This window comes from Schistocerca gregaria, chromosome X (genome assembly GCF_023897955.1).
Source record: "Schistocerca gregaria isolate iqSchGreg1 chromosome X, iqSchGreg1.2, whole genome shotgun sequence".
In the NCBI taxonomy this organism is placed as follows: domain Eukaryota; kingdom Metazoa; phylum Arthropoda; class Insecta; order Orthoptera; family Acrididae; genus Schistocerca; species Schistocerca gregaria.
The window spans coordinates 133,949,737-134,021,825 of record NC_064931.1 but is presented as its reverse complement, the minus strand read 5'-3'; positions in this window follow the sequence as shown (position 1 = coordinate 134,021,825).

The window sequence follows — 72,089 nt, the reverse complement described above, 5'->3', positions numbered from 1 at the left end:
GGCTCTGAGCACTATGGGACTTAACTTCTGAGGGCATCAGTCCCCTAGAACTTAGAACTACTTAAACCTAACTAACCTAAGGACATCACACACATCCATGCCCGAGGCAGGATTCGAACCTGCGACTGTAGCAGTCGCACGGTTCCAGACTGCGCGCCTAGAACCGTGAGACCACCGCGGCCGGCCGTCTTATTTCTTTTTTCACTTAAAGTTCCATTTATCGTTGAAACAGTTTTTTTTCATTTTATATTGCGTTATTTTTAGGTTGCGCAAAATATGACGTCAAAAACAACAAGATATAAGAGAAATTGAAGAAGCAATGTTGTCAAAAAACGAAAATACGATGACTCTTGTTTGGGTTTCGGATTTATGCCTGTTAGGAAGACCGAGAAACGCGCTGGATTATGCCTTATTTGTAGATAATATTAGTAAATAGTTCTCTGGCGCCAGCAAAGCGGAAAACGACACTTAGATACATACCACGCAAATCCCAACGAAAAAGGTGTCAGTCTTTTTTTTCTTTTTGTTCAAAAACACAACGAGACGTATGAAGCCACAGTCTCCAAATTGTACAGATGTGCAAAAACCGATCTCAATTACAGGATAGCTCGATCTGGAAAACCACATTCAATTGCAGAGAACGTAATAAAATCATGAGTATTAGAAACAGTTAGCAGTATATTTGGAGAAGACGCAGTAGGGTTGCTGCAGTACAGTGTTCAAACAACACTGTGTCTGAAACTTCCTGGCCAGCCGGAGTGGCTGTGCGGTTCTAGGCGCTACAGTTTGAAACCGAGCGACCGCTACGGCCGCAGGTTCCAATCCTGCCTCGAGCATGGATGTGTGTGATGTCCTTAGGTTAGTTAGGTTTAATTAGTTCTATGTTCTAGGCGACTGTTAATCTCAGAAGTTTAGTCGCGTTGTGCTCAGAGGCATTTGAACCATTTTTTGAAACTTCCTGGCAGATTAAAACTGTATGCCGCACCGAGACTCGAACTCGGTACCTTTACCTTTTGCTCGCAAGTGCTCTACCACTTAGAGAACTTCCCCGCCAAAGGCAAAAGTCGCGAGTGTCGGTCCGGCACAGAGTTTTAATCTGCCAGGAAGTTTCATATCAGCGCACACTCCGCTGCAGAGTGAAAATCTCATTCTGGAATCACTGTGTGATCGCATTCACAAAATATACGATCACATTGAAAACGAACTAATACGCAGATTGAATACTTATGGTATGTTAGGCTCAAATGGCTCTGAGCACTATGGGACTTAATATCTGTGTTCATCAGTCCCCTAGAACTTAGAACTATTAAACCTAACTAACCTAAGGACATCACACACATCCATGCCCGAGGCAGGACTTGAATCTGCGACCGTAGCGGTTCGAGCGGTTCCAGACTGTAGCACCTAGAACCGGTCGGCCACACTGGCCTGCTGGTATGTTTTCTATGGAACTTGCTGAAAGTACTGATGTATCTGGTCTATCAGTATTACCTGTACTCTCGACATGTACGTTCGGTACATCTATCGAAACTAATTTACTGCTCTGCACATTTTTGGAAACCAATACAACTAGAGAAAGAATATTTAAATTCATAGATTGTTACCTGAATGACCAAAACATTGATTGCAAAAAATGTATTGACTTACATAGCGACGTTTTCGTAAAAATGGTAAGTAAAAGAAGACGCACCGTATCAAAATTTAAAATATTGCGCAGGGGTGTAAAGCAGTCATCGTATTTTGCATCGTAATGCTCTCGTAGTAAAGAAAACGCCATTTGTCAGAAAAAAGTTCTTGACGAAGCTGTGAAGGTCGTTAATTACGAAGCGCAAAAAGTCGTCCTCTGCAGTCAAAATTGTTCGAAAATAATGTTTGCGAAGGAACGGGGAGTCTGTATGAATCACTCCTCCTCCACACTGAAATCTGATGGCTTTCCAGAGGCAAAGTTTTAGCCGGGCTATAAGAACTTCGTGACAAGCTGGAGGTTTTCCAGATGGAGCAAAACATGTCAGCGGCTGTAATTCCTATCGATGTATTATGTATTACATGATGAAAAATGGCTTATAAAATTAGCTTGTCTTGGCGAAATGTTTTGGTTAATATCAACAAAATTACTACATTTTTGCATGGAAAATCAACAATCACATTTATCCCGAGGGACAAACTATCAGCATTTAAAGTTGCAGGTTACGTGCACAGAAAGGAACAATACTGAGTGTTTTCCAGTTTTATATATTTTTCTACAAGGAAGCATGCTGGAATTACCAAATTAACTGAGGAATATCGCACTGGTCATTTTTGAACCTGCTGAACTCTTTCAGATAATAATATTGGCATCAATTGCGTGCAAAATTCATTTACCATTAAAAGTCAACTGCGATGCTGACCGTCCTAGAATACGAAGCACTCAGTGATACGCAAGGTTGATCCACATGAAAACACACATTTCAGTCTGTGTCACTGAGGGAGTTTTAAGTTAGTATTACGAACGAGTACACTAAAGTATCCAAAAAGGCTGGCATAACTTCGCTGCATTTTGTCACAACGTATCGTTGTGAAACAGGCTTTTCAACTAATACTTATGCAACAAAAAAAAGGTCTAGAATGGATGCTGCCCCAGACGTGCGCATACAACTGTCGGATATAATACGGAACTTTAAAGTCATTGTTAATAAAACAGAGAAATAGTTCATTTTTCAAATTAAAAGTTACTGTAAACTGTAAAGAATGGAATTGCTTCTAATAAAGGATTTTGTTCCTATTTTAAATTGCAATATCTTTCATGCACAATAATTGGATGTTGCATTCCATAAGATAAAAGATCTTTGTTGAGTGTTCCGTTAGTTTAGGAACCGCTGGCATAGAATACCGGGCTCGGTCACAGAATGCACTTTTCGGTGCAGAAAATGGACCGTGTAGCTACACTATTGGCTACTAAAATTGCTACACCAAGAAGAAATGCAGATGATAAACGGGTATTTATTGGACAAATGTATTATACTAGAACTGATTACATTTTCACGCAGTTTTGGTGCATACATCCTGAGAAATCAGTACCCAGAACAACAACCTCTGGCCGTAATGACGGCCATGATACGCCTGAGCATTGAGTCAAACAGAGCTTGGATGGCGTGTACAGGTACAGCTGCCCATGCAGCTTCAACACTATACCACAGTTCATCAAGAGTAGTGACTGGCGTATTGTGACTCAAACATTTTCTTTATCCAGAAAAGCCCGTACAGGACCTGCAACATGCGGTCGTGCATTACCCCCTGAAATGTAAGCTTTCGCAGGGATTGAATGAAGGGTAGAGCCACGGGTCGTAAAACATCTGAAATGTAACGTCCACTGCTCAAAGTGCCGTCAATGCGAACAAGAGGTGACTGAGACGTGTAACCAATGGCACCCCATACCATCACGCCAGGTGATACGCCAGTATGGCGATGACGAATACACGCTTCCAATGTGCGTTCACCGCGATGTCGCCAAACACGGATGCGACCAACATGATGCTGCAAACAGAACCTGGATTCATCCGAAAAAATGACGTTTTGCCATTCGTGCACCCAAGTTCGGCGTTGAGTACACCATCGCAGGCGCTCCTGCCTGTGATGCAATGTCAAGGGTTACTGCAGCCACGGTCTCCGACCTGATATGGTTCAAATGGCTCTGAGCACTCTGGGACTTAACATCTATGGTCATCAGTCCCCAAGAACTTAGAACTACTTAAACCTAACTAACCTAAGGACATCACACAACACCCAGTCATCACGAGGCAGAGAAAATCCCTGACCCCTCCGCGAATCCAACCCGTCCGAGCTGATAGTCCATGCTGCTGCAAACGTCGTCGAACTGTCCGTGCAGATGGTTGTTGTCTTGCAAACGTCCCCATCTGTTGACTCAGGGATCGAGACGTGGCTGTCCGATCCGTTACAGCCATGCGGATAAGATGCCTGTCATCTAGACTGCTAGTGATACGAGGCCGTTGTGATCCAGCACGGCGTTCCGTATTACCCTCCTGAGCCCAACGATTCCATATTCTGCTAACAGTCATTGGATCTCGACCAACGAGAGCAGTAATGTCTCCATACGCAATCACGATAGGCTACAATCCGACTTGTATAAAAGCCGGAAACGTGATGGTACGCATTTCTCCTCCTTACACGAGGCATCACGACAACGTTTCATCAGGCAACGCCGGTCAACTGCTGTTTGTGTATGAGAAATCGGTTGGAAACTTTCTTCATGTCAGCACGTTGTAGGTGTCTCCACCGGCGCCAACCTTGTGTAAATGCTCTGAAAAGCTAATCATTTGCAGATGGCAGCATCTTCTTCCTGTCGGTTAAATTTCGCGTCTATAGCACTTCATCTTCGTGGTGTAGCAATTTTAATCGCCAGTAGTGTAGCTCTGCCGCGTCCATCACAGACTCACGGGAAAGACAGGCTGCGTCTCGTTAGTCACATCACGGGACATGGCAGGTGTCACGATTGTTAGCAGCCGTTTCCGGCGGAGGCGGTAACTATTTCAGACGAGTTTAATAATTCGTGACTGCACGTTTCAATGCATGCAAGTTCTCACTGGCCGCGAACCGAAGGAAATGATTATTTTCAACTACACCGACGTAAAAGGGAGGCAAGACTCAACCACAATTGTTGGAAACCACGTTCAGTCATGTTACCGAGTAGAGATAAATTACCAAAATTCTCAAGCACAACTGCTCACAAGAGAATGTAAATTCAATAGTCAATAGATTTCAGTGGTTGAGGATGTCCGCCCGGATAGCTGCGTGGTCAACGTGACGCATTGCCGTCCTACGGCCCCTGGTTCGATTCCCGGGTACGTCAGAGATTGGGTGTTGTATTGTCTTCATCATCATCTCATCCCCATCCGGCTCGCCGGTCGCCCAATGTGGCGTCGAATGCAATAAGACCTGCACCAAGGCGGCCAATGACGCCAGACGCTAATCTCCATTTCAGTGGGTGAGGATTAACGGTAATAATGAATACAAATATTCTGTTCTTGGATGTTCTGCGCTTAGTAGATTTTCATCTGTAATGAACTATTAAAATTTACCGAGGAGGGTGAAGCAGTGTTTAGCAGACTGGAGTCGCATTCAGGAGGAAGACGGATCAATCCCGCGTCCAGCCATCCTGATTTAGGTTTTCCGTGATTTCCCTAAATCGCTTCAGCCAAATGTCAGGATGGTCCCTTTGAAAGGGCACGCCCGCGGCCTTCCCTAATCCGATGAGACCGATGACCGACCGATGTTAATATTTATTGATCATTTACTGGGAGATTTGAGTCAGAGTTTCGTGTAGTTTAACACGAGAATGACGAATAAAAACAATGAAATATTTTGTTTTTGTGTGGGTAGATCTTCGAATTTCATGTTAGTAAGGTACACGACCATTATGGAATAGATACCCGAAAAAAAATGGTTCTGAGCACTATGGGCCTTTACCGAGCGAGGTGGCGCAGTGGTTAGACACTGGACTCGCATTCGTAAGGACGACGGTTCAATCCTGCGTCCGGCCATCCTGATTTAGGTTTTCCGTGATTTCCCTAAATCACTCTAGGCAAATGCCGGGATGGTTCCTCTGAAAGGGCACGGCCGACTTCCTTCCCCATCCTTCCCTACTCCGATGAGACCGATGACCACGCTGTGTGGTCTCCTTCCCCAAACCAACCAACTATGGGACTTAACTTCTAAGGTCATCAGTCGCTTATAACTTAGAACTACTTAAACCTAACTAACCTAAGGACATCACAGACATCCATGCCAGAGGCAAGATTCGAACCTGAGACAGTAGCGGTCGAGCGGTTCCAGACTGTTGCGCCTAGAACCGCTCGGCCACCTCGGCCGGCTGGATACCCGATCTCGAACATTGTAGCGATTTTGGAATAAATTGCAAATACGAACAAAGTTTAAAAACGAAAAATAAATTTGAGTCAATAATTTAGTGTGCGATCGATACTTCAACGCAAGTCCGTGAGTTCGTTTTCCTCCACATGTAAGAGGTTGAACGCAAAGATGCATATCGTAGCGGCGTCTTGCGAACATATGAACCCAGGCAATTAACCTGCTTCAGTGACAGCAGAAGCTTCCCGAAACGAGCGAGAATTGTGAATCACTTGTGTTCCTCGAGAAATCGGCACTACCATCATTGTTGCTGTGAGGGTAAGGTGGAACCTACCGCTCGTGCTCTTCGCAAACAATGATTGACTGAGAATGGGATTAATTTCGGCGGTATTCTCATTGCAGTGAGTGCTAAGGTCATCAGTCCCTAAGCTTACGCACTACGTAACCTAAATTATCCTAAGAACAAACACCCACACACCCATGCCCGAGGGAGGACTCGAACCTCCGCCGGGACCAGCCGCACAGTCCATGACTGCAATGCCCCAGACCGCTCGGCTTATTCCGCGCGGCAATGAATTAGTAATTTTAAGTAATAGTTATAAGTGAAACGTCCCCTTAGAACAATTGTACAAAACTGTGCTTAAACTGACACACAATATTTTTAGCTCAACGCGCTATTACCAAATTACTACTATGAACATTAGTTAATTCATTACTTGGTGGCGCTAACACACTGCTTTCGTCTTCACTGTCATTTCTCAGTTTACTTTGGAGCCTAGTATTGCGTTTTTCACATGCCATTATTGTCACAATATTTCACACAACACAGAAAAATACAATTGGAAGAGCAAAAATAAGAGTACACATTAACATATCTAGTTAATTGCAAGCGCAGCTGCGAAATACTTGGTGCAAATCTACATGCATGCCACTACTGTTTTACTCTACAACAATGAAAGACTACAACTACAAAGGAGATTCTCTCTACAATTACGCGCTAGCAATAAACAAAGTCTACACTTATTACACAAACTACCAGAAAAAAATCAGAAGATTCCAGTGAGGTATCCTCGGCTAAGGGTCGACATATGAAACGTCCCCTTAGAAAAATTGTACAAGACTGTGCTTAAACTGAAACACAATATTTTTTTAGCGCAACGCAATCTGACTTTCAATAATCCCTACAAAAGAATGGCCCTGACGAACATTAACCTATACCTTTCACAAATCACTTACCTCACAACAATCTTGGTACTCGAACTACTGCAATACAGCAAGCACCACTACTGCCAGCTAAATAAAAGATTCAAACTACTGAAGGCACTAACTACTGATAGGCATAGTTAGCAAATGAAAGATTTTAATAGAGAACAAACAATGTATTTACCTTAATAGTAATAATATATATAGCAGTTCATGACATCCAGTCTTACAAATTTCACAACTCCGCCATCTCTCTCCCCACGTCCGCCACTGCTGGCGGCTCACATCCAACTGCGCAACGCTACGCTCTGTTAACATCCAGCTGCCCAACACTACAATGGCAGACAACAATGCAAACCAGCCACAGACTGCACACGGCACAGCCAGTGATTTTCATACAGAGCGCTACGTGGCGGCGGCGTTACCAATATGAGAACCTAAACAGCCAACTTACACAAGGTGCAAGAAATAGGAAACACAGTCGACACTGAACAGTCCAAAATCAAACAAAGTAATTATTTCAGTAAGCTATTAGTAGCATCAAATATCACGTAGGTAATGACGGACGTACCATCAGCCCCCTTCCCTTTTCTCTCCCTTCTCCCTCCTCCACCTTTTGTTTACATAATACGTCAATATTTCTTCCACGGCTGGAGCGCCGCGTGGAACTGACAGGGACGGCGGTGCTGGGCTGCGGGTAGCATTATCTAGTGCGCTCCCATTGGCTGAGGCTTGCCTGAGGCCCATCCGTTGCCATGACCGAGAGAGCCCAGAGGAATTACTAACATCATACACGTGGGCGGGTCACCACATTCGTTCTCTTACGACGGCTTGCAACACCAGCCAAGACAAAGACTTACTTTTGATGCCTATTCAAATGTAAAAAAAATTACTTAAAATGTGTACTGGTCAATCTATAAGTGTATCCAGACAGTATGAAAATTAAACAGAAATTAAATTCTTGTTCCTGAATTACCGAGTGTACAAAATCAACCTACCAAGTGAGCAGCCGGCCTCTGTGGCCGAGTGGTTCTAGGCGCTTCAGTCCGGAACCGCGTGACCGCTACGGTCGCAGGTTCGAATCCTGCCTCGGGTATGGATGTGTGTGATGTCCTTAGGTTAGTTATGTTTAAGTAGTTCTCAGTCTAGGAGACTGATGACCTCAGATGTTAAGTCCCATAGTACTTAGAGGCATTCGAACTCAGTGAGTAAATATTCTCTCCACTAACTCAGATCATCCCCTGGTAATTACCGGTAAAAATGCGTAAGCATTGTTGGCAGGCACTCTTTAAAACTGTGGTAAACATTTCCTAGCGTTTCCTAGAAAACACAAAGAAACTGTGTACTGATGGAACATTAATTCGTTCTTGGTAGGTACACTCCTGGAAATTGAAATAAGAACACCGTGAATTCATTGTCCCAGTAAGGGGAAACTTTATTGACACATTTCTGGGGTCAGATACATCACATGATCACACTGACAGAACCACAGGCACATAGACACAGGCCACAGAGCATGCACAATGTCGGCACTAGTACAGTGTATATACACCTTTCGCAGCAATGCAGGCTGCTATTCTCCCATGGAGACGATCGTAGAGATGCTGGATGTAGTCCTGTGGAACGGCTTGCCATGCCATTTCCACCTGGCGCCTCAGTTGGACCAGCGTTCGTGCTGGACGTGGAGACCGCGTGAGACGACGCTTCATCGAGTCCGAAACATGCTCAATAGGGAACAGATCCGGAGATCTTGCTGGCCAGGGTAGTTGACTTACACCTTCTAGAGCACGTTGGGTGGCACGATATACATGCGGACGTGCATTTTCCTGTTGGAACAGCAAGTTCCCTTGCCGGTCTAGGAATGGTAGAACGATGGGTTCGATGACGGTTTGGATGTACCGTGCACTATTCAGTGTCCCCTCGACGATCACCAGAGGTGTACGGCCAGTGTAGGAGATCGCTCCCGACACCATGATGCCGGGTGTTGGCCCTGTGTGCCTCGGTCGTATGCAGTCCTGATTGTGGCGCTCACCTGCACGGCGCCAAACACGCATACGACCATCATTGGCACCAAGGCAGAAGCGACTCTCGTCGCTGAAGACGACACGTCTCCATTCGTCCCTCCATTCACGCCTGTCGCGACACCACTGGAGGCGGGCTGCACGATGTTGGGGCGTGAGCGGAAGACGGCCTAACGGTGTGCGGGACCGTAGCCCAGCTTCATGGAGACGGTTGCGAATGGTCCTCGCCGATACCCCAGGAGCAACAGTGTCCCTAATTTGCTGGGAAGTGGCGGTGCGGTCCCCTATGGCACTGCGTAGGATCCTACGGTCTTGGCGTGCATCCGTGCGTCGCTTCCGGCCGGTCCCAGGTCGACGGGCACGTGCACCTTCCGCCGACCACTGGCGACAGCATCGATGTACTGTGGAGACCTCACGCCCCACGTGTTGAGCAATTCGGCGGTACGTCCACCCGGCCTCCCGCATGCCCACTATACGCCCTCGCTCAAAGTCCGTCAACTGCACATACGGTTCACGTCCACGCTGTCGCGGCATGCTACCAGTGTTAAAGACTGCGATGGAGCTCCGTATGCCACGGCCAACTGGCTGACACTGACGGCGGCGGTGCACAAATGCTGCGCAGCTAGCGCCATTCGGCGGCCAACACCGCGGTTCCTGGTGTGTCCGCTGTGCCGTGCGTGTGATCATTGCTTGTACAGCCCTCTCGCAGTGTCCGGAGCAAGTATGGTGGGTCTGACACACCGGTGTCAATGTGTTCTTTTTTCCATTTCCAGGAGTGTACTTGAATGACACGTTATTACTCACTTCTCAAACCATCTGTTCAACTTGAACATTACTCATGAACTAGCATAGTTAAGTATAATATTTCCACTGCAAAGCTACAACCCTTAACAAAATCCAATTCACGTGGTGCGAAAAATATTGATTTAAATGTAGCCGGCCGGTGTGGCGGTGCAGTTCTAGGCGCTTCAGTCTGGAACCGCGTGACCGCTACGGTCGCAGGTTCGAATCCTGCCTCGGGCATGGATGTGTGTGGTGTCCTTACGTTAGTTAGGTTTAATTAGTTCTGAGTTCTAGGGGACTGATGACCACAGATGTAAAGTGCCATAGTGCTCAGAGCCATTTGAACCATTTAAATGGAGCCGTTCAAAAGCATCTAAAGCTTCACTGAACAGCGCATTAAACTCATATTAGTGTGGGATAGTAGCACCTACTCATTCCCGTTTAACTGGCAAAAGACTTCGTGCAAGACAACTGAAATAAAGTCTTACAACACCCTTGCCCCTTACGTAAGAAGCCACTTCTGATACCGGTTTGATAATCAGTGTCCTCACCGATCACTTCTCTTGCTACTACAGCCGTAATATTATAACTTATAAGGTAGCACTGCACATTATAGCTTAGAAATAACTCATACAGCTTTCTACACATCCTATACTACAGCATGGCGCACTTCCACGCTATAAGGCAGCGCATGCAATTCCGTATGGATTAAAACTACGAAGTGACTGTCCATGAAAACTTCAGAAAAGACCATTACATCTTATCTTACAGAACTCACTTTCAATAAACATGAGTGGTTATGGCTTCAATGTACTGAGTAACTCCTCGGCAGACAGTTTATAAGAGGTGTAGCAATATATCCAGCTTGCTGTGTCATTATTATGTCCTGTCAAAATCTGGGAGCTGTTCAGTGTCAGAAATACATTCCAATATTGAACTGTATGTTCAATGCTGGCACTTCTCTCTTTGGTATAAAGAGTGGGTATACCAGTGTCTGTTAGACTGAGGTGACAACTCGATGTGGCGTCGACTCAACAAATCGTTGGAAGTCCCCTGCAGAAATATCGACCCATACTGCTTCTGTGGTCGTCTAAAATTGCAAAAGTGTTTCCGGTGCAGCATTTTGTGCACGAACTGACCTCTCGATTATGTCCCATAAATGTTCGACAGGATTCATGTCGGGCGATCATGGTGACCAAATAATTCGCTCGAATTGCCCAAAAAGTTCTTCAAACCAATCGCTAACAACAGTGGACTGGTGACATGGCCTATTGTCATCCATAAACATTTCATTGTTATTACTGAACATGAACTCCATGAATAGCTACAAAAGGGGTCAAAGTGGCCGAACATAACCACTTAGTCAATGATCGGTTCATTTGGACCGGAGGACCCAATCCGTTCCATGTAAGCACTGCCCTCACAATTATGGAGCCATCAGCAGCTTGCACTGCGCCTTGTTGACAACTTGGCTTCGTGGAGCCTGTGCCACTCATGAACACCACCATCAGCTCGTACAAGCTGAAATTGGGACTCATCTGACCAGGTCAGGCCTTTCCAGTCATATAGGGTCCAACCGATCTGATCACGAGCCAAGAAAAGGAGCTGCAGGCGATGTCGTGCTGTTCGGCTGCTGCCATGGACCATTAACGCCAAATTTCACCGCATTGTCCTAACGGATACGTTCCTCGTACGACCCTCATTAAGTTCTGCGGTTATTTCACGAAGTGTTACTTATCTGTTAGCACCGGAAGTAGTGGCCGTGCGATTCTAGGCGCTGCAGTCTGGAGCCGAGCGACCGCTACGGTCGCAGGTTCGAATCCTGTCTCGGGCATGGATGTGGGTGATGTCCTTAGGTTGGTTAGGTTTAATTAGTTCTAAGTTCTGGGCTACTGATGACCTCAGAAGTTAAGAGCCATTTTATCTGTTAGCACTGACAACTCTATGCAAACGTCGCTGTTCTCGGTTGTTAAGTGAAGGCCGTCGGCCACTGCGTTGTCTGCGGTGGCGGTAATGCCTGTAGTCTGGTATTCTCGGTACACCCTTGACACTGTGGATCTCGGAATATTGAATTCCCTCACTGATTCCATAATGGATTGTCCCATGCGTCCAACTCCAGTTACCATTCCCCATTCAAGGTCTGTTAGTTTCGCCGGCCGCGGGGTCGATCGGTTCTGGACGCTTCAGTCCGGAACCGCGATGCTGCTACGGTCGCAGGTTCTAATCCTGGCTCGGGCATGGATGTGTGTTAGTTAAGTTTAAGTAGTTCTAAGTGTCGGGACTGATGATCTCAGATGTTAAGTCCCATAGTGCTCAGAGCCATTTGAACCATTCTATTAGTTTCCTTCGTGCGGCCACAATTACGTCGGATAGCTTTTGTGCACTGCCCTTTTATACCTTATGTATGCGATACTACCACCGTCTGTATATGTGCAAATTAGTATTCCACGACTTTCGTCACGTGAACATATATGAGTAATAGAGTGCATTAAGCTTTAGTGGGGCTATTTTTAGCACGCACTATTTAATTAATTATGACCGCATAATGCGTTTGCCTTAGATTTTAGCTTCCTGTTCCAAGGTGAAACGTCCCCTTTGAACAATTATACATGACTGTCCTTAAACTGACACACAACATTCTTTAGCGCAACGCAATCTGACTTTCAATAATCCCTACAAGAGAATGGCCCTGACTAACATTAACATATATGTTTCACAAATCACTTACCTCACAAAAATCTACGTTACTCGAACTACTGCAGTACAGCGAGCGCCACTACTGCCAGCTAAATGAAAGATTCAAACAACTGAAGACACTAACTACTGACAGGCATAGTTAGCAAATGAAAGATTTTGATAGAGAACGAACAATGTATTTACCTTAATAGTCATAATATATATAGCAGTTCATGACATCCAGTCTTACAAATTTCAAAACTCCGCCATCTCTCTCCCCACATCCACCACTGCTGGCAGCTCACCTCCAACTGCACTACGCTACGCGCTGTTAACAGCCAACTGCCCAACACTACAATGGCAGACAACAATGCAAACTAGCCTCAGACTGCACACAGCACAGCCAGTGATTTTCATATAGAGCGCTACGTGGCGATGCCAATAAGAAAACCTAAACAGCCTACTTACATAGCCCCCATGCTCCCCACAAAAAATTTTACAAATTGTTTTGGGCACTGGCCAATACAGATTTGAAAAAAAAATTTCATAATTACAGTAAGAAAGATATCAAATGCATAGACTTATTAATACAATGTTGGTCGAAAGCTAAAATTTTCTCACAGTCCATAAAGACAGTCCTGATCATTCATCACAGTAAAACTGCCGTTTGCTTTCTCAAAGTCTGAGCAGTAAAAGACAATGCACACAGAAGTAGTGGATTTCCATGCAGTCTTGAAGAAGTAGTGTTGTCCTTCCAACGGAAAGACAGTGCTGACTCTTGACATGCTGACAGGTAATGGGCTACAACAGAGCAAACCCACCGCAGAGTCAATCGAAGTTTTGAAGAACATGGTAGGTAGGTCATCACAGAATAGACCACTGTAGTCTTGTTAGAGATTACGGTATTGGTGGGCCACCAGAGGTGCAGACCCACTGCAGTCCGTGTAGAAATAATGGTATTGGTGAGTCATGAAAGGTGTAGACCCACTGTAGTCCTTGTAGAGATGACCAGCAGCCATCTGTTTGACTGTGCAGGTGCACAATCACCATTGAAGAGTCTTGCGGATAATATAGCAACTCCATAAACCACCACTTGTGCACTCACAAGGTTTTTGGAATTGTCCTTAGAACCAGCAATGCTGTTATCCAGTCCCTTGCCGAATTATTAACACACATGCAAACACTATCAGTCGCTACTTCTCACATATTGTCTATATACTATGACCAACAGAAACGTGTGCAGTGAAATGTAACTTACAAGTTACCTAATTTGATGAACTGGTGTCAATTACAATTTTATAACATAAGAATACAATAACAAAGGTACAAAATACATCACTAAAAACATAATAATACAGATAACATTTGTAGTAATACAGGCTTTGCAAAAGAATCGAACAAACATATACATCAGTGTTACAGGAATTATGACATAAGTAAATACATAAAAGATCAGAATAACTTTTGAAACAACAACTTCACACATGAGCATTAAAACAAAACAGAATAAATAATGTCTAAGCATCTTTACAAAGAAAATAACATATTATTAGAAAAATTCCACTGCATAACTCATATCAGCTAAACACATAAAGACAGGAAAAACACAAATATACAAGAGTACACAAATACATAGCAGAATAGCACAAGAGGAAAGGGCAGGGCTTTTTTGCAGTGTAACATTTGGTACTGAAGTCCAACCCAAAACTTCATTCTATAGATCTTTTCTCTTATTTTAACATTTGTTTCCACCAAAAAAGCATGCTTTCTGTATTTATATGTTCACATATTTCTTACCTCATTATTTATTTTCCATTATCTTACCTCATCATTTATTTAGAAGAAAATCCTAACTAAACCTGTTGTCCCTAAATCCTACTTTTTTGTTCATATCCTCTTTCAAAACACTTTTTTGGCCAAACCATTTTCTTATAGCTTCTCAATGAATTTCTTCCAATTCATCACAACTCGATTTCTCATATAGCCTACCCCATCTTCAGCTTACTTAAATCTACTGAGCTCAGATGCTACACTAAGGGACGAGGCAATGCAGCAGCACAAAACAATTAACACAAACAGTAATGAAAAAATGCAGATTTGCAAAGCAAGCAGCATTATAGAAGTTAGAAAAGCAATTGCAATATTGCAACTAATATAAGGCAATGTGCAGCAAACAAGAAAAATAAATCAGCAGTAAACTGGCTTAGCAGAGTAACATAAATTAAAATTCAGTAGCACTATGCCTGGCAAACAGCAGCAGCAAAAGCAATAACTTATAAATAAACATGACAAAGCTCAAGCAGAAAAAATATTACACTAAAAATGGCCATGTTTAATACCTATGTCACAACTTAATACTAGAGTGATGCATCAAAAAAACTTACTCTGCAAGAAAGTTACCAAGTCATTAAAAAAATTATTTATGCAGTTCCTGTGAAAGGAAATGTCTATTTGTGTTCTCTTTTCTACGAAAGTGCATCATAAAATTCTTTACTGGGTCTGTAGACAGAAAATAGTGATATTAGTACATCTATTAAATTTTATTTTAACCAATGTTGCACTGCAGCTAGAAACTAGGTATTAAACAAAATAGGCAAAGCAAGGCGTGAAACGTCATTCGCAAGCCATAAGGCATTTCATAATGCAGTAAACAATCTTCCAACTAGCAAGACAATAGACATGAAATGTTTCTCATCATTTCGTTTCAGTAAATATCATAAATTAAGAACTCTACAGTGTAATCATGTTTTCAAGTTTAAGGATGTCGTATTTACGATTCTTTCTACAAAGGAATGTCAATAGTGAGGATAATGGCCTCTTTTTTTTCCAACCTGTGCCTCTGAAAGGCACACACTAATGGCTTTTTCCAGGTGATGGTCGCACAGCTGGGTGCCCACGACGCATTACGTGAAGGTGGTCACTTAACTTTCTTACCGAAATATTTACGATAGCAGTGACAGTCTCATATAAAAATTTCACTGGTTGAGAATTTGCGTTTCAAATCTGTAGATTCAAACTACTGAAGGCACTAACTACTGACAGTCATAGTTAGCAAATGAAAGATTTTGATAGAGAACAAACAATATATTAACCTTAATAGTCATAATATATATAGCAGTTCATGACATCCAGTCTTACAAATTTCAAAACTCCGCCATCTCTCTCCCCACATCCACCACTGCTGGCGGCTCACCTCCAACTGCACAATGCTACGTGCTGTTAACAGCCAACTGCCCAACACTACAATGGCAGACAACAATGCAAACTAGCCTCAGACTGCACACAGCACAGCCAGTGATTTTCACACAGAGCGCTACGTGGCGTTACCAATAAGAAAACCTAAAGAGCCTACTTACAAAGGTAGCGACCCAACTACTGACTGTTGTTAGCGGGTACCTGAAAACACGAATGCACGTGGATTGCTCCATTGTGTAAATTGACAGAAGTGACTATAACATAACATCACCACACAATCGTGAACTGAATTTTGCTCTGTTTTGATCTCCCTAGTTAGGGGCCTGTCGGTTCTACCTTGTAGCATGCCAACATGCTGTACATATATCAGTAGTGATGTGCTGGCTAGCACATTAAAAATGGCTCTGAGCACTATGGGACTTAACTGCTGTGGTCATCAGTCCCCTAGAACTTAGAACTACTTAAACCTAACTAACCTAAGGACATCACACACATCCATGCCCGAGGCAGGATTCGAACCTGCGACCGTAGCAGTCGCGCGGTTCCAGACTGAGCGCCTTAACCGCTAGACCACCGCGGCCGGCGCTAGCACATTACCCCATGGTTGATTTCCACACTACACATTTTTAGAAGCTGACCACAAACTTCAACGTGGCAGCTGATTCAGTATAGTTTGATTACATGAACAAACTGTGCATCGAGGAGAGAATTTTTCACCATAAATTCTGCACACCTATTTCAAGGACATTACTTGGAAATGATACATCTACTCAAAACATTACAGGCTGCTCACCCTGGATAGCGCAGTATGTCACAGGTTAAAAAAAATTGTTCAAATGACTCTGAGCACTATAGGACTTAACTGCTGAGGTCATCAGTGGTCTAGAATTTAGAACGACTTAAACCTAACTGACTTAAGGACATTACACACATCCATGCTCGAGGCAGGATTCGAACCTGAATAGGTCAGGAGTTCACTACACTCAGCTGGCGGCTACACGGGTAGCGGAGGCTGTGTGGCGTGGACTGGGCGGTTTTTTAGGTTAGAAGGCCTCGGGAAAGTGCGGGATGGGCTGCAATGTCAAAGGGTGCTTGGCAATTACAGGACGTGCTTGGATCAAGGAACAGTCGGAATTATAGTTGTAAATTGTTGTAGTTGCGCTGGAAAAGTCCCTGAGCTTCAAGCGCTAATAGAAAGCACAGAAGCTGATATCGTTATAGGTACAGAAAGCTGGCTAAAGCCTGAAATAAGTTCTGCAGAAATTTTTACGAAGTCTCAGACGGTGTTCAGGAAAGATAGATTAGGCAGAATTGGTGGTGGAGTGTTGGTGTCTGTCAGTAGTGGTTTATCTTGTAGTGAAGTCGAAGTAGATACTCTGTGCGAATTGGTGTGGGTGGAGGTTATACTTAACAGCCGAATTAAGTTAATAATTGGCTCCTTCTACCGACCCCCAGACTCCGATGATACAGTTGCGGAACAGTTCAGAGAAAGTTTGAGTCTCGTAACAAATAAATACCCCTCTCATACGGTTATAGTTGGTGGGGACTTCAACCTACCCTCGGTATGTTGGCAAAAATACTTGTTCAAAACCGGTGGTAGGCACAAAACGTCTTCCGAGATTGTCCTAAATGCATTCTCCGAAAATTATTTAGAGCAGTTAGTCCACGAACCCACGCGAATTGTAAATGGTTGCGAAAACACACTTGACCTCTTGGCCACAAACAATCCAGAGCTGATAGAGAGCATCATGACTGATACAGGGATTAGTGATCACAAGGTCATTGTAGCTAGGCTCAATACCATTTCTTCCAAATCCATCAGAAACAAACGCAAAATAATTTTATTTAAAAAAGCGGATAAAGTACCACTAGAAGCCTTCCTAAAAGACAATTTCCATTCCTTCCGAACTGACTATGCGAATGTAGACGAGATGTGGCTCAAATTCAAAGATATAGTAGCAACAGCAATTGAGATATTCATACCTCATAAATTGGTAAGAGATGGAACGGATCCCCCGTGGTACACAAAAAAGGTCCGAACGCTGTTGCAGAGGCAACGGAAAAAGCATGCGAAGTTCAGAAGAACGCGAAATCCTGAAGATGGGCTAAAATTTACAGACGCGCGAAATTTGGCACGTACTTCGATGCGAGATGCCTTTAATAGGTTCCACAACGAAACATTGTCTCGAAATTTGGTAGAAAATCCGAAGAAATTCTGGTCGTATGTAAAGTACACAAGCGGCAAGACGCAGTCAATACCTTCGCTGCGCAGTGCCGATGGTACTGTTATCGACGACTGCGCCGCTAAAGCGGAGTTATTGAACGCAGTTTTCCGAAATTCCTTCACCAGGGAAGACGAATGGAATATTCCAGAATTTGAAACACGAACATCTGCTAGCATGAGTTTCTTAGAAGTAGATACCTTAGGGGTTGCGAAGCAACTCAAATCGCTTGATACGGGCAAGTCTTCAGGTCCAGATTGTATACCGATTTGGTTCCTTTCAGATTACGCTGATACTATAGCTCCCTACTTAGCACTCATATACAACCGCTCGCTCACCGATAGATCTGTACCTACAGATTGGAAAATTGCGCAGGTCGCACCAGTGTTCAAGAAGGGTAGTAGGAGTAATCCATTTAACTACAGACCTATATCATTGACGTCGGTTTGCAGTAGGGTTTTGGAGCATATACTGTATTCAAACATTATGAATCACCTCGAAGGGAACGATCTATTGACACGTAATCAGCATGGCTTCAGAAAACATCGCTCTTGTGCAACGCAGCTAGCTCTTTATTCGCACGAAGTAATGGCCGCTATCGACAGGGGATCTCAAGTTGATTCCGTATTTCTAGATTTCCGGAAAGCTTTTGACACCGTTCCTCACAAGCGACTTCTAATCAAGCTGCGGAGCTATGGGGTATCGTCTCAGTTGTGCGACTGGATTCGTGATTTCCTGTCAGGAAGGTCGCAGTTCGTAGTAATAGACGGAAAATCATCGAGTAAAACTGAAGTGATATCAGGTGTTCCCCAGGGAAGCGTCCTGGGACCTCTACTGTTCCTGATCTATATAAATGACCTGGGTGACAATCTGAGCAGTTCTCTTAGGTTGTTCGCAGATGATGCTGTAATTTACCGTCTAGTAAGGTCATCCGAAGACCAGTATCAGCTGCAAAGCGATTTAGAAAAGATTGCTGTATGGTGTGTCAGGTGGCAGTTGACGCTAAATAACGAAAAGTGTGAGATGATCCACATGAGTTCCAAAAGAAATCCGTTGGAATTCGATTACTCGATAAATAGTACAATTCTCAAGGCTGTCAATTCAACTAAGTACCTGGGTGTTAAAATTACAAACAACTTCAGTTGGAAGGACCACATAGATAATACTGTCGGGAAGGCGAGCCAAAGGTTGCGTTTCATTGGCAGGACACTTAGAAGATGCAACAAGTCCACTAAAGAGACAGCTTACACTACACTCGTTCGTCCTCTGTTAGAATATTGCTGCGCGGTGTGGGATCCTTACCAGGTGGGATTGACGGAGGACATCGAGAGGGTGCAAAGAAGGGCAGCTCGTTTTGTATTATCGCGTTATAGGGGAGAGAGTGTGGCAGATATGATACACGAGTTGGGATGGAAGTCATTACAGCATAGACGTTTTTCGTCGCGGCGAGACCTTTTTACGAAATTTCAGTCACCAACTTTCTCTTCCGAATGCGAAAATATTTTGTTGAGCCCAACCTACATAGGTAGGAATGATCATCAAAATAAAATAAGAGAAATCAGAGCTCGAACAGAAAGGTTTAGGTGTTCGTTTTTCCCGCTCGCTGTTCGGGAGTGGAATAGTAGAGAGATAGTATGATTGTGGTTCGATGAACCCTCTGCCAAGCACTTAAATGTGAATTGCAGAGTAGTCATGTAGATGTAGATGTAGATGTAGAACCTGCGACGTAGCGGTTGCGCGGTTCCAGATTGTAGCACCGAGAACCGCTCGGCCACTCCGGCCGGCTCACAGGATCAGCTGTGGTCTCTGGCGTAACAGTGGCCCTCACCTGGAACGACTAATAAGGGGTTGAGAGAAGATTTTCATATCTTGCATGCAATCAAAATTTTTAAAGAAGACTTAACGTGAGAGCACCTCAGAATATATGTACACAAATTGATATTACAGCTCACGTAGTTGTGCACAGTATGGGTTTGCACATGAGGTGACAGAGGTAAAGACTAAAATGGAGTAAGCCGCTTAGAGTTGCGCTCTACCAAAACTTCGGTTGGGTAGTTTTGGTACAATATATAAATGACATTGTAAATGGTAGGACTGACAGTGCTACTTTCAGCATTGCTAGGGAACAAACATAAATAAATGTACAAGAGAAAACTGGGAGCTGATGATCTTTCATAGTTTTTGTTTGTTTGTTTGTCTTGCATAAACTAGAGCCACACATCGTTTGGTGTTATTCCACTGCATATTTTATATCCTTACAAAGTATAAACTGCATTTATAAGTAATAAATGTTAATAGATCGCATAACGTCTGCGCTTCAAAGGTGAGCTTCCTGTCATTATTGATAAGAGCGAAAGTTGTTTATGAACAACAGAAACATCTTTTACATAAGCTTGTCTAAATATTGAAATGGTATCTGATATGTTTTCGTTTTGTTTCCTTTCTTTTTTTTTTTAGAAAATTACGTTTTCTAGCACTGTATGAAAACTCAGCATTTTTGTAGTTTTACTGCACTATCCCTTTCTTTCACATTTCAAATCAAGTTTTCGAATAAAACCTGAATGAAAGATTGACAATTCCAGTTTTAATATAAATATTGTTTATTTTTAAGTAATAGAAAGGAGAAATCTATGTAGAATAAAAGTGTTCTGTATACTACATGGCATTCTATACACCCTCACTCAGTTTATAAACTGTTCACCTGTTCTAATTTATAGGCGATCATAGTAAGACACTGTTCGCCTATGTAGTCGATGTGATCGAAATGAGATATCGCCTGATAGGTATGCAACACACTTGACAGGCAGGTAATGTGGACACGATCTTAACTGACCAAGGTTACTTGGGAAACTATCGTCGCTTACCATTATTTACGACGGTCTACGGTAGCCTACAGTGGTTTCACAACTCCAGTGCCATTATACCTTCTCACTAATTTAGGTACACATAACCACAGCGCATTAGCGTCAGCAGATTGATATCAGCTTGTACCTTGTGAAGTCTTCGTTTTTCGATAACCTTTATTTTATCTTATGAAAATATCTCCTCATGTAGACTCGCTATTCTCGCTATTTCGGCCTTCTCCTCATTGATAAGCATTACCTCTCGGCTGGGAGGTGGGCAGTAGCGGGTTGATTTCCTGTTCTGTCACTGGTTTGATCAGCGTGCGCCACAGGCGGTGGGGAAATATTTCCCTTACTTTTCTGCCTCAGATTATTCCATGGCGTAGAGGAGCCAACCGGTGGTAGAAGTATGGCCTTCTTCTCATCATCCCACTTCCTTGGGGCAGCGCTACGACATTTCTTGTGAGGAGAGCTTCCGCCTTGGCGCGGCTCGTTCTGGGGTGGAGCGGGGACAGGTTTGATCATCTGAGTGTGTACACGTCTCCTCCTGTCGCGGTTTTGTCGGTTAATAAGGGACGTGTCGTGACTGATAATTTGTCGATAATACAATACTTCTGTGGGAAATACGTTTGAAAAGTCCCACTTGATGGCAATGCGGACAATGAGGGCTCGAGAGTGATCAGCGGTGTCGCCGGACTGGCCACACGGGTGGCATCATGTCTACATCTGCATCTACGTCTTTACTCTGTGAACTACCGTGAAGTGCATAGACGAGCATACTGTACCAGTCGTTAGGGTTCCTTCCCGTCCCATTCATATATGGAGTGCGGGAAGAATGATTGTCCGAATGCCTCTGTGCGTTCTGTAATTATTCTAATCTTTCCCTCACAATCCTTATATGGGCGGTAAATATAGCGTTGTAGTATAATCCTTGAAACATCATTTAAAGCTTTTTCTTGAAGCTTTGTTAGTATACTTTCTCGGGGCAGTCTGTCTTCAATAGTCTAACAGTTCAGTTTCTCCACCATCGCTGTAACACTGTCCCAGGGGGCAAACAAATCCTGTGACCATTCGTGCTGCTCTTCTCTGTATATTTTCAATATCCCCTGTTAGTCCTATTTGGTTCAGGTCCTACACACTTGAGCAATATTCTAGAATGGGTCGCACGAGTGATTTGTATGTGTTTTGCTTCGTAGACCGACTGCACTTCCCCAGTATTCTACTGATAAACTGAAGTCTACCACCTGCTTTACAGACGACTGAGCCTATTTGGAAAAAAAAATGGTTCAAATGGCTCTGAGCACTAAAGGACTTAACATCTGAGGTCATCAGTCCCCTAGAACTTAGAACTACTTAAACCTAACTAACCTAAGGACATCACACACATCCATGCCCCAAGCAGGATTCAATCCTTCTACCGTAGCATTCAAGCGGTTCCAGACGGAAGCGCCTAGAACCGCACGGCCACACCGACCGGCGAGCCTACTTGATCATTCCGTTTCATATCCCTATAAAGTGTTACATTCAGGTTTTTGTACCCGCCTGGAAGGCTGCGCGTGGGTCTGATCGTGTAAACTGAAGGGTAGGCCGAATGTAGGAAGTTAGTAGGAGCAGGAAAAGGTGAAAATCTCTCGGTACTGCTCTTAGAAATGGTTTTACCATATCACAATATTAACTGAATACAGAAGTTTGCACTGAGGTGGGACGCCTTAGACCCGCCGTAAGTAGTACATAGTCTCAATAGCTAGCGAAGTGTCCCGGCCGTCTCCTCTTGATCAAATGGGCAGAATCTGCAGGGAGCTCGTAGATCTGCACAGCGTCTGCTAGAGGGCGCTATCGTCGGTGTCGGTCGTAGTGTCAACTTAAGTACACTATTGGCCATTAAAATTACTACACCACGAGGATGACGTGCTACAGACGTGAAATTTAACCGACGAGAAGAAGATGCTGTGATATGCAAATGATTAGCTTTTCACAGCATTCACACAAGGTTGGCGCCGGTGGCGACACCTACAACGTGCTGACATGAGGAAAGCTTCCAACCAATTTGTCATACACAAACAGCAGTTGACCGGCGTTGCATCGTGAAACGTTGTTGTGATGTCTCGTGTAAGGAGGAGAAATGGGTACCATCACGTTTCCGGCTTTTATACAGGTCGGATTGTAGCCTATCGCGATTGCGGTTTATCGTAATCACAACGGCCTCGTATCACTAGCAGTCTAGATGACAGGCATCTTATCCGCATGGCTGTAACGGATCGTGCAGCCACGTCTCGATCCCTGAGTCAACAGATGGGGACGTTTGCAAGAAAACAACCATCTGCACGAATAGTTAGACGACGTTTGCAGCAGCATGGACTATCAGCTCGGAGACCTTGGCTGAGGTTACCCTTGCGCTGCATTACAGACAGGAGCGCCTGCGATGGTGTACTCAACGACGTACCTGGGTGCACGAATCGCAAAACGTCAGTTTTTCGGATGAATACAGCATAATGATGGTCGCATCTGTGTTTGGCGACATCGCGGTGAACGCACATTCGAAGCGTGTATTCGTCATCGCCATACTGGCGTATCACCCGGCGTGATGGTATAGGGTGCCATTGGTAACACGTCTCGGTCACCTCTTGTTCGCATTGATGGCACTTTGAACAGTGGGCGTCGGATTTCAGATGTGTTACGATCCGTGGCTCTACCCTTCATTCGATCCTTGCGAAACCCTACATTTCAGCAGGATAATGCACGACCGCATGTTGCAGGTCCTGTACGGGCCTTTGTGGATGTTCAACTGCTGCCCTGGCCAGCACATTCTCCAGATCTCTCACCAACTGAAAACGTCTAGTCGGTGGTGGGCGAGCAACCGGCTTGTCACAATACACCAGTCTCTACTCTTGATGAACTGTGGTATCGTGTTGAAGCTGCATGGACAGCTGTACCTGTACACGCCGTCCAAGCTCTATTTGACTCAATGCCCAGGCGTATCAAGGCCGTTATTACGGCCAGTGGTGGTTGTTCTGAGTACTGATTTCTCAAATTCTATGCACCCAAATTGCGTGAAGACGTAATCACAATGTCAGTTCTAGTATAATATATTTGTCCAATAAATACCCGTTTATCATCTGCATTTCTTCTTCGTGTAGCAATTTTAATGGCCAATAGTGTACTTGCACCTACGCCGTGGAAGTGTTGCTATCGATACTACACAGGTATTTGTATGAAGTGGTCGATTCAAACTAGATTTTATTGATATTGTAGTCATGGGATACTACATTTCTTTCGTATCGTGAAGTGGACATTTTTGCATTTATGAACATTTGAAGCAAGTTTCCATTCCTCTGTGGTGCAAGACCACAGACCTCTAAGCGTCGTTCCAAGGGGGCCAACTCTGACGATATCATTTAAGGAAGGGAGGATGAGGGGAGGCAACCCTAACCTGTACCCCTACTTGAAGGTTTATCATGCTTATAAAAGTATCAGTTGCTAGTTTTTCTGCATCTTGTCTTAATATTTCATTATGTGTAGCATTTTGCCCCAGTACGTATGTTCCGCGCGACACGGCCCGTATCCGATCGGCAAAAAGCTTCAAAACCTTCGCCGTTTTTTATCTTAAAGTAGTAAAGCTTTCACTGTAATAACTAACTCCACTTGTACCGGAGTAACGCACTGTTAATCCCTTGCCAGGATTTCAAATGCTAGCGAGTCACGCAAACCATCGTCCGCAGCTCGTGGTCGTGCGGTAGCGTTCTTGCTTCCCGCGCCCGGGTTGCCGGGTTCGATTCCCGGAGTGGTCAGGGTTTTTCTCTGCCTCGTAATGACTGGGTGTTGTGTGATGTCCTTAGGTTGGTTAGGTTTAAGTAGTTCTAAGTTCTAGGGGACTGATGACCATGGATGTTAAGTCCCATAGTGTTCAGAGCCGTTTGAACCATTTTGAACGCAAACCATCAACTGATTCCACATAGGTTCGCGCATCACGGAACATCAATAATTTTGTTGCATTCAGTAGGAGTCTGTCCACACAGGAGCACGTGCGTCCTACATCTCGGATATTTCTTAAGAAAGTAGTCGCGTTCTCGTTAGGGTTCCCGGAAGAAGGCATCATTCAATGAGAGAGCAGGGAGGGTGAGGTAAACGTGAAAGTTTGTCTGTGGGTGTGATGTGGCTACACGAAGTCCATTGTGGCCCAGCAAGCCACCTACGCTATGCTCCCTGTCTGCCACAGAAAAGGCATTGACAGGAGGGGTACTAGTTAACCAACTTCTTCCAGATGTGTGGCTTTGTCAGCATCAGAGGCCACTTGAGTTCCCTGCTCTACACACGGCAAAGTAGCTGTAGCTGCTCCAACTGTATCTCTGACTTTTGCACCTTGTTACAAACTCAGTTTCTTCTAGATCAGTTTGCACGCCTACCTCTGTCTGCATATGCATCCGCTTATTCTGGTTTGCGAATTCCTTACCGGCCTGTAATAATCGACTGATTGTCTCTTCTAGTCTCCGATTCTTTTTTGGAAACGTCTGAAACGTCTCGGGCTTAAGGTAACATGCTTGCGAACGCCTGTAAAAATACTAACAATTTTTATAAAGTTAACACAGCTCCGACTAAAAAACTTGAACTCTTAGTGGGATGAAAAATGCCTAACAATAGGTTTGATTCTTGCATAATATTTGGATATACAATTGATCACATTAGTTCACATTTTGACCTGATTCCACTTTCTTTTTTTTTTTTTGAAGAATAGTAAATTACATTCTCACATGCCTATCCATACTTGGAAGCTAAGCACTGACTATCTTACATAGGTGCTTGAAATTTGACATTGATAAGGTCTCTGTTTAAAAAGCAGACTACAGTTTTGTCATTTCAGCTGTATGTTTTATTCTAGAAATATTTACATCTGACATACAAATTTAAGGTTGAATTCTCGGAATTAATCAGTATGCATTTTCTTTCCTGTTGATAGAACGGTAGTGCCTGTAGTATACTTTCCTCCAAATAGTACCCAGAAACATCACAATAATCTTCAAACCTCTGGCTCTTGAAGATTTTTTGTTCATAAATTAAACGTGCCAGAAAGTTTAACTATCAGGAAACTCAGTTCAGATTTTTTTGATTTATGGCTCACCTCTGTCATAATCATCTTGGGTTAGATGTTCCTCGTCTTGACTCATTCTTTCTTGTTTTTCTTTGCTATTCTGGCCTTATTACGTGCCTCAGAGACCCACTTTTCAACTTCCGCAACTCTCATGGGAAGAATCGCCAACCGTGTTTGTCCCATATTAAACCAAGCACATGTTCCTAGAAACTCTGGAATTTCACACCTGCTAGCTGCCCTACGTTAAAACAAATTACAGGCATACTAGCTTTCGAGGATGGAAAAACACCAGCAACTTAAACGACAGAACAGTTTATAAGGAAAATAACGCTCTAAAATCAAAGATATACACGGGTAACATAAGCGAAGGGCTGTCAACTTCAAAAACAGTTGAATAGTGCATGTTTCTCGAACAGAGTCTAACGCCAAAATTTACGTCTAAAAGCTGCCAAACCGTGGATATGGATGGACACCAAGAGATCTTTAAGTTGGTTTTAAAACAGTTTCCTGATGTCAATTTCGGTTCTTTTAATCACCAGTTTGTTCAAACAATGCTAAACATCGATTGAAGATGAATAACAAAAACATCGATTTTTTGAAGTGGAGTCACCGATAAGTTACCAGAAGCACGGACTCTCTTGTCTGACAAGTTTTGCGCACTCTTTCTTCTTTAAGATCTAAATGGGGTAATTTACACAAAGGTGACAATAGTCAATGAATACTTCCTAATATAGGGTCGGATCTCATTTCACCCGGCGTAGTGTAGCTACACGACGTAGCATGGAGTCAACAGCTCGCTGGAAATCCGCTGAAGAACCAGTGAGCCATGCTGCCTCGGTAGCCTTCCATAACTGTGAAAGTGTTGCCGGGACAGAGTTTTATGCACGAACTGACCTCTCGATTATGTCACATACAAGTTCTATGGTATTCATGTCGGCCAATCTGGGTAGACAAATCATTCGCTCGAACTGTCCAGAATTTTCGTCTTAACCATAAAAATTCAATCGTCGAGTGTGAACTTCAAAACATGAATAGCTGCAAATGGTCAATGATCGGTTCAGTTGCATTAGAGGACCTAGTCCATTCTACGTAAACACAGCCCACACCATTATGGAACCACCACCAGCTTGCACAGTGCTTTGTTGACAACTTGAGTCCATGGCTTCTTGGGGTTTGCGCCACACTCGAACCCCACCACCAGCTCTTACCAACTGAAAGCGGGACTCATCTGATCAGATCATAGTTTCCCAGTCGTCCGGCGTCCATTCGATATGGCCACGAGAGGAGGCGGTGCAGGCGATGTCGTCGTGCTGTTAACAAAAGCACTTGAGTCATTCATCTGGTGCAGTTGGCTATTAACGTCAAATCTCACCGCAATGTCCTAAGGGATACGTTCGTTGTACGTCCCACATTAATTTCTGCGGTTTTTTCAGGATTTTTTTTTTCTGTTAGCACTGATAACTCTACACAAATGCTGCTGCTATCGGTCGTTAAGTGAAGACCGTTGGCCGCCGTGTTGTCCGTGGTGAGAGGTATTGCCTGAAATTTGGTATTCTCAGCTCACTCTAGACATTTGTCCGCACCTCGTGGTCTAGTGGCTAGCATTGCCGCCTCTGGATCACGAGGTCCCGGATTCGACTTCCGGCCGGGTTGGGGATTTTCTCTGCCCGGGACTGGGTGTTTGTGTTGTCCTCGTCATTTCATCATCATCATCATTTGTGACAGTGACGAGATTGGATAGTGAAAAAAATGGACTGTGTAAAAATTGAAACTTTATATGGCCGTGGTGGCCAGGCAGTTCTAGGCGCTTCAGTCTGGAACCCCGACTGCTACGGTCGCAGGTTCGAATCCTGTCTCGGTCATGGATGTATGTGATGTCCTTAGGTTAGTTAGATTTAAGTAGTTCTAAGTTCTAGGGGACTGATGACATCAGATATGAAGTCCTATAGTGCTCAGAGCCATTTGAACCATTTTTAATAAACACTTATAGGGTTTAAATTACACTTACGACTCAATATGATTCTACAGTGTGACAGTTATTGAAGTATATGAAAAAAACGTAATTTCCTTACAAGCTACGGCATGGATACACTTTATTCAACGTGTAAATGTCACTACAGATATTCAGATTTAGGTTATGACATGGTCGATATGAATGCCCTGATGTGTCGCAGACGAATAGCAATGTACAGCATGACCCGCTGAAGTGTCCGAACATCGAAGCTATCGATGACCTTCTGAATGGGTGTATTCAGCTTATCAGTGACTTTGGGGCAAATGGTTCAAATGGTTCTGAGCACTATGGGACTTAACTTCTGAAGTCATCAGTCCCCTAAAACTTAAAACTACTGAAACCTAACTAACCTAAGTACATCACACACATCCATGCCCGAGGAAGGATTCGAACCTGCGACCGTAGTGGTCGCGCAGTTAGAGACTGAAGCGCATAGAACCTCTCGGCAAGCACGGACGGCGACTTTGGGGCACATCGAGGCTTATGTCAGTGGCTCTGGGTACCCCATAGCCAGAACGGGCCCCAAAGGTGCTTCTATAAACATCAAGTACTCTCTTGCTTCGATGGGATCGAGTTCCGTCTTGCATGAACCAAATTTATTGAAATCAGGGGTTCTTTGGATAATAGGGATGAAATCATCTTCTAAAACCTTCATGTACAGTTCGGTAGTCACCGTGCTATCAAGGAATATCGCACTGATTATTCCTTGACTGAATATTGCAAAACACACAGTCACCAGTTGAAGGTGAAGAGACTTCTAGATCGCCAAATGAGGACTCTCCGTCCCCGAAGTGCAGCAGTTTTGCTTACTGCCCAATTCATCTAAATGAATATAAACTTTATTGTCAGTACAATCTGAAAGGAACATACACTACAATGAAGAGCCGTCCATGGAGATCTGTTCTAACTCAGCACATGCTCAATATGTCCACCATTTCGTTTCCTAACTTCCTTCAAACGAACACTGGAGTTAGTGATTACTCTACGGCACATGTCTTCCGTAACTTCACTGCAAGCTTGAAGAATAAGTCTTCTGAGCTCCATTAAATCACGTGGACGTTTCGGGAAAAATTTTTCCTTTAGGTACCCCCAAAGAAAAAAGTCACATGGATTGAGGTCTGGACTATTGGGGGGGCCAATTTTGTGCGTCACTGAAGCGACCTGGAATCCTGAGTGAAATGATCCGCATGTCGAAATGCTCGTGTAAAATCTCCAACACCGTGTTTGCAGTATGTGGCTTTGCTCTATCTTGCTTGAACCACTGCGTGTTGAAGGGCAAAGCAGTAGCAATAAGCTGTGGAATGAAGCTATTGCGAGGCATGCTCAAATAACGCACGCTGTTCACAGTTTGTTCAAAGAAAAAGGGTCCAATAAGTCCTTGACTGGAAATTGCTGCCCTCGCTGTAATCCTCGGGGCATAATGTTATCGTTCATGAAGCATTTGTGGGGTTTCAGTGGCCCAAAAGCGTACATTTTGTTTGTTAACCACACCGTCTGAATGAAAATGTGCCTCGTCTGAAAATCAAACGTTGTTGAGAGTTTCTTCCCTATCCTCCGCCCACTGAGCAAACAGTAGTCTCTGCTGCTTGTGTTCTTCAGTGAGCTTCTGTTCACAGGTCATCTTGTATAGGTACATATGGGGGTCACTTTAAGGATGCGTTGAACGGAGCGTCTGGATATTCCCAGTTCTACTGCTGGCAGGGGTAAAATACAGGGAGCGAAAGGCTATTTACAATTTGTACAGAAACCAGATGGCAGTAATAAGAGTCGAGGGGCATGAAAGGGAAGCAGTGGTTGGGAAAGGAGTGAGACAGGGTTGTAGCCTCTCCCCGATGTTATTCAATCTGTATATTGAGCAAGCAGTAAAGGAAACAAAAGAAAAATTTGGAGTAGGTATTAAAATTCATGGAGACGAAGTAAAAACTTTGAGGTTCGCCGATGACATTGTAATTCTGTCAGAGACGGCAAAGGACTTGGAAGAGCAGTTGAACGGAATGGACAGTGTCTTGAAAGGAGGATATAAGATGAACATTAACAAAAGCAAAACGAGGATAATGGAATGTAGTCAAATTAAATCGGGTGATGCTGAGGGAATTAGATTAGGAAATGAGACACTTAAAGTAGTAAAGGAGTTTTGCTATTTAGGAAGTAAAATAACTGATGATGGTCGAAGTAGAGAGGATATAAAATGTAGACTGGCAATGGCAAGGAAAGCGTTTCTGAAGAAGAGAAATTTGTTAACATCGAATATAGATTTATGTATCTGGAAGTCGTTTCTGAAAGTATTTGTTTGGAGTGTAGCCATGTATGGAAGTGAAACATGGACGATAACTAGTTTGGACAAGAAGAGAATAGAAGCTTTCGAAATGTGGTGCTACAGAAGAATACTGAAGATAAGGTGGATAGATCACGTAACTAATGAGGAGGTATTGAATAGGATTGGGGAGAAGAGAAGTTTGTGGCACAACTTGACTAGAAGAAGGGATCGGTTGGTAGGACATATTTTGAGGCATCAAGGGATCACAAATTTAGCATTGGAGGGCAGCGTGGAGGGTAAAAATCGTAGAGGGAGACCGAGAGATGAGTACACTAAGCAGATTCAGAAGGATGTAGGTTGCAGTAGGTACTGGGAGATGAAGAAGCTTGCACAGGATAGAGTAGTATGGAGAGCTGCATCAAACCAGTCTCAGGACTGAAGACAACAACAACAACAACTGCTGCCTTTCAACACGATTTCCCGGGACTTTTCTATACAGCAACTCGTACCGCTTCAGTATTCTCCGCGCAGGCCGAGGTCGCTTCGCTTCCAATACAGTTCCCTCCTGTACAAATTTGTCGCACAACCTGTGGATTGTCTTCTTCCAAGGGACCCATAGTATGTTAAATTGTTGTCGAAAAGGCCCCTGAGTCACAACAAAGCTTTTCGTTTCATGAAAAGGTAACACAATTGCCGATCGTTGCTGTTTCGTCAGTCTTCCATTGTCAGCCATTGCTGCTTACTAGTCTCCTAGCGGCAGTATCGTGAATTACACGTTATTTCGTAACTCATTTGTTTTTCCAAGCTCTGCTGGTACTGCTGTAGAGATCCATCTGGATATCTAATGTGCGTCGTAAATTGTGAAAGAAACAATTAGTAACTAGTGCGCCACCCTGTATTTGACGACCGAAATTATCTTGCAATTTTCTCAATAACTCTTGAGAAGTACGCGCTACTGCTTACACATTTAGTTGTCCTCATGGAGTACTACGAGTGTACGACGTTTGAAGTAAATCGGCGTTCCAAACGTCGTGGCCTCCCCTTGTAAGTTCTATCTGCATGAGACGGTGGAAGTTGGTGGCGGCGCAGTCGCTGATGAGGGCGCGCATGTCCGGCGAGACTTACTTCACTCTTAACTAAATGCTGTGGTGCTGCGGAGTCGGGGAGGTCGGCGGCACGGCGCGTTGCAGGGGCGGCGGCGAACCACGAAAGCGACGCCGGTCGCTCGTCTAATAAAGGCGAGGCGGAAGCGCGCACGCGGACTCGGAGGAAGGGTGGCGTCAGCGGTCGGAACCACAGCCCGTGCACTAGTCTCTTCTGAGTCCCAGTATGTTCTTCTCGAACGCGAGTTTTCACCAGCGGCAATGAGTATCGTCAGGAGCGCCCCGAGGAGTGTGATGGTACCGCTGTTATTTTCTACGTATACAAATAATCTTGCTGATATGGTGAGCAGCAGTCTGCCGTTGTTTGCTAACGGGGATGTGGTGTACGGGAAGATGTCGTGGTTGAGTGACTGCAGTAGGATACAAGATGACTTGGACAAAATTTCTTGTAGGTTTGACGAATGGCAGTTAGCTCTAAATGTATAAAAATATAAGACAATACAAGTGAGTAAGAGAAACAATCCCGTAATGTTCCAATACAGTGCCCTGCTTGACACAGTCAGATCGTTTAAATATCTGAGCATAATGTTGCAAAACGATATGAAATGGAAGGCGAACGCTCGACTTCTGTTTATTGGGAGAATTTTAAGATAGTGTGATTCCTCTGTGAGGGAGACCGCATGTAAGACGCTAGTTCAAAAATGGTTCAAATGACTCTGAGCACTATGGGACTTAACTTCTAAGGTCATCAGTCCCCTAGAACTTAGAACTACTCAAATACAACTAACCTAAAGACATCACACACATCCATGCCCGAGGCAGTATTCGAACCGGCCGGCTACTGTCGATCAGTAATTCAGTATGCCACACATTTACCCATGAAAACCGACCACAGCGTTGTGGTTCAAATGGCTCTGACCACTATGGGACTTAACATCTGAGGTCATCAGTCCCCTAGAACTTAGAACTACTTAAACGTAACTAACCTAAGGACATCACACACATCCATGCCCGAGGCAGGATTCGAACCTGCGACCGTAGCGGTCGCGCGGTTCCAGATTGAAGCGCCTAGAACCGCTCGGCGACTTCGGCAGGCCACAGCATTATGGTTACACGTAGGAATCAGGTACATTCGCTTCCTATCACATTGTATTTCTTGAGGAAATGTACTTCTTATTGACAACCAACATGTAAAAACAGAAGCCATCTCCGATATCGGAAACGTACCCCCTGGAATCACTTACGAAATATCTTTCGTGAGACTATCTGCAACATCGAACATATACCGTGGAACATCCCCTTTGGAAAAATTAATGAATTACTGTGCTTATAAACCTCTAAGTTATTTGATTTTCATACAGCTTAGCAAAACTGAACATACTCAGACATTACTCTCTTCACTTATTCTGATCAACACTAAACTGATACACAATATTTTTAGCGCAACGCAATCTCACTTTCAAAAATCCCTACAAAACAATAGCCCTGACTAACAATAACCTATACCTGTCATGAATCACTTACCTCACAAAATTCTTCGTTACTCGAACTACTGCAATACAGCGAGTGCCAATACGGCCAGCTAAATAAAAGATTCTATGCCTATCAGTAGTTAGTGCCTTCAGTAGTTAGTCAGCAAATGAAAGATTTTGATAGAGAACAAACAATGTATTTACCTTAATAATGTTCGAAAGTCATCAGTTCATGATATCCAGTATTACAAATTTACTCTTTCTGGCGGACACGCGTCCAGATCGTCTGCTCTTAAAATTCTGCCATCTCTCTCCCTACATCCACCACTGCTGGTGGCTCACCTCCAACTGCGCAACGCTACGCGCTGTTAACAGCCAACTGCCCAACACTACAATAGCGAATATTCCAACAATGCTAACCACCCATAGACTGCACACAGCACAGTCAGTGATTTTGATACAGAGCGCTACGTGACGTTACCATCATAAAAACCTAAACAGTCTACTTACAACCGTAAGCACTTTCAAGAGGTATAGGCAACTACCTTGCATTTGCCATTCGGTAGTTCAGTGACGTGGGAGATAAGCTAAGTTCTGGAGAGACACAACATCAACTCATGCATCAGGCCTCCAGTTAAAACACGACAAACCACGAGTTTGTGAAAGGTTGTGTAGGCGGCAGAACTGTAGGAATTTACGGAATGCCGTGTGAATACGGGCAGTATTACGTCGAGATACTGTGAACCCGACAGGACTACACCGCATTGTCCACGAGAACTGTCTGCGACTGCGCTACCCAGAGAAACTGGTGGAAGCTGAACCTGCATTAAAAGAAGTACAGGAAGTATACGCTAACCCCATCAATAAAGCAGGTGGTGAAAAGAGTTTGATGTTGGGTTTGTGGGGCGCTCAACTGCGCCGTCATTAGTGCCTGAGCGCATTCCCAATCTATACACAGTCCAATCTAGCCACATTCATGAATGATGATGAAAACACAAACACCCAGTCCCCGGACAGAGAAAATCCCCAATCCCGGCCGGTAATCGAACCCGGCACCCCTTGATCCAGAGGCAGCAACGCGAGCCACTAGATCACGGGCTGCGGATGGTGTAAAGAACGACTGGATAGGAGATGACTGGACAAGAGTGATTTAAACTGATTGATCACGCATTAGGTTGTGGCAATCCGATGTAAAGATTTGGGTTTTGTGAATGACTGAAGTATATTACCTGCCACCATGTCTAGTGCCAACAGTGAAGTACAAAGTAGGTGTTGTTATGGCTGGAGGTGCTTTTTTGTGATTTGTTTGTGACCCGTTATTGTGCTTAAGAAAAAGCTAAATGTAAAAGTTTATGTACACGTTTTACAGTGCGCAATGTGCAGTAAAGGAACATTTCGGAGATGGTGATTGTTTGTAGGCGCTTCAGTCTGGAACCACGCGACCGCTATGGTCGCAGGTTCGAAACTTGCCATGTGTGCGATGTCCTTACGTTGGCTGAGGTTAAATAGTTCTAAGTTCTAGGGGAATGATGACCTCAGATGTTGTGTCTCATAGTGCTCAGAGCCATTTTAACCATTTTTTGATTGTTTGTATCAACATGGCAATGCATCTTATCGTAAAGCAACATCTGCGAGGTAATGTTTTGTGGACGCTACATTCCTGAAATGGACTGGCCTATCTACAGTCCTCACCGGAACCCTATGGAACCCGTTTCGGTTTGATTAGAAAGTCGACTTCACTCCAGACCTCAGTGTGCAACATCACTATCTTCTGTGGCTTCGGCTCTTGAGAAAGAATGGGCTTCCATTACTCCACAGATATTCGGATAGCTCATTGAAAGAGTTCTCAGCAGATTTCAAGATATAATAAAGGCGAAGGATGGACATACCCCACTCTAATGCCATTAATAGGATTCCAGATACTTTCGATGGAATAGTGAATCTACAGCAAAGAAGACGCAAAGTGCAACAATAAATACACTGATCAGCCAGAAAATTATGACCACCGACTTACTGTCGATATAAACTCATCCAGTCGATAGCAGCGTCACCTGACAAGGAATGATTGATACACAGATACACGCACGGTCTTTGTAGTATCAGGGAGCATGCAGTCCGTGTGTCGAATGGGAAAGGCGCGCGATCTATCTGAGTTTGACTGAGGACAAATTGTGATGGCCCGGATGCTCGGCGGGACCATTTAGAAACTGCTCGACATGTCCGGTGTTTGAGGAGTACTGTGGTTTGTGTCTGGGTGAAGTCAAGGTAAAATCACCTCCAGACATCGTGGAGTTGGGCGACCACCTCACCTTACAGATGTCCAACGTCGTAGGCTGGACAGACTGGTAAAACTGGATAGCGGTGAATTGTGGCAGAACTAACATCACACTTTAATGCTGGGCAGAGTACAAGTGTGTCTGAACAAGATGGACCTACGCAACTGACGACCCATGCATGTGCCAATGTGAATACCATGACATCGGCACCTACGAAATGGGCACGTGACCATGGTCACTGGACGTAGGCGCAGTGGCAGAGCGTCGCCTGGTCTGATCAATCCCGATACCGTTTTCATCGTGTCGATGGTAGGGCGCGAATCCGCCTTCTTCCAGGTGAACAGCTCCTTGACACCTGTACTGCAGGTCGGAGACAAGCTGGAGGCGGTTCCATTATGCTTTGAGGAACATTCACGTGGGCATCCGTTGGTCCAGCGGAGCTCGTACAAGGCACCATGACGGACAAGGAGTTCAAATGGTTCAAATGGCTCTGAGCACTATGGGACTTAACATCTATGGTCATCAGTCCCCTAGAACTTAGAACTACTTAAACCTAACTAACCTAAGAACATCACACACATCCATGCCCGAGGCAGGATTCGAACCTGCGACCGTAGCAGTCGTGCGGTTCCGGACTGAGCGCCTTAACCGCGAGACCACCGCGGCCGGCGGCCAAGGAGTATCGTACACTAGTTGGAAACCACGTACACCCACTCATGGCGATCATATTTCCCGACGGCACTGGCATTTTTCAGCAGGATAAGGCGCCATGTCACAAGGCCAGGAGTGTGATGGAGTGTTTCGAGGAAAACAGTCAAGCTCCAGTTGATGTGCTCTTCCACGCAATCAGCCAGATCTGAACCTGATCGAACACATCTGGGATGTGATTGAACGTGGCGTCAGAGCTAATCGTTCCCCTCCCGTGATTACGGAAATTACGTGCCGTGTGTTCAAATATGGTGCCAATTCCCTCCAGCGGCGTACCAAGGCCTCACTGCCTCCATCCTCCATGCCACGACACGTCGCCGCTGTTATCCGTGCCAAAGGTGGGCATACCGGCTATTAGTTAGGTGGTCATAATGTTCTGGATGATCAGTGTACAGTGTGAAAAGTATTTAAACCGACAATCTCTGCGACGTTGTAGCGGATATAAAACAAAAGTTTCCCTAATGTCATTTTTTCCTATGAGGAGTTTTTCAACCGGTAGAGTAAGATTTCTCTGGCGCTAAATTAATTAAACCAACTAACACTTTTCAACTTTTTCATGACCAAAAGACAACACATTAACACAACCCAATTTCAATTACAGTAGATTTTCAAAAGTGCCTCCATTGACGCGTAAACAAAGGTTACACGTCGGATCATGTTCTGTCTGACAAGGGAAAAAACCCCAGGACTATACTGAACTGTTCCTGCTGCTGCTACTATACGGGCAACCAGATCCTCTAATGATGCAACAGGAGTTGCGTAAAAAAGGTTGCGCGTCTCTCTGCACACAAAAAAGTCCAGAGGGGACATATCTGGGGATCGAGCAGGCCGGTGTACAGGACCACCTCTGCCAATCCACGTTTCTGGGAACCGTCGGTCCAGGAATCGACGCAGACGACGACTGAAATGTGCCGGCGCCCTGTCATGTTGGAACCACATGCTTTATCTTACAGAGAACGGGATGTTTTCCAGCAATTCTGGTACTGCTCTGGCGAGAAAATTGCAATAGTGCCTGCCCATTTAATGAACTAGGTAGCAGATACGGCCCAATTAAACAGTCCCCAGCAACACCGACTCACACATTAACGAAGAACCGCAATTGATGAGCGCTAGTAATTGTGGCATATGGGTTATCCTCCAAACATGCGAATTGTGCATGTTGAAGACTCTATCACGCCCGCACGTTGCTTCATCGGTAAACAACACAGAGGATGGAAATGTAGGATGCATTTCACGCTGTTCCAGGTACCACTGCGAAAACTGTGCTCTGGGTGGATAATCAACTGGTTCCAGGCTGTGGACATGCTGTAAGTGAAATGGACGTAACAATTGCTGTCGAAGGACTGTTCTTACATTCGTCTCATTCGTTCCTATGTTACGTACAATTGCACGAGTGCTGATTGAAGGATCCCGCTCCACATGCTGCAAGACAGCTTCCTCAAATTGCAGCGTTCTTACCGTGCGACGGCGTCCCTGTTCAGGTAATCTGCTAAATGATCCGGTCTTACGAAGACGTTGGTACGCAGCAGCAAAGGTCGTATGATGTGGGATACGGCGATTAGGATATTGTTGTTGATAAATTCGCTTTGCAGCTCGTCCGTTTTAGTGCGCTACGTAGTACGCACCAACCATATTAGTCTACTCCCTCCAGGTGTATCGCTCCATTAGTAAACAGAGACAATGCACTACTACACTGGTGGACAGCAGTTGCATACAACTGAAGAGCGTAATACGCCTTCTAGCAACTGAAGATCGTAATACGACCGCTCACAGCTGAAGAGAGTAATACGGCCTCCAGCGGTTAAAATAATCCTCGTAGGAAAAAATGTCATTAGGGAAAAATATTTGTTTTGATGTCCCCTACAACCTCTCAGTTTGTCGGTTTAAATACTTTTCCCACTGTATATCTCCTGTGTGTGTTCGGCCGTTCGCCTGCTAACGCTGCAACTACACATATATCCGTGTCAGGCGGGTTGCCAGACTCCTGCCGTCAGGCGGAAGCTGCATACACGCTGGCAAGCCAGTATTAGCCGGCGATTCACTACGTGTATGTAAACTTCCCAGACAACGACTGAAACATACTGGCTTGTTTTCCACGGTATCTCCTGCAGCTGCTACCTGAGGGACCAGTCTCAGCACAAGCAGAGTGAAATGAAATGATCGTATGGTATTTATTGATCGGGATATTCCCTTTCGGGTTTCGGCCGTCGTATTGCAAGTCTTTTTAGCTGACGCCACTGCGGCGACTTGCGTGTCATTGATGATGAAAGACACACAACATCCAGCCCCCTGCCGGGAATCGAACCCGGCCGTCTTGTGTGGTAGGCGGTATCGCTACAGCTGCGCTACGGAGTGCAAGTCAACAACAGTGGTGCAGTTGCAAAGTCACGTGCTCCACGCGGAAATCGTTCCGGTTGCCTATTTAAAACGCCGCTCAAATATTAGCAGGCAGTTCTCGTCTACAGTCTGAGCTTAAAGCCCGCCATACCCGTCGGTCCATCTTTCGGAGCACACGCTGGGCTTCCTGTCAGCCATTCCACGTAAAATCGGATACCATACAGGACTTGTGGATTTCAATAAGACTACTTGCCAAGAGTTATCTCTTCATGCAGTTCACTATTGAACTGTGGTTACTTGCAAAATGTTCATTTACATCCACAGCTAGCCACTTAATAGTGTGTGGTGGAGGATACTTTGATACCACTAACTGATACCCCTATCCTGTTCCATTCGCGAAAGGTGCGTGGAAGGAATGATTGTCGGTAAGCATCTGTACTGGCCATGATTTCTCCATTTCTCTCTTCTAGGCCATTAAACGAGATCTCTGTGGGATGAAGTGTTATGTTTTCAGAGTCTTCCTGGAAAGCGTTCTCTCTAAATTTCAACAGTAAATCTCTCTGTGTTACACAACGCCTCTCTTGTAACGTCTGCCATACGTCTGACAATCTCGGTAAAGCCCTCGCGTCTACTAAACGATCTCGTGACAAAACCCGTCACTCTTCGTTGGATCTTCTCTATCTCTTCTATCGGTCCCACCTGGTGAACATCACATATCGATCAACAATAAACAAGAATCGGTCGAACAACGGCATTTTAAGCCACGTCTTTCGTGGATTGGTTACATTTCCTTGAAATTCTTTCTATGATTCGAAATCTGGTATCTGCTTTCCCTACAATTTCTTTTATGTGGTCATTCCACATAAGGTCGCTATGCATAGTTACTCCTGATATTTTACGGCAAATACTGTCTCCAGCAGTTTCTCATCAGTAGTTGTACAGCAGTGTTATTTTTTCCTATGTATGCGAATTTGTTACATTTATTTACGTTCAGGGTCAACTGCCATATCCTACACCGTTCATCATTTCTCTACAGGCCATTACGGAAATCGATACTGTCTTCTAGTACTGCTATTTTGTTACAGACAACCGCATCAAATGCGAACAGACTTGAAGAGAATTCAACGCTTTCTACTAGATCATTTATATGCATTGAAACCATAACTGTGCTATCACACTTCCTTGGGGTAATCCGGAAATTACTTTCACGTCTATGGATCTTGTTCCATAATTCTACCAAAAATTCACGTCGACGATACAGGTTTATAATTGTGTGCATCTCTGGTGCGGTTCTTCTCGAAAACGGAAGTGGCTTATGTTTTTCACAATCGCTAGGGACCCCTCGTTGCTCAAAGGATCTACGATAAACTACTGCTAGAAGGGGAGCAACTTCTTTCGCGGAATCGTCGTAGAATCTGATAGGCATCTTACCTGGTCCTGATGCCTTTCCACTACTAAGCGATTGCAGTTGCTTTTCTATCCCGCGATAGGTTATCTCAATATCTGCCATTTCGAAGTTCGTGGGATGATTGAAAGGAGGGACTGTGTTACGATCTTTCGCGGTGAAATACAGTAATTTCCGAAGACGGAGTTCAGTAATTCGACATTCTCTCCGTCTTCTTACAACTCACTAAAGAACTGGACAGTTGCTTGCTAAGTGTTCTTTCTTCCTGTAACTCACTAAAGAAGTGTGACGTGTTCGTTATGTTGTCATCAATAAAATGTCTTCTTTGCCTGCAGCATATACTAGTCCAAACAGAACGTCACTGCTATTGTGATTACTAGATACAGGATAATTTGTAATAAGATGGTATCTCCTACAATATCATTGACGACATGGCTAAATATGTTATTTCCCAGCATTTTTTCTATATTTATGAGCAACGCAAATAAATACTGACTTAGCTAAAACGTCACCAGCAACGTATAGTGTGATACAGTGCCCGATTTGTAACAACTTTGGACTGCACACTCTTAATATCTCCCCACCTTTTTCAAGGTGTAAAGACAACGGTACTGCAATCCTGGCCAGGTCTTCAGTTCGCTTTGCCGAGCAATACAGCTGTCTCCTGCATCTGCGATTCTTTACGTATTGTTTTGAGGTTTTGCTGACTTCAAAACGATATTAGTCATTGCGTGCAGGATGGAAAACGAATAATGAAATTGAGTGTTATTACTGCATACTGCAAATGCAGGCATGGTGTTCTGCTATGTTTTAGCCAATGGCGTTGTTCGACAACTACGTTTCATGCACGCAGAACGACATTCTCGACACTGAATTACATATGGAAAAAAATGTTCTCCAGGTTTTCCTAACGAGTTAGAGCTCCATTGCCTCTCACCGATGTTAATTCCTTTGACAGAAGCCTGTGGGGAAATTTAAGGGCATTATCTGTTCCACACCAATCGTAAACATACACACGTCACAGGAGCGTGCGTCCGACGAATGTTATCAAATCCGATTGCGGCCAATTGTGTTCACACGTATTGGTGATTCTTTTCACAATAGGGCTGAACGACGCGTAGGAATATGTGGTAACCACACTCCGTCCTTTCTGTTGAGTTCAACAGACGCGTGCCAATCACAGGGCAAAATCTCCCATATCTCAACAAGTATTTGTTTCTGTTTTTTTATCCAACTTTTTCCCAGCCTTAGCCAGTACTATCCCTGTAAGGATATGGGACACTTTCTTGCAGGTACCTGTATATTCACTGACACGTAGCGGTAACCCGCAGTATCTCTACTTCCTACTAAGTTTCTTAGTGAGACGGTAAGAAGTGTCGTCGTAGTATGTAGAAACTTAGGAAACTTTCTCTTTGTGTGCTAGACCTTTAAGAAGACTGTTACCAATTAATCTGAACTTCAAATGGAGTCCAATTCGCAACTGGCAGTCGTAAATCTGTGGCGGCAACGATGTTAATTGTTAGCCGTTCCTCATTTTCATTTCGTGCTGGACGTTAAAAAAGTAGTGAGAACAGGACCACAACACCTACTTTCCTCCCGAAAGAAACGGGCACTCTAATCAGGACGGATGTTCTCTGCGGTTCTCTCAAAGGATGTCTTAAGGAAAGTCCGGAGCGGATGGGAGGGGAGTGGAGGTCTAGGGAAGCTATAAAAGAAGGAGTTTCCTTCTTACACGTATTGAGCAAGGTTTTTATAAATCGAGGGTGATCATTAGCTGATAACTTTCAGCGTGTATTTAGAAAGTGATTACCTTCGTATTTAATAGATAGCAAGTAAAGATTCATGTAAGACAGCGTATGAATTTTTTATAGTGAGTCTTCTATTGACGAGGGAAGAGGGCAAAGTCCCCGCCTGTCCCATTAGGTTCAACACTGGGACCTCTCCTGTTCTTGCTTTGCGCAAATGAATTTTCATTTTACATTGAAATTCCACGCAGCAACCATGATAATGAGATTTCTGTTCGACACGGTTTTCATTCAGTGACTGCCGGCAGAAAGCACTACGCCTTTCATAAAGGCGTATAATTCTCTCCCTGTGTGTGTGTGTGTGTGTGTGTGTGTGTGTGTGTGTGTGTGTGTGTGTGCTATCCTGTAGTGGCATGCAACTGACAGAGTTTCGTGTTAATTATTGCATTCTGGAGTGGTAACCACGATGAACATTTGTTGCCCCTGTCTGTCTACGTCCAAAATATTTTGAGGATAGCAATTGCTTTCGGGCGTAAAATATTTGCTACGGTGTTCTGAAAAGTAATGCTTCCGAACTTTTCACGTGAAAACTTTATCGCTTTTTAAATAAAACATAAGTTGAAACGTTCTAAAGATTTATTCTTCATGTCTACATATTTATTTCTCCACGCAGTCACCCTTTCGACGAATGTATTTCTGCCATCGAGAAACGAGTTTCATGATGAATGTTTGACTTCGTTGACGGAGCCACAACCTCACTTTCTCTTTTTCCGCTTCATCACTATAAGAGTGACGCCCTCGAAGGCGTTCTTTAAGTTTTCGAAACTGATGAAAACCATTAGGGGCCAAGTCGGTACTGTACGGAGGATGATGGCTGACGGTAAACGCAAGGCATATGATTGCTGCAGATGTCGCAGCGCTCGTGTGTGGTTTGGCGTTGCCATACTGGAGGAGACGGCGCTCCATATGCAGACGAACTGCTCGAATTCGAAACTCCATTATAGCTTGCTGATTCTCACGCACCGACGTATTTACGCGACAGGTACGGTTTATTGCAGTAGTTAAGTCCATACTCACTACCATATCTTATTGTTGTTGTTGTTGTTGTCTTCAGTCCTGAGACTGGTTTGATGCAGTGCTCAACGCTACTCTATCCTGTGCAAGCTTCTTCATCTCCCAGTACTTACTGCAACCTACATCTTTCTGAATCTGCTTAGTACACTACTGGCCATTAAAATTGCTACACCAAGAACAAATGCAGATGATAAACGGGTATTCATTGGACAAATATATTATACTACAACTGACATGTGATTACATTTTCACGCAATTTGGGTGCTTAGATCCTGAGAAATCAGTACCCAGAACAACCACCTCTGGCCGTAATAACAGCCTTGATACGCCTGGGCATTGAGTCAGAGCTTGGATGGCGTGTACAGGTACAGCTGCCCATGCAGCTTCAACACGATACCACAGTTCATCAAGAACTGTAGGGTTTCGCGGGATCGAATGAAGGGTAGAGCCACGGGTCGTACCACATCTGAAATGTAACGTCCACTGCTCAAAGTGCCGTCAATGCGAACAAGAGGTGACCGAGACGTGTAACCAATGGCACCCCATACCAGCACGCTTGGTGATACGTCAGTATGGCAATGACTAATACACGCTTCCAATGTGCGTTCACCGCGATGTCGCCAAACACGGATGCGACCATCATTAAGCTGTAAACAGAACCTGAGCCATCCGAAAAATGACGTTTTGCCATTCGTACGCCCAGGTTCGTTGTCGAGTACACCATCGCAGGCGCTCCTGTCTGTGATGCAACGTCAAGGGTAACTGCAACCATGGTCTCCGAGCTGATAATCCATGCTGCTGCAAACGTCGTCGAACTGTTCGCGCAGATGGTTGTTGTCCTGCAAACGTCTCCATCTGTGGACTCAGGGATCGAGACGTGGCTGCACGATTCGTTACAGCCATCTGGATAAGATGCCTGTTATCTCGACTGCTAATGATACGAGGCCGTTGGGATCCAGCGCGGCGTTCCGTATTACCCTCCTGAACCCACCGATTCCATATTCTGCTAACAGTCATTGGATCTCGACCAACGCGAGCAGCAATGTCGCTATACGATAAACCGCAATCGCAATAGGCTACAATCCGACCTTTCTCGAAGTCGGAAACGGGATGGTACGCATTGCTGTTTGTGTATGATAAATCGGTTGGAAACTTTCCTCATGTCAGCATGTTGTAGATGTCACCACCGGCGCCAACCTTGTGTGAATGCTCTGAAAAGTTAATCATTTGCACATCACAGCATCTTCTTCCTGTCGGTTAAATTTCGGTTCTGTAGCACGTCATCTTCGTGGTGTAGCAATTTTAATGGCCAGTAGTGTATACTCATCTCTTGGTCTCCCTCTACGATTTTTACACTCCACGCTGCCCTCCAGTGCTAAATTTGTGATCCCTTGATGCCTTAGAACATGTAATACCAACCGGTCCCTTCTTCTTGTCTAGTTGTGCCACAAATTCCTCTTCTCCCCACTTCTATTCAATACCTCCTCATTAGTTATGTGATCTACCCATCTAATCTTCAGCATTCTTCTGTAGCATCACATTTCGAAAGCTGTTCGTAGTAATAGACGGCAAATCATCTAGTAAAACTGAAGTGATATCAGGTGTTCCCCAGGGAAGCGTCCTGGCACCTCTACTGTTCCTGATCTATATAAATGACCTGGGTGACAATCTGAGCAGTTCTCTTAGACTGTTCGCAGATGATGCTGTAATTTACCGTCTAGTAAGGTCATCCGAAGACCAGTATCAGCTGCAAAGAGATTGAGAAAAGATTGCTGTATGGTGTGTCACGTGGCAGTTGACGCTAAATAACGAAAAGTGTGAGATGATCTACATGAGTTCCAAAAGAAATCCGTTGGAATTCGATTACTCGATAAATAGTACAATTCTCAAGGCTGTCAATTCAACTAAGTACCTGGGTGTTAAAATTACGAACAACTTCAGTTGGAAGGACCACATAGATAATATTGTCGGGAAGGCGAGCCAAAGGTTGCGTTTCATTGGCAGGACACTTAGAAGATGCAACAAGTCCACTAAAGAGACAGCTTACACTACACTCGTTCGTCCTCTGTTAGAATATTGCTGCGCGGTGTGGGATCCTTACCAGGTGGGATTGACGGAGGACATCGAAAGGGTGCAAAAAAGGGCAGCTCGTTTTGTATTATCGCGTTATAGGGGAGAGAGTGTGGCAGATATGATACACGAGTTGGGATGGAAGTCATTACAGCATAGACGTTTTTCGTCGCGGCGAGACCTTTTTACGAAATTTCAGTCACCAACTTTCTCTGCCGAATGCGAAAATATTTTGTTGAGCCCAACCTACATAGGTAGGAATGATCATCAAAATAAAATAAGAGAAATCAGAGCTCGAACAGAAAGGTTTAGGTGTTCGTTTTTCCCGCTCGCTGTTCGGGAGTGGAATAGTAGAGAGATAGTATGATTGTGGTTCGATGAACCCTCTGCCAAGCACTTAAATGTGAATTGCAGAGTAGTCATGTAGATGTAGACATGTAGATGCTTCTATTCTCTTCTCGTCCAAACTATTTATCTTCCAAGTTTCACTTCCATACATGGCTACACTCCATACAAATACTTTTAGAAACGACTTCCTGACCCTTAAATCTGTACTCGATGTTAACAAATCTCTCTTCTTCAGAAACGCTTTCCTTGCCATTGCCAGTCTACATTTTATATCCTCTCTACTTCGACCATCATCAGTTATTTTGCTCCCCAAATAGCAAAACTCCTTTACTACCTTAAGGTCTCATTTCCTAATCTAATTCCCTCAGCATCACGCGACTTAATTCGACTACATTCCATTATCCTCGTTTTGCTTCTGTTGATGTTCATCTTATATCCCCCTTTCAAGACACTGTCCATTTCATTGAACTGCTCTTCCAAATCATTTGCTGTCTCTGACAGAATTACAATGTCTTCGGTGAACCTCAAAGTTTTTATTTCTTCTCCATGGATTTTAATACCTACTCCGAATTTTTCTTTTGTTTCCTTTATTGCTTGCTCAATATACAGATTGAATAACATCGGGGAGAGGCTACAACTCTGTCTCACTCCCTTCCCAACCGCTGCTTCCCTTTCATGCCCCTCGACTCTTATAACGGCCATCTGGATTCTGTACAAATTGTAAATAGCCTTTCACTCCCTGTATTTTACACCTGCCACCTTTTGAATTTGAAAGAGAGTATTCCAGTCAACATTGTTAAAAGCTTTCTTTAAGTCTACAAATGCTAGAAACGTAGGTTTGCCTTTCCTTATCTTATAAATGTCATTTACGTAAAATGCTAGTGATAACTAAGATACAGAATGCGTAAATTAATATACTGAAATTTATCGGTGGCTGCAAAGAAAATTACACATGGGAGGCTCATGATGCATGGCACCCGTAGTAACACTTGCTAAAAAAGGTTATAGTATACTTAGAAGTCAGGTGTTAACAAGAAAACCTGCTACTGGAAGGTATAGTTTGTTTTAACCTCAAATTCAAAAGTTCTTTTACAAAATAAAATTGCAAGCTTCTGAGCACTGCGCATACGAAATACCCTCGGTGAGGTTGAAATATTTCTGAAATAATCGGAAGAAATAACTGACGGAGCTTTGGGAGTCCTCTAATTCTCATAGACGTAGCTGTGGTTTAATCATGCTTAACAGCTTATACTAATCACATCTTAGAGTCTGTAATGCTATAATCTTGGTAGAGAGAGCTAAGTAATTAGTCCGGTGCAACTAGTGACAAGAAACGGTATGGAGCAGAGGTAAAGTAATATCCATTTGCTCGACTCGGGATAGAGTAACATTAACGTTTAACTGGGACCACGTTACATGACCCTTTACCAAGTATGACTCCTTCAGTTCTTTTCAGCCTATTTCTTGCACAGGGCCCACTATAGCAGCAGTTTCGCTATGTGACCGAACAAAATTTCGAATGAACGTAGCATTTAGGAAGCAAAATACATTTCGACCAGGCCAGGGTGTAAAATAAAACAAAAGCAACTGGAATCACTCAACAGAGGAAAGTCCACTGGACCTGACTGGATACCAATTCGATTCTACAGAGTACGCGAAAGAACTTGCCCCCCTTCTAACAGCCGTGTACCGCAAGTCCCTAGAGGAACGTAAGGTTCCAAATGATTGTAAAAGAGCACAGGAAGTCCCAGTCTTCAAGAAGGCTCGTCGAGCAGATGTGCAAAACTATAGACCTATATCTCTGACGTTGATCTGTTGTAGAATTTTAGAACATGTTTTTTGGTCGCGTATCATGTCGCTTTTGGAAACCCAGAATCTACTCATTAGGAATCAACATGGATTCCGGAAACGGCGATCGTGTGAGACCCAACTCGCTTTATTTGTTCATGAGACCCAGAAAATATTAGATACAGGCTCCCAGGTAGACGCTCTTTTCCTTGACTTCCGGAAGGCGTTCGATATAGTTCCGCACTGTCGCCTGATAAACAAAGTAAGAGCCTACGGAATATCAGACCAGCTGTGTGGCTGGATTGAGGAGTTTTTAGCAAACAGAACACAGCACGTTGTTATCAATGGAGAGACGTCTACAGACGCTAAAGTAACCTCTGACGTGCCACAGGGGAGTGTTATGGGACCATTGCTTTTCACAATATATATAAATGAACTAGTAGATAGTGTCGGAAGTTCCATGCGGATTTTCGCGGATGATGCTGTAGTATACAGAGAAGTTGCAGCATTAGAAAATTGTAGCGAAATGCAGGAAGATCTGCAGCGGATAGGCACTTGGTGCAGGGAGTGGCAACTGACCCTTACCATAGACAAATGTAATGTATTGCGATTACATAGAAAGAAGGATCCTTTATTGTATGATTATATGATAGCGGAACAAACACTGGTAGCAATTACTTCTGTAAAATATCTGGGAGTATGCGTGCGGAACGATTTGAGGTGGAATGATCACATAAAATTAATTGTTGGTAAGGCGGGTGCCAGGTTGAGATTCATTGGGAGAGTCCATAGAAAATGTAGTCCATCGACAAAGGAGGTGGCTTAGAAAACACTCGTTCGACCTATACTTGAGTATTGCTCATCAGTGTGGGATCCGTACCAGATCGGGTTGACGGAGGAGATAGAGAAGATCCAAAGAAGAGCGGCGCGTTTCGTCACAGGGTTATTTGGTAAGCGTGATAGTGTTACGGAGATGTTTAGCAAACTCAAGTGGCAGACTCTGCAACAGAGGCGCTCTTCATCGCGGTGTAGCTAGCTCGCCAGGTTTCGAGAGGGTGCGTTTCTGGATGAAGTATCGAATATATTACTTCCACCTGCTTATACCTCCCGAGGAGATCACGAATGTAAAATTAGAGAGATTCGAGCGCGCACGGAGGCTTTCAGACAGTCGTTCTTCCCGCGAACCATACACGACTGGAACAGAAACGGAAGGTAATGACAGTGGCACGTAAAGTGACCTCCGCCACACACCGTTGTGTGGCTTGCGGAGTATAAATGTAGATGTAGAAGCCAATTTTTGGCTGCTGTTGCAGGCATAATTATCCAACTGTGTCGTTGCATATAGCTGCTGGGTTCCCATTTCTCCGGTTACCAACTTACAGAGACTTTTTGATACATCGTGCGTTGACTGGAAGACGGAGTCCAGTAACTTATTACTGCAAGTGTTTCATTTTAATTCTTATTTGTTTTGAAATCCACTAAAGATAGAGACTTTGTTCTGTCGCACTGCTGCTCACGCATTAACTAGTGGTGTCTCCTCTTCCGTCACTTTATTACGAAGTGAGGACAATCATCCACTAACAACTCCATAAATTTCTCGTATGGCTGGAGCGATCTCCAGTACTGTGTTTAATACGCCAGATAGCGGTATGTAGCGTACGGCACTCCTGCACGTGACAGAGGCGTTCTGAGACAGCTACTCTGACCACTCTCCCTTTACCTATCTGTATTATCCGACAAGAGCGGCAGAACCGTCGTGTTTACACCCGAATAAGAAACAGAGGGAGATATAAAACAGGAACTCTTATGTTCTGACAATAGTCGAACGTGAAAGTTGAATAAATGATAGTCAAGTGATTGCCATGGTACAACACGTAAACAAATGGGCACCACTTTGTGTGGTGCTCGTACTCTACGACTTTCAGTACACACACCATCAGATTATTTGACTTGTCGCTCTAACGAAGTAGGCGAGTGTCAGAAATATGTCTCGTGGTATTGTCGTGGCGTGTTTATCTTCCGCCATTAAGTCAACAACAAAAATGCCACTTGCACACTTAAAGTAGCAGATTGACGCTGACCAACTTTAAACAGAAAATTGACCATCTGAAGTTCCTTTGGTTGGGTTGGGTTGATTTCGGGGCAAGAGACCAACTGCGAGGCCATCGGTCACATCAAATAAGGGAAGGATGGGAAGGAAGTCGGCCGTGCCATTTCGAAGGAACCATCCCAGCATTTGCCTGAAGCGATTTAGGGAAATCACGGAAAACCTAAATCAGGATGGCCGGACGCGGGATTAAATCGTCGTCCTCCCGAAAGCGAGTCCAGTAAGTTCCTTTGGTATTGGTACGTTAATCTAATTGTCACATATATCTATGATAATTGACAAAAGGGTCTATTCATTTATCTTCATGGCTATGTACAGGAATACGGTAATCTTATTAGGCGCAGACTGAAACTTGACTATAGACTGGTGCAGACAAATGTAGAACTCGTACAGACTGGTACAGACTAATTCAGACTGGTACAGACTGGTGCAGACAAATGCAGACTGACTGATCGGATGACTGTACACTTGTTATAATACCTCGCGCGTTCATGTATCACTGCGCGAGTGTGATCTGCGAGGAGAAAAGGTTCTACGTTAGCAGCAATCTCACTGGCTGCGTTACATATTAATACGCGGATCGGCGGAAGCACAATTTGGTCCGTCCCTATGGCAGCGCCATCTCGTAGTGTGGAGAGGGACGAGCGCTGTGCCTGCGCTGTTGTGCTTAGCGGGCCGCGCTCTAGTGGGAAAGTTGTGTATGCGCTGACTCCGCAGAACTATGTACACAACACTTTGTTTTCTGTGTTGCCATCATTTCATGCGGAACCGGAATAATTAATTTGATGGCGATATGCAGAAGCAACGAAAAGAGCATGCTGAATTCAGAAGAACGCAAAATCCCCAAGGCTGGCTAAGTTCTCGGAAGCTCGAAATTTAGTGCGGACGTCAATGCGAGATGCTTTTAACAGCTCCCACAATGAAATATTGTCTCAAAATATGGTAGAAACCCGAAGAGATTCTGGTCGTATGTAAAGTACACCAGTGGCAAAAAACAGTCAATACCGTCACTGCGCGATAGCGATGGAAACGTTACCGATGACGGTGCCACTAAAGCGGAGTTACTGATACAGTTTTCCGTAATTCCTTCGCGAAAGAAGACGAAGTAAATATTCCAGAATTCGAAACCAGAACAGCTGTTAACACGAGTGGCATAAAAGTAGATATCTTTTGGTGTTGCGAAACAACTCAAATCACTTAAGAAAGGCAAGTCTTCCAGTCCAGATGCTATACCAGTCAGGTTCCTTTCAGAGTATGCAGACACAATAGCGCCTTTCTTAGCAATCGTATGCAATACCGAGTATTGATGTGCGGTGTGGGGCCGGCCGGAGTGGCCGAGTGGTTCTAGGCGCTACAGTCTGGAGCCGCGCGACTGCTACGGTCGCAGGTTCGAATCCTGCCTCGGGCATGGATGGGTGTGATGTCCTTAGGTTAGTTAGGTTTAAGTAGTTCTACGTTCTAGGGGACTGATGACCTCAGCAGTTAAGTCTCATAGTGCTCAGAGCCATTTGAACTATTTTTTTTGCGGTGTGGGATCCTCATATGGTGGGACTGACGGATGACATCGAGAAAGTGCAAAGAAGGGCAGCTCGTTTCGTGTTATCACGCAATAGGTGTGAGAGTGTCACTGATATGATACGCGAGTTGGGGTGGCAGTCACTGAAATAAAGGCGCTTTTCTTTGCGGCGAGATCTATTTACGAAATTTCAATCACGAACTTTCTCTTCCGAATGTGAAAATGTGTTGACACATACCTATGTAGGGAGAAATGACATCATAATAAAATAAGAGAAATCAGAGCTCGACCGGAAAGATTTAGGTGTTCCTTTTCCCACGCGCCATTCGAGAGTGGAATGGTAGAGAAGTGGTATGCAAATAGTTCGATGAACCCTCTGCCAGGCACTTAAGTGTGAATTGCAGAGTAACCATGTAGATGTATATGCATATCATGATTTTCGTCAGTTTTGTCTGCGAAACTGTCTCCTTCAAATGATAATGGCGACGCTTCATTTTGGTATGTGCCGTCTAAAATTATGGTATGTTAAATTTCAAACAGGAAGTATATCGCAGTATTTTCCAAGCACCGAGAGAGGAAAATAAAGTCGTTATGGATTTCTAAACGGATTATGCAGACTGCTCTGAACAACGGAGACCAGTGGAGTGCCAGAGGCAGCAGGTACTTTTGTTTATACACAGAATTCGGTTTAGTTTTTGTTTTCACCTGAATCCTACGTATTTATTTCTGCACCTCCATCTGCATCTTCGTGATTACTCTGGTACTCACAATAAAGTGCCTGGCATAGGGTTCAATGAACCACCTTCAAACTGTCTCTCTACTGTTCCGCTCTCGAACGGCGCTCGGGAAAAACGTGCACTTAAATTTTTCTGTGCGAACCCAGATTTCTCTTGTTCTATCGTGACGGTCAAAATGGTTCAAATGGCTCTGATCACTTCGGGACTTAACATCTGAGGTCATCAGTCCCCTAGAATTCAGAACTACTTAAACCTAACTAACCTAAGCACATCACACACATCCTTGCCCGAGGCAGAATTCGATCCTGCGACCGTATCGGTTGCGCGGCTCCAGACTGTAGCGCCTAGAACCGCTCGGCCACCGCGGCCGGCGTCGTGACGATCGTTTCTCTGTATGCAGGTGGGTGTCAACAGAATGTTTTTGCAATCGGAGGAGAAAACTGGGGATTGAAATTTCATGAGAAGATCCCGTCGCAACGAAAAACGCCTTTGTTTTAATGACTGCCACTCCAATTCACGTATCACGTCTATGGCACTATCTCCCCTATTTCGCGATAATACAAATCGAGCTTCCCTTCTTTGTACTTTCTGGATGTCATCCGTCAGCCCCATTTGATGAGGATCCCACACCGCACAGCAATAGTCGAGTATAGGGCGGACAAAGCGTGGTGTAAGCAGTCTCTTTAGTAAACCTCTTGCACTTTTAACTCTGCTAGCTACCTTATACCTACTTATCCTAAGTTTATGCGTAAATGTTTGTGCATTTCCGTTGTGGGAGCTGGCTTTCAGTGTAATTAAAGGAAAACCAAGTAGCGTAAGCAGCAGTATTTAACTTACGTCCAGCGACTGCTTCAATTAATGTTGCATTCTCTGTGGTACAGACTGACATTGATTAAAGAGGATAGCAACTGCGCCGCTTGTGTATAGATGCAGGGGGAACTGGCCACAGCCAGCAAACAAATGGAAGCTGTGTTGGCTCCGGTCGACAGCTTTCTGGCTCCTGCCTTCTGGTGCAGTGGGGTTGGGGCACCTGAAACGAAAGCTCTGGCACATCTGGAGCCTATAGCGTCACCTGGGATCCCCGATGTGGCAAAGCCTTCAGATTCGTCCATCATTACCAGCAGACACGGACCTAATGCTGAACGGAAGCCAGTGGTGAGGTCGTGAATTAGTAGCCACAAGGCGAAAGTGGGTGCTGGGCGCAAAGGCTGCTCCTTGCGCTTCAAAAACAGATTTGAGGAATTGTCCACTGCTGGAAGTACCTCTGAGCCATCACGGGACGCCTCATCTTTGAGGACTAGGACAGATCTTTCTGAAAGGCCCAGACAAGAATGTGGTTCAAAATGGTCCAAATGGCTCTGAGCACTATGGGACTTAACTTCTGAGGTACCAGTCCCCTAGAAGTTAGAACTACTTAAACCTAACGAACCTAAGGACATAACACACATCCATGCCCGAGGCAGGATTCGAACCTGCGACCGTAATGGTCGGCGGTTCCAGACTGTAGCGCCTAGAACCGCTCGGCCACCCCGGCCGGCCGAGAATGTGGGACTGCTAGTCAGTGAGAGCTCCAGTTTCAGGTATATGATGAATACCTCAGGGAAATCACGGTCAGGCCAGTGTCTGCTCTCTTTGCCTGCTGGGAGATATGGAGAAGGCGATTGAGCGCACTGGGTGAGGGAATGGCGCCTGCCACCTTCGTGTAGAGGCGATTCTCGTTTCCCACAGGCGGCTGGCTGCTTTATTGACGACAGCAACCTCGCTCACGGCGTAGAAGCAGCGCTAACGTTTTGCAACATCGTTCCCATAACCGATTGCTGTCTTCTGGTCTGGAGCCTAGTGCAAGGCTTAAACCATAGGCTTAAGCGATTCTCTGACGATTTTGGATACGAACTTCTCGACCTCCGCTATCGGGTGGAGAACTGTGGCATCCCCCTGGAAAGGTCAGGCGTGGGATACAAGCAGGAAGCGGTTACTGGGATAACGTAATACGTGTTGCGTGCACATGTTGGTTTTTCAGGATACAGAAATCCCTCCAGAGACGTGACGAGTTTTTATTTCCGAAATAGAAGGGTAATAACCCTATTAATTAAAGAATGTAGCATTTGTCATGTAGATCAGAGAAAGAACACAGTACAGTCACATTAACGTGACCACCGCTAATGTTCGACTCATTAACAGGCTGCAGGTGACAGCACTGGAGGGTATATAAAGCACATCGGGGAGACAAAGAAGATAGTGGAGTCGTTGTCGTAATGTGGAAACAGAGCGATTTATTTTATGTGCAAAAGGGCACTATCATTGGCTTTCGGGCCAACGGTGGAAGCATTTTCGAAATGTAAATGAAGTTTGTAAATTATTCATGTGCTGCCGTGATTAAAGTATAGTGTGCATGGGAAATGGCATAACCAGTCTCGTTTATAAACGGTGACAGCGCCGGCATAGTACTTGAGAAAGTAAGGTGGCTTTAAACCATATGTTAATAGCAGTTAAATTCTATATTATGATATCGTAAAGATGGGCTAAAAGTCGGGGGTGGTGTAGAAAAAAAATGGTAATGTCTAGTGAGGTTAGTACAGATTCAGAATGCGAAATAATTACTGTAAAGTTAAGGTAGATTAAACATTATATTGTATTGTATGGAACTGGGGACCTAGAAACGAGGGAGAAGCTTCGTCCCCAACGTAGCCCTTAGTGGTTCACAACCCCACAACAGGCTACAGCAGCCCACTCACTCCACCGCCGCCCCACACCGAACTCAGGGTTATTGTGCTGTTCGGCCCCCAATGGACCCCCACGGAATCGTCTCACACTAGACGAGTGTAACCCCAATGCTTGCGTGGTAGAGTAATTATGGTGTACACGTGAGTGGAGCAAGTGTTTGCGCAGCAATCGACGACATAGTGTAACTGAGGCGGAGTAAGGGGAACCAGCCCGCATTCGCAGAGTCAGATGGAAAACCGCCTAAAAACCATCCACATACTCGCCGTAGCAGTGGAACTCGACACTAATCCGCCGGGCGGATTCATGCCGGGGACCGGCAACCCTTCCCTCCCAGAAAGCAGTGCGTTAGACCGCCCGGCTTACCGGGCGGGCTTAGATTAAACATGGTCGCCGGATGTTTTTATGGCCCCTCTGATTCAACAGCATTAGTGGCGGAACATGATACTGTATTAGGTCGGGATTTCAGATTAACAGCTGTCGACCGGATGTCTCTAATGATTAAGGCGGGTACAATGGACGGTGAACAATGTCAAATTGTTCCAAATACCTCATCCGAAAATTACCTCGAACTGCTAATCAGATAATAGTTTCGTGACGGTAACATATCAAATCTCCTGGTCACCAACAGGCTAGAACTTTTCAACTCAGCGTCAGTAAATCACTAAACAGAAGGCTGTTACAGAATCACTGAAGAAGTTTGTCAGTAAGAAAATAACGAAAGGTAAAACGTTTATTTTTTCTTAGCTGGAAAGACAAGAAAAAGGATTCCGATTACTTGAGAGGTAGAAATGAAAAAAAAAATAGTCTTCCTACTGACAACGTTCAGAATCAGTGAACGAAATTCAAAAGTATTGAACAATAAGCTTCAGACAGGTATGTTCCGAGCAAAGTTGTGCGGCATGGGAAAGAATCGCCGTGATTTCACAGCAGTGTTAGAAAGCTACTACTAAATCAAAGAAAATTTCACTGCAAATTTAAACGTAGCTCACACTGAACGTAGCCAAAATAAGCATAAGAAGAACCAGATGAAAAGTGTTCAACAAAAGTAAAATTCTATCTGTCGACTCCGCAGAAAATCCTAAGACCTTTTGGTCACATGTTAAACCAGTTAACGGACAAACACCATCTCTCCGCACACTCTCAGAATATAAAGGTATCGAAACACACGATGAAAGAAAGAAGGCCAGAATACTAAACGTCTTCTTCGAAATTGTTTCACAGAAGAAGATCGCACTGGGGTCCTCCCACAAATCGTCGCACGAACGTCAAAATGACAGATGGTTCAAATGGTTCAAATGACTCTGAGCACTATGGGACTTAACATATGAGGTCATCAGTCCTCTAGAACTTAGAACTACTTAAACCTAACTAACCTAAGGACACCACACACATCTATGCCCGAGGCAGGATTCGAACCTGCGACCGTAGCAGTCGCGCGGTTCCGGACTGAAGCGCCTAGACCGCACGGAAATGACAGATGTCGCGAACGTCAAAATGACAGATGTCGAAGTAAGTGACTGAGAGATAGTAAAGCAACTGATATCATTCAACAGAAAATTTTGGAAATTTGTGGTAAGTTCCTATTGGACCAAACTACTGGGGTCATCGATCCATAGTCTTACGCATCACTTAATCTAACTTAAAATAAACTTACGCTAAGGACAACACACACACACACATATTCATGGCCGAGGGAGGACGAGACGCCTCATACCGCACGGCTACTTCGCGCGGCCATCCAACAGAGGAAATGCCAGTGGACCTGACGGGATACCAATACGATTGTACTCAGAGTACACAAAAGAAATGGCTCCTCTTCTTCCAGTTCTGTGCTACAGAACCAAATTGAACCTAGTGATTGGAATAAAGCGCATCTCATTCCCATCTTCAAGAATGATCGTCTAAGAGTTGCACAAAACTGCACTGACGGGAAAAAAATCGCAACCCCAAAAAATAGTTAATTTATAGTAATGAAATGTGGGGAATATAGTTGTCTATGTAACATATTTAAGTGATTAACATTGAAAGATAACACGTTAACGTCGTGGAAGTAAGGCCATAATGCACGAGTAAAATGACATAGCAAGGCTATGGACGAAACCAGTTGAGTGGCGCCACCTGTACTAAGCTTTCTAATAAGGTCGATTGGCTTCCCAGTTGCGACGAGGTGCCAGCATCCGTCTTGGCACTGTGAACGAGAAGCTTATAGTTAACACTCCAACATTTTTTTATTCACATATATTCATTCATTAATCATCATTTCATCATCATTTTCTTTGGGCCTTTGTCCTGCTTCAGTGTGCAGTTGGTCTTGTTACTATGGACGTGGTGGTGTTAGTGTCAGAGGGTGGCCGGATGCCCTTCCTGTCACCACCTCGAACCCCCCTCCCCCCCCCCCCCCGCCCTACAGGACGGAATTAGTATATCCCAGCTGCCAGCATCTAGTGTAAGCCATGAAATGCTGCGAACGTTTTCAAATGTCTGCGAGTAATGTAACTGAGGCGGAACGTGGGGACAAGCCGATTACTCACCTCGCAGGATGTCGAAAACCGCCTAAAAATCATATCCAGGTTGGCCGGAAGACCGGCCCTCGTCGTTGATCCGCCGGATGGATTCGATCCGGGGCTGGCATTTCTACTTAAATCCAGGAACACAGGAAGCTGTCTGCATCTCGCGTAAGCCATGAAATACTGTGAACATTTTCAAATGTCTGCGAGTAATGCAACTGAGGCAAAACGTGGGGACAAGCCCTATACTCACCTCGCGGGATGTGGAAAACTGCCTAAAAACCATATGCAGACTGACAGGCAGACCGGCCATCGCCGTTAATCCGCCGGATGGATTCGATCCGGGATTTGCATGCCTACTCAAGTTCAGGGTCACAGGAAGCTGTCTGCATCTAGCGTAAGCCATGAAATATTGTGAACGTTTTCAAATGTCTGCAAGTCATGTAACTGAGGCGGAACGTGGGGACAAGTCCGGCATTCACCTCACGGGATACGGAAAACCACCTAAAAAGCACATCCAGGCTGGCCGGCAGACCGCCCTCGTCGTCAATCCGCTGGACGGACTCGATCTGGGCCGGCGTGCCTACCCGAGTTCAGGAAGCAGCGCATTGGCGCTCTCGGCTACCCTGGCAGGTCATATACTAATTCATTAGTATTGTAAGTAATTATATGTTTGGTAAAAGTATAAGTTATCTTGTAAATAGGGATAATGCAGGAGTAGGTTTAATAATGAATAAAAAAATAGGAATGCGGGTAAGCTACTACAAACAGCGTAGTGAAGGCATTGTTGTGGTCAAGATAGACACGAAGCCCACGCCTACTACAGTAGTACAAGTTTATATGCCAACTAGCTCTGCAGATGACGAAGAAATTGAAGAAATGTATGATGATATAAAATAAATTATTCAGATAGTGAAGGAAGATGAAAATTTAATAGTCATCGGTGACTGGAATTCGGTAGTAGGAAAATGAAGAGAAGGAAACGTAGTAGGTGAATATGGATTGGGGGTAAGAAATGAAAGAGGAAGCCGCCTGGTAGAATTTTGTGCAGAGCATAACTTAATCATAGCTAACACTTGGTTCAAGAATCATGAAAGAAGGTTGTATACATGGAAGAACCCTGGAGATACTAAAAGGTATCAGATAGATTATATAATGGTAAGACAGAGATTTAGGAACCAGGTTTTAAATAGTAAGACATTTCCAGGGGCAGATGTGGACTCTGACCACAATCTATTGGTTATGAACTGTAGATTACAACTGAAGAAACTGCAAAATGGTGGGAATTTAAGGAGATGGGACCTGGATAAACTGAAAGAACCAGAGGTTGTACAGAGTTTCAGGGAGAGCATAAGGGAACAAATGGCAGGAATAGGGGAAAGAAATGCAGTAGAAGAAGAATGGGTAGCTTTGAGGGATGAAGTAGTGAAGGCAGCAGAGGATCAAGTAGGTAAAAAGACGAGGCCTAGTAGAAATCCTTGGGTAACAGAAGAAATATTGAATTTAATTGATCAAAGGAAAATATATAAAAATACAGTAAATGAAGCAGGCAAAAAGGAATACAAACGTTTCAAAAATGAGATAGAGAGGAAGTGCAAAATGGCTAACAAGGGATGGTTAGAGGATAAATGTAAGGATGTAGAGGCATATATCACAAGAGCTCAGATGGAAACCCAGTTCTAAGCAAAGAAGGAAAAGCAGAAAGGTAGAAGGGGTATATAGAGCGTCTATACAAGGGCGATGTAGCTGAGGACAATATTATGGAAATGGAAGAGGATGTAGATGAAGATGAAATGGGAGATACGATACTGCGTGTAGAGTTTGACAGAGCACTGAAAGACCTGTGTCGAAACAAGGCCCCGGGAGCAGACAACATTCCATTAGAACTACTGACGGCCTTGGGAGAGCCAGTCCTGAAAAAACTCTACCATCTGGTGAGCAAGATGAATGAGACAGGCGAAATACCCTCAGACTTCAAGACGAATATAATAATACCAATCCCAAAGAAAGCAGGTGTTGACAGATGTGAAAATTACCGAACTATCAGTTTAATAAGTCACGGCTGCAAAATACTAACGCGAATTCTTTACAGACGAATGGAAAAATTAGTAGCAGCCGACCTTGGGGAGGATCAGTTTGGATTCCGTAGAAATATTGGAACACGTGAGGCACTACTGACCCTACGGCTTATCTGAGAAGCTAGATTAAGGAAAGGAAAACATACATTTGTAGCATTTGTAGACTTAGAGAAAGCTTTTGACAATGTTCACTGGAATACTCTCTTTCAAATTCTGAAGGTGGCAGGGGTAAAATAAAGGGGGCGAAAGGTTATTTACAATTTGTATAGAAACCAAATGGCAGTTATAAGAATTGAGGGGCATGAAAGGGAAGCAGTGGTTGGGAAGGGAGTGAGACAGGGTTGTAGCCTCTCCCCGATGTTATTCAAGCTGTATATTGAGCAAGCAGTGGAGGAAACAAAAGAAAAATTCGGCGTAGGTATTAAAATCCATGGAGAAAAAATAAAAACTTTGAGGTTCGCCGATGACATTGTAATTCTGTCAGAGACAGCAAAGGACTTGGAAGAGCAATTGAACGGAATGGATGGTGTCTTGAAGGGAGGATATAAGATTAACATCAACAGAAGCAAAACGAGGACAATCGAATGTAGTCGAATTAAGTCGGGTGATGCTGAGGGAATTAGATTATGAAAAGAGACGCTTAAAGTAGTAAAGGAGTTTTGCTATTTGGGGAGCAAAATAACTGATGATGGTCGAAGTAGAGAGGACATAAAATGTAGACTGGCAATGGGAAGGAAAGCGTTTCTGAAGAAGAGAAATTTGTTAACATCGAGTACTGATTTAAGCGTTAGGAAGTCGTTTTTCAAAGTATTTGTATGGAGTGTAGCCATGTATTGAAGTGAAAAATGGACGATAAACAGTTCAGACAAGAAGATAATAGAAGCTTTCGAAATGTGGTGCTACAGAAGAATGCTGAATATTAGATGGGTAGATCACATAACTAATGAGGAGGTGTTGAATAGGGTTGGGGATAAGAGAAGTTTGTGGCATAACTTGACTAGAAGAAGGGATCGGCTGGTAGGACATGTTTTGAGGTATCAAGGGATCACCAGTTTAGTATTGGAGGGCAGCGTGGAGGGTATAAATCGTAGAGGGAGACCAAGAGATGAATACACCAAGCAGATTCAGAAGGATGTAGGTTGCAGTAGGTACTGGGAGATGAAGAAGCTTGCACAGGATAGAGTAGCATGTAGAGCTGCATCAAACCAGTCACAGGACTGAAGACCACAATAACAACAACAACATCTTGTAAAGCATACTTTTAGCTACGTTTTGACAGGTATAAGGTTCTGCTAGAGCACGCAGTCGTTGAACGTTTCTCGCATGAACCCAAGAAGGCATTTCAGGCTACAGTGACATACTATGTAGCAGTGTTAAATAATAAAATATATCATTTTAGTTCGATGTGGACTCTAGTTCTATTCTGTATGATATGTGATATTAATTAAGCTATTAATTTTAATTGTCAGTTTAAATTTAACAACAATAGCAGTAGCTCACTCCGTAATTAAATAAATTAAATGAAACATTCAACATGAATAGATAAATGTGCGTCGGCCGTGGTGGCTGAGCGGTTCTAGGCGCTTCAGTCCGTAACCGTGCGACTGCTACGGTCGCAGGTTCGAATCCGGCCTCGGGCATAGATGCGTGTGATGTCCTTAGGTTAGTTAGGTTTAAGTAGTTCTAAGTTCTAGGGAACTGACGACCTCAGACGTTAAGTCCCATAGTGCTCAGAGCCATTTTTGATAAATGTGCAATGATCCTCAAATGCAATGATTTTACGTAAGCCAAATGTAAGTACGTGAATTTCCACTTTCAGATGTCAGGCAATAAAGTAACGAAATCGTCAAGACAGTCTTGGGATGCGGTGCAGATGCAGCGGGCTATAGATGCTGTTACCAGAGGCGAGATGGGATGGTTACAGTCACCGAAAGCGTTCGGAGTCCCTCAGGTTACGCTTAGAAGGCGAACTAAGAATACGAACAAAATCTTCAATGGTGTTCAGAAAAGACTGAGTATATTCCAATTAATTTTCAACACTGCATAGGAGCGTGAACTGGCATAACCCCCGAAACTAGTGGTGTCGCGCATGTTTGGTATGTATTGTATTGTATGTTACCTGGGGGCCTATAAACGACGGAGAGACTCCGTCCGCACCACAGCCGCAGTGGTGCACAATCCCACTACGACTACCGCAGTCCACTTCACCGCGCCGCCGCTCCACATCGAACCCTCTTTCAGGGTTACTGTGCAGTTCGGCCCCTGGTGATTCTCCCCCCCCCCCCCCCCCCCCCCCCCCCCCAGGGAACGTCTCACACCATACGAGTGTAACCACTATGTTTGCGTGGTGGAGTAATGGTGGTGTACGCGTACGTGGAGAACTTGTTTGCGCAGTAGTCGCCGACATAGTGTAGCTGAGGCAGAATAAGGGGAACCAGCCCGCATTCGCCGAGGCAGATGGAAAACTGCCTAAAACCATCCACAGACTGGCCGGCTCATCGGACCTCGACACAAGTCCACCCGGCGGACTGGTGCCGGGGACAAGGCGTTCCTTCCCAGCCCGGAAAGCCGTGCGTTAGACTGCACGGCTAACCGGGAGGGGATGTTTGGTATGACTATGAAGGACGTGAGACAACTTGCATTCCAAATAGCCGAGAAACCCAAGGGGAAACTAAGTTATAGAAAATAAAATATTGTACGAAAAAGACCTTTTTGTGACAACTGATTATTCCGAAGTTTATCACTGTTTGTACTGCCTGGAACTACACCCGCATTCAAAACCCAAAGAACACTGATTCAGGTGTCCGCTGTGTAATTTGTAGGCACACACTGAATATGTTGGAGTAAGCTACAGAACAGAAAACTTGATTTGTGATGTGTCCAAATAGATAAGACTGGCGAGAATTATTTTCCCAAAAACTGAACGTTTTTTTGTTTCATAAATTAACATTCGTAATTCTACTTTCATTCATCACTTTTTGTACCACACAGATGAGAAACCTTAAGACTATTGAAGAACTGTTTCAGGAGCAGTCTTTTATTTGTCGCCGGCCGCGGTGGTCTCGCGGTTCTAGGCGCGCAGTCCGGAACCGTGCGACTGCTACGGTCGCAGGTTCGAATCCTGCCTCGGGCATGGATGTGTGTGATGTCCTTAGGTTAGTTAGGTTTAAGTAGTTCTAAGTTCTAGGGGACTGATGACCACAGCAGTTGAGTCCCATAGTGCTCAGAGCCATTTGAACCATTTTTTTATTTGTCAAGTGCAAGTCTATTAAATATATCAAATATCTAATGTTCATCCGAATTTCTTACTTTTTTCTTACTACTATGTCATTTTACCCTGATGTCGGTCTGAAATGACATATTATGCACTTTTTGCAAGAGAATACGTATGGTTGACATCAATTTAAAAACACGGCACCAAGGCAGCGAGATCTACAAGTGAATGAGGCACGGTCTTGATACAAATTTTATTCAACATCATGGTTTATGAATCAATAATGACCTAAAAACAAAATGGTACGTCATTTTGGCCGGACTTAAATTAAGTGCGATACAAGCCACTGAAAATGTGAAACTCTGGTGTAATCACTAGAACGTTGAATTCAAGTATGCAAACGTGCAAGCATTAGGTTGTATAGGTGCCGGATGTCACTTTGGGAGATCGATTTCCATGCGTGTTCCACTTGGACGGTCAATACAGGGACGGTTAATGATGGTTGTAGATGACGCTGGACTTGTCGTCCGATGATGTCCCAAATCTGCTCGATTCGAGATAGACTTGGTGATCGAACAGGCCAAGGCAGCATGCAGACATTCTGTAGAGCGTGCTGAGTGACAACAGCGTTATGTGGGCGAGCGTCATCTTGTTGGAAAACCGAGCGTTATCTTGTTGGAAAACACTCAGTGAAAAGCTATTCATGAGTAGTAGAGTAACCGGTGGAATCACCAGATTGATGTACAAATTAGCAGTCAGGGTAAGTGATAACCACGAGAGTGCTCCATCTGGATAACGAAAACGAACTCCAGACCATAACTCCAGGTGTAGTTCCAGTGTGTCTATCACGCAGAGAGGTTTGTTGCAAGCCTTCAAATGGCGTCCTCCTAACCAACGCAGGGTCATTACTGTCACCGATGCAGAACCAGGTTTTATCAGAAAATACAACAGACCTCCACCCTGCTTTTCAATGGGCTCTCGCTTGATACTACTGAAGTCGCAAGTGGTAGTAGTTTGGGGTTAGTGGAATGCACGCCTGTAGACGTCTGACTCGGAGCTCTCCTTAAAGTAAAAGATTTGTAAAAGTTCGTTGTCTCACTGTGGTTCCAACTGCTGCTCAAACTGATGCTGCAGATGCAGTACCTTGTGCCAGAGCTATAAGCCGAACACGATGGTCTTCGCTCTCGGGAGTACCGCGTGGCTGTCCGGAGTCCGGTCTCCTTACGACCGTAAATTCTCGTCACCACTGCTGCCAACAATAATGTACAGTGGCTACATTCCAGGCAAGCCTTTCTGAAGTATTGCAGAAGGAATTTACGGCTTCTCGCAGAGCTGTAATTACGCGACCTCGTGTAAACTCTGTGAGGTTCTGAAAGGCATTCCTGACCGTCATCAATTCACCACGTCCGATCCCAAAGGTAACTAATGTTCACGACCGTTACAACGTATATTTAAGGCAAATGATTGGAAAAAAGCACAGGTAGTTCCAGTTTTCAAGAAGGGTCGTCGAACAGATGAACAAAACTATAGGCCTATATCTCTGACATCAATCTGTTGTAGAATTTTAAAATGAGTTTTTTGCTCGCGTATCATGTCATTTCTGGAAACCCAGAATCTACTCTGTAGGAATCAACATGGATTCCGGAAACGGCGATCGTGTGAGACCCAACTCGCTTTATTTGTTCATGAGACCCAGAAAATATTAGATACAGGCTCCCAGGTAGACGCTATTTTCCTTGACTTCCGGAAGGCGTTCGATACAGTTCCGCACTGTCGCCTGATAAACAAAGTAAGAGCCTACGGAATATCAGACCAGCTGTGTGGCTGGATTGAGGAGTTTTTAGCAAACAGAACACAGCATGTTGTTATCAATGGAGAGACGTCTACAGACGTTAAAGTAACCTCTGGCGTGCCACAGGGGAGTGTTATGGGACCATTGCTTTTCACAATATATATAAATGAACTAGTAGATAGTGTCGGAAGTTACATGTGGCTTTTCACGGATGATGCTGTAGTATACAGAGAAGTTGCAGCATTAGAAAATTGTAGCGGAATGCAGGAAGATCTCCAGCGGATAGGCATTTGGTGCAGGGAGTGGCAACTGACCCTTAACATAGACAAATGTAATGTATTGCGAATACATGGAAAGAAGGATCCTTTATTGTTTGATTATATGATAGCGGAACAAACACTGGTAGCAGTTACTTCTGTAAAATATCTGGGAGTATGCGTGCGGAACGATTTGAGGTGGAATGATCACATAAAATTAATTGTTGGTAAGGCGGGTGCCAGGTTGAGATTCATTGGGAGAGTCCGTTGGGTGCCTTGCGGAATATAAACGTTGATGTAGATGTAGACCTGATTTGCATCGTTTATGACGTCTACCTCCTTCTTGGTGTTGCCATGTTTTTTCGTCAGTGCATATGCCTATGTCTCGACGTCGGCCTTTTGTAGAATTTTGGAACATCTATATGCTCGTGTGCTACACTATTTGTGGAGACCAAAAATCTTCTCTGTAGTAATCAAGAAGGGTTCCAGAAACCACGAGCATGTGAAGCCATCTCTCGCTGTTATCGGGCGAGGCACAGAAAGCAGTAAATACAGGTGCCCAGATTGATGCCGTTTTCCTTGAATTTTCGGTTCAGATTCGCACTACCGCGAAATGAAAAAAACACGAGCATACAGAATATTGCATTGTGTTAGGGAGAAAGTGGCAGTGACCACACATCGTAAGATGGCTTGCGGAGTGAAGATTCAAATGCAGATGTAGATGCAGAGCTGTCAGAGGAGATAAATACATTTTTCTTGCAAGACACTTGTATTAAACAAGAGACTGAACAAGAATTAACGGTTTTCGGCAATAGGATTTTGTATAGTCATTTCGTCAGCATTAATCCATCGTGTAATGCTTGAGTCCTTAAAAATATGTGTGATGTAGTTTCCAGGAGATTGCAACCATTTAAACTGATCTTAAATTGGAATCCTATTTGCAACTGCCAGTTGTAAATCAGAGCCGGTAGCGACGTTAATTGTTATCCGGTCCTCATCAGCACAGCGCATTGGCCGTTAAATACGTAGTGGGAGCGGGGAAGACACCATCTGCGTTCCTCTTGAAGGAAACTGCCTCTCTGAAGCAGACTCTGTGGAAGTTCACTGCAGTTCCCCGAAGGAATGTGTTAAGAAAGTCCCACGTCATTAAAAATTGATTTTCCATTTTACTTGCTAGCCACATCATAAAAAATTCACAAATCAACAATTTATTTAAGGCGATGGTTTTCCAGGTAAAATGAGTAAGTGGCTTGCTTCATATTTTCGAGACCGAGCTCAAAGAATCATATTCGATAGCTAATACAGTTTTTGTAGTAAATCGTCTTTTCAACGTGGACAAATTACTGTTTTTGTTCAATAGGATTCCGTATTGGTACCGTTCCTGCTGTTGTTGCTACCACTGTGACGAAGCAGAAATGGTTTTCATTGATGATGAACGCAATAAAATTAACAGCTGCAAAAACCGAAGGAATAATAAATCAAAAATTTATAAGAAAATATTTACATGTTTCCAGTGAATGAGTCATTACGTAATTCAGAGAAAAACAGTTCATTCAGTTCTGTACAACAGAGGATGTATCTTCATCAGTAATGATTGAGCGTGGGGGAAAATAAATATGAAAAGCTGATCGTTCAAAATTCCTTGTTGTTCTTACCAATCAGAACTTGAAATGGAAATTATGTTTTGCAAATTTTCTCAAACTCTAGACTTCACCAAAATTTTCGCGAAGAATAACCTCTGATTTTGATAGTCAAGACATCAAACTGTTAAACAGTTTCCATACTTCTGTTCATCAATACCATACGGAATAATCAAAGTATTCACTGATCAGAAATTTAGTGCAAGGACAATACCTACTGTACATAAACTAAAGCCATGTAAGAAACAGTTTTAAAAATTTGGCGAACTAACAACACCCTCACAATTCATTTATCCCCTTTCATTAAATTTGCTGTGAATAATTGTGCACGATTTGAAATTAACTGCACCATTCATAAACATAATACATGGGATAAAAATAACTTCCATTATCTACAACTTAACCTTAGTCTTACACAGAAAGATTCTAACAAGTAAACCGACATGAGGGATACACTTCAATTTTGACTGGCTTTGAATACGATGTACTGTAGTGCAAAATAGGAGACACATATGAGCGATAAGGAGGTGAAACATCCCCTTGAAAAAAAACTGAATTTAATATTTCTGAATAAATACTGTTCCAACGTTAACAGGTACAAAACAAAACTGCAAATAAAGGTGCCATGGTTTTTAATGTACGTGTCAACGACCCACCCATGATTGTCAACAAAGTCAGTTTTTTCGAAACCTCCTCCCCTCATTATTTTGTTTTTTGTTTTAACATTTGACTAATAACAAAACTTATAGCACCGTTAATAACAAATTCAATCATATATGATGTACTGTTCCAAAGACACATTTGGCAAAAGTAAGTTAGAAATATCTCTGTACCACTGTCTGCGCGCCTAACGTGTGTTATTGTTGCACGTCACTGTTGTAACGTTAATAAAAATTTGTACAGTAATGAGGAAGCGCGGAATTGTTTCGGCCAAAAAAATTCTTAATGGGAGAGTATTTCGAAAAATGACTTTTTTGACAGGTATGAGTGCACTGTTGTAGCGTAATTTAAAACCATAGAATTTTTATCTGATGTTTATTTTTATATCTGTAACTGTTTCAACGGAATTCATTTAGAAATACTGAACTCAGCTCTTTTTCAGCGGGATGTTTCACCCCTTAACAGCCGTATGGGCACATATATAGAATATGTGTCTCATAATTTCTTTTGCAGTATAACATATCCAAAGCCTATCAAAATCAAAGAGTATACCTTGGAAGGTTTACTTGTAAGTATTCAGCCTTAGAAGTGATTGACTATTTCAGATAGGAATTGAAGATGCTGGCAAACAATGAAAACGGTTTTAAAAATAAACTGAAATCGTTCCTTCTTGACAAGTTCTTTCACACACTAGAAGATCTCTGGAAAGATAAGATCTGAGTATCGTTATATTAAATTTATTATATTTCATTATAGGGAATGATCAAAGAAAACAAACCCTAAAAAGAAAATGATTGCAAAGAGTGAATCCAAAGAAATGGACAACCCCAATAGAGTCAGATTACCTGCAAATGGAGTGAGTAAATCGCAGGGTAAGCAGCCATGACCAGTGACGGATTTACTTATAGGCCCATTGGGCAAGGGCCTAGGGGCGGAACCTTAAGGGGGGCGGCATTTTTTGCTCTGTACTCATTTTAATCTTTCACGTTTTAAAATAACTGCGCTTATAAACGACAGAAATTTATAATATTGTGAAATAACTTCCTACTTCAAAAAAGCCTTAAGAACGAAGGTCGACAATACAAGCTTGGAAATACATATAGTTTACTTGGTTAGTGAATGGAAATTTAACATTGGCTTTCTGTCTGGTATCATCTTCATGATTGTTCAAAATATTTTGAAATACATTGTCAGGACGGCAATCTACAATACAATGTTTGAAACGTTATTATTCCGAGAATATTCTCGGCTTGTACTTAACCCTAACATATTTTCCCCCGTGAAAACAACGGGACTCCTGAAAAGCTGTGATAAACTAATCAGCAGTTTCTTAAATATTGTAACACATGTGGGCCTCAGTATCTAAAACCCGACTCACTTAAATTTCTTGTATTAATCACGGGGAAGTATCAAGTCAACCCTCCACTACTGTAATTAATGTGAAAGCTCTGTGGTTTTCAATACCTGAGCTTTGATTTAACGACACCCGTTTCACAAAATACGTTGATACTGGGAATGTTTTACATTTTTAAACACATGTTTATACGAAAAGAACATAATCAAAATATCTAATAATGTGTGAAATACACTTCACAACAGTTTAAAAATTTTATTTGTTTACTTAGTTACTTTTTTTGGCGAAGAAAGAAGAAGAAACCAATTTTCGTTTGTCTCATTTATTGTGCTGCAGCCTTCGCGATTTCAAAGTTCACACTCTGTGCAATCGAATAGTACGTGGCATTGCAAATTTTATAGTAAAGTTCTTAACTAAGCTTTCTTCCTTCGAGGAAAGGTTATTTTTATTTTATGTTGGAACAAAAGGTGCATTTGCGTGTAGACATAATAGCAGTGTTCACACAAATGACAACACACCACATCATCTGCCAACAAGACTACTTGAACTTTGTAGTTTCTCTGCCAACGGAAACCGCGAAAATGTTATAAGAATAAGAGGAATAAGAGTCGATCCAGCACACCTCACTGCAAGAAATTGCAAAAATTATTTGCTTTTAATTTAGAAAGACAGTGTCAAAAGTGTTCAGAAGACATTTGCGTCCCAGCTAAAATTACAGCGAAGCGGGAAACAGAAGAAAAAAAAAGTGAATGTCCAGCTCTCTTTGCGAGACGAATTCCAGCCAGCAGGTGTGCTTCGACTGTGCACTGACAACAGAGAAGTAGGTGACAATGAAATTAAATTATTCTGCATTGTCGTTCTTTCATAGCACAGTCACGTTGAGTGATCCCAGTTTGTCAGTTCATCGCTCCGTGTTTAAAGGAAAAACCTTTGTGCTAGTGTGCTGTGTTTAAAGTAAAAAATTTTGTGCTCATTTGCGGTGTAGTGCGATTGGAACCATGATACAGTCTTTCTTTCTTTCCTCTTACAAATTTTTTTCTTTTGTTTTGACTGTTGGTTGATAATTTTGTAAGTGCCTTAACATGAATAACTGTGAAAAAAGCAAACGTGCAAAATTAAGTGGGGCGGTATTTCGGAAATTATCGAAGGAAAGGCGAGAACGAGAAACCAGTGTTCTAAAAACGCTTGCCAGAGTAGATACATTTTTCGCAAAAAATGCTGCTGGTTCGATTTAAAGTTCAAGTAGTACAGATGATATTTCTGGCAGTGCAGCTGTTGTAAAAGAAGTAAATGCAGACGAAATAAAAGCTAAAAATAAAGAAAAGAAAATTGTTTCTGATTTAGAGTTTCACGAAAAACTAAGTGTCGATTCAGACATTACAAAACGAAATAACATCGTTAGTGATGATAATGTAGAATAGTGTGTCAATGAATCAACAATTGACATCCTCTTACAACGTGGCATTAATCAAAATTGTAATGGTGATTTTTCTGATTCAAGAAGATCAATAGGCGATAAAACCAGATATTTGAACAAAAATGTATTTTACCGTAAACTTTTAAATGGTGAATGAACTTTGCGTGATTTTCTAGTACCCTCCTGTATCACCGGTGCTGCTTTTTGTGCACCATGTAAATTGTTCGGAGGTAAGGCCGCGATTGCTAATAATTGTATTACAGACTGGAAAAATATTTCTAATATTTTGTCTCGTCATGAGAATTCACTTCAAGCACAAAAATTCTGAGTTATCACTCTTAACAAGAAAAAAGGTAGTTGGAACAATAAATAACCATTTTCAGTCATATGCTGAGACTGAAAAATGTACTGGCGCAGTGTGCTGAAAAGGGTGTGTTGCAGTAGTGAAGAAGATAAAAAGTCGTGGACTTCCCCTACGAGGACAGATTGGAATATTCCATTCATTACATAATGGTCAATTTTTTATGTCTCTTGAAATTATAGCCGAGTCTGATCCTTTTCTCGCAGAGCACATTGAACGATATGGAAATCCAGGGCAGGGACATACAAGTTATCTTTCTTCAACAATATGTGATGAAATAAATGAGCTTCTTTCTGAACGAATAAAAAGAATTATAAGTGAAATAAAACAAGAAAACTATTTCTCTATAATAGTTGCGGTCATTTCACGTATTGATCAATTATCTTTCACATTAAGGTATGTGAACGAGAATGGTGAACATATTGAACGTTTCCTTTAGTTTTTACCAAATCCGGAACACAAACCCGAAAACGTGGCTGTGGCGGTACTAAAAGTCCTGTCTACAAATTCCATTGACATTACTGAGAGTAGAAGCCAGTCATATGACAACGCAAGCAAAATGTCAGGAACCTACACTGGTTTGCAGGCACGCATTGAAGAACGAAATCCAAAAGCGCATTATATGCCTTGTGCAGCACATTCTTTGAATTTAATCGCCACTAGTGCTGAAAGCTGTTGTCGGGAAGCATGTTCATTTTTCAATGTAGTCCAAAACCTTTATAATTTTTATCGGCTTCTACTTTTTTCTTTCAGCAAACCAGGAAGCAAAATGGTAAAAAGTTTATCAAAAACACGTCAGTCAGCAAAAGAGGAAGCGTGTGTAAGTCTATATGAAAACTTGGAGGGCGTTATCAATGTCCTCACACATATTGCCAATAATACATTTGAAAAACCGCTTTGCGAAATGATGCTTCAGCTTATGATCAACAAGTTTTCTGCCATCAGAGCCACACGCAAAATTTGCTGACTGGTGGGCTTGTTTATTTATTCATATTAGTTTTAAAAATTTAAGATTATAATGTGATTTTTATTATAACTTAGAGTACATTCATTGGGATTACAAACTACGTATTACCTGTTTACTTTAGAATTGCAGATGGCAGAGGAAGTAAACCTCGTTTACGTGCAGACGCAACCGAAGGCGTCCGACAATACTAAACAATACCCGAATAACCCAGGCCGCTCGGCGCTGTACAGGCAAGTAATACTCATACTGTAGTATATTACAACTGATGCGTATTCTTGGCGTCTGCTGAAATGTATAGTTATCGCGGAAATGTATGTCATCGGAGAGTACACTCAGATGGAAAAGTGTTAAAAAATAACGTAGTTCAGTTCTGTCAAATAATACGTAAAAGTTTTGCTAATGCCATTAGAAAGAGCTGTGGTGAGAGCAGTAGCTGCAATACAAAACTGTTCAGCCCTTACATGAATTAAATGTATTGTGTACACTTACTATGCAGCATCTAGCTACACAGTTCCTAAAGCTTTACACGTTAACTATTAGATTATAAAACAAATCTGATTTTTTCACACTAGATGTAGTAGTAAATCCAGTTCTGAGTTTGTTCGTCTGTTTTTTTTTATCTGTTACAAAATGGTTCAAATGGCTCTGAGCACTATGGGACTTAACATCTGCGGTCATCAGTCCCCTAGAACTTAGGACTACTTAAACCTAACTAACCTAAGGACATCACACACATCCATGCCCTAGGGAGGGTTCGAACCTGCGACCGCAGCAGTCGCGCGGTTCCGGACTGAGCTCGGCCACCGCGGCCGGCATTATCTGTTACACATTCAAGTTATTAGACCGTAAAACGACAGTTTAATTTTAATTTTGAAAGAATCTCTGTAAAAGTATGTATTAATTTCTAATGTATGACACGTTCACTTCAATTTTTACATCGTAACACAAATTTTTTGTTTTCATTTTCAACGGTTTCCTGTAAAAGAACATACTAAAAGTGAATGTATAACAAAAACCTGTTGTCTCGTACGCGCTCTGCTGAATTTTTAGGCCATAAAAGAAATGTTATTTTCCTTGTGTTCGTTTCTGTTGCCTTTCGACAGAAGAATGTGTTAACACAATGCAGTTTTAAGTTAGTTTAATCCGCTGCCGTACACCAAGTACAGTTCACGAGCCATATTACTGGGTGATCGAAAAGTCAATATAAATTTGAAAACTTGATAAACCACGGAATAATGTAGAAAGAGAGGTAAAAATTGTCACACTTGCCTGGAATGACATGGGGTTTTATTAGAACCGAAAAAAAAACCAAGACGCGTGAAAGATCTCTTGCGCGCGTCGTTTGGTGATGATCGTGTGCTCAGCCGCCACTTGCGTCATGCTTGGTCTCCCAGGTCGCCAGACCTCAGTCCGTGCGATTATTGGCTTTTGGGTTACCTGAAGTCGCAAGTGTATCGTGATCGACCGACATCTCTAGGGATGATGAAAGACAACATCCGACGCCAATGTCTCACCATAACTCCGGACATGCTTCACAGTGCTGTTCACAACATTATTCCTCGACTACAGATATCGTTGAGGAATGATGGTGGACATATTGAGCATTTCCTGTAAAGAACATCATCTTTGCTTTGTCGTACATTGTTATGCTAATTACTGCTATTCTGATTAGATGAAGCTCCATCTGTCTGATATATTTTGAACTTTTCTATTTTTTTGGTTCTAATAAAACCTCATGCCATTCCAAGCATGTGTGTCAATTTGTACCCCTCTCTCTACATTATTCCGTGATTTATTCAGTTTTCAAATTTATACTGACTTTCTGATCACCCGGTGGATTTTGATTGAGCGCGACTAGACCGCTGACGCGTCCTTCAGAGCAACGAATAGCGAAGTACAGAAACAGCTCACAATGTTCCCACCCAAAGCAGCAGTTGTGAAGAGATCGGGTAATAATTATCTAAAACATATTTTTTGCGGGGGTGGGGGAGGGGCGTATATAATATGTCCACTGGCCATGATACCGGCACATTGGAGGCGACCTACGAGAGCGAAACCGTGGCATACGCGGCCCGGCGATGCGACCGCTCGGAAATATTAAACAGTGGCCGCCAATTGAATTGTGCCACGTGACCGCACGCACGAGCGGGGGACATCGCGCGACGTTCGACGCTGCGAAGCAGGCGCGATCAGTTCGCTCGATATTTTCGCACGAAGCGAGAGCGGTCTGCGGTTTGTGGTTCAACTTAAAATGCCAGAAATTTTGATCA